At 39.5% G+C, this 72,089-nt stretch overlaps 1 protein-coding gene and 1 pseudogene across 1 annotated transcript; one reads left to right on the forward strand and one right to left on the reverse strand.

The window, feature by feature from the left end:
- Positions 1 to 11,661: 11,661 nt before the first annotated feature.
- On the reverse strand, positions 11,662 to 13,335 carry LOC110203847 (olfactory receptor 10A4-like). Its single transcript, XM_020980267.1, is given in 3 exon segments — positions 11,662 to 12,534; positions 12,536 to 12,628; positions 13,090 to 13,335. Coding segments are annotated over 3 exon segments (1,212 nt in total).
- An 8,679-nt stretch (positions 13,336 to 22,014) lies between these two features.
- LOC110203850 (olfactory receptor 6C76-like) lies at positions 22,015 to 22,940 on the forward strand (annotated as a pseudogene).
- Positions 22,941 to 72,089: the final 49,149 nt, after the last annotated feature.

The following is a 72,089-nucleotide window of genomic DNA, read 5'->3' on the forward strand; positions in this document are numbered from 1 at the left end:
TCCACTTTGGTCTTGCCTTGTAGCCTTTCCAAGTTGAAGAATTTACCATCAGTGAAAACTAAAAGCAACAAGGAAATAAAGGGAATTTTGGCTTTAATACATTTCATAATGGTGGCGAAATGTTATGTATTAATTAGGTGGGCTGGGGGATGAAAAGGTACCAAAGAATTACAAAAAATGTTAACATTCAGAGTTGTTAGCAGCTAATCAATAGGACGACTAAAGCGACTTCAGTTAATTTACCTATCATTGATAACAACAGGGAACCTGCTGAAGGTGAAATTGGAGCGAAGTGTGTGGACATTTTAATTGTTGTAATGCCTTCTAGAACATCTGGTCTCTAATTCTGTTATTGCTCAGTCTTGTCCAACTTGGTGTTTGTGTGGCAAAGATACTGTAGTGGTTTACTCATTTTGCAGATGAACTGAAGTGAACAGGGTTAAGTGGCTTGCCCAGAGGCACACTGCTAGTAAGTGTCCAAGGGTGGATTAGAAGTCAGGAAGATGAATGTTCCTGACTCCAGGCACAGCATTCTAGTCAGTGCACTACCTAGCTGCCCTCTCTGTAGTTCTACATATCTGTTAACGTTTGTAAGGTTACTAGTTACAGTGTCTTTTTTAGAAAGTACCAGCCCTGATCTGTTAATGTAGATTGTGTATTGTTTGCTAGAGAGTATATATATGTCTATGTGTGTCTGTGTGTATGTGTATATTGTGAACCCAAAACCCATGAATGTCACAAACTCTCATTTGAAAAAGAATCTGCTTTAAGAAAGAGATAAACAAAATTGGGGTACATGTGTCCACAGTTTAATTTCTCTAACTGACTTAACATGCATTGCATGAGAGTTCAGTCCAAAACTGGGCCCCCCTATGGGGACCAGTTCAGAACTGACTCAGTTTAGGGCTTGGGGGTACAGCTTTATATGCCCAATGAAGAGTAGGTGCTCATGACTGGTCAACATATTAGGAGGTAGGTTATATTAAAATGAGGTCTTCATAATGTGCTTCAGATCACAGTCCACAAGGGCCAGTATTGCCTGCCATCAAAGCAAATACCACCCCCAGTCTTGGAAGTCTGTCTCCACCCAAACATGAGTAAGATAAAGTCAATTCAGGTCTGGGTTAGAGTTTGACCAAAATAAGGAGATCCAATGCATTCTCATTATCAGAGATGTCCTTCTGAACAACTTTGGACAGAAAGCTGGCAGGTTGGAGCTGTGAGTCTACAAGACAGAGATTACCAAGAGAAAAAATTTTAACCATGCATAAATATATACACACAGACACACATACATATATATATATATATATATATATATATATATATATATATATATATATATATATACACATATATATATATACACACACACACACGCACACACATACATACATACATATATACACACATATATATACATACATATACATATATACATATACACACACACATATATACACATATATTAGATCTGTTTGTTAAGTTGAGGCAGTCTCTCCTCCACCCTCACCACACATTCATATGTATCCATCACTGTTCTAAGGGAAACTTCCAGTTCCCTAAAGCAAAGTCTCTATTGTTCTCCTTTGAGAAATAACCTTCAGGTCCTTTATTACCTTTGACATTGGTAAAGTTAGTTAGAGAAAGAGAAAATTAAAATAACCACGTTATTATGAATGAACATTTATTTTGCATCTGTTAGCTAGTATATAAAAATAATAATAATGATATCAATAATAATAATAACAATAAAATATAGTCCTTGTCCAAAGAGGGAGAAAGCAAATATATACAAAAATGCTACGCACCACATAAATAGGGAAAATAGAGGGAAGGCACTAGAATTATGAGGAGTCAGGAAAGCCTTTCTGTAAAAAGCGACTTGAGTTGGGACTTAAAAGGAAGCTAGTAGTAGTAGTAGTAGTAGTAGTAGTAGTAGTAGTAGACGACTTTGATTGTTTTCCATATAACCTACACAACTGCACAGTTTTGTCTCATATAACCTAAGCTACTGAGAAGCTCTCTGTTTCCAAAATTGTGACAACATGCACCTCTATTCAAGTGTAAAGTTTATGGCAATCTTATTTTTAAAGATAATTAGCTTTTGCAGGCTAATCCAAAAGAAGGGTGACACTCCACCCCACCACGCCACACTCCATTCTCACCATCTGTTCAGCCAGGAACTGATCTAGAATCCCTTGGAATTAGAAACACTGAAGCTTGTCACTTAGCCCATATGTCAAATGGGAATAATAACTTAGATCATCTTCACAGGGTTGTTGTAAGGTTCAAATGAAATCATGTCAAGTGTATTTATAGCTGAAAGTGCTAAGTCACCTAACTTCTTAATGTTTTGTATGTATAGTTATCAAGTGAAACCTCTGTTTCCTGGATGCATGTAATATGCTACCAAGGCTAACAAATAACCGGGTGCAAATTAGATTCTTAATTTGGTGTATACGTGAGGGAGAAGAGGAGAGCATAAGGAGAGGAACATGATACATTTATCTGTGGTAAAATGGTGTGCATATGGTGCAGCCTCTTTAATGAACTCTCCAGGAAGACAAAGAATTTTTCCTTAGTAAATCTTTGTTCTTGTCACGTGATGTCAGGAGCACTATCCTACATGTGGTACAATGTATTGCTCCGAGCCACAGGGTTTAAAAAGTCATTTTACTAAAATAGTCCACCACTTTCAGGTAGAGAAGCAATTCTCCAGGCAGTTTAAAAGCAGTCCACAGGATAAAAACAAATACAAACCAAGGGTAAGAAGGTTGGAAAATCAGTCAACAGAGGAGTTCCCTGGGGCCTCTAAAGGTCTCTGCCACAGTCAAAAAGATTACTTTAACACTCATTTGTCCAAAGTTCCCACATCTGGACCCCAGAGAAATCTATCTTCAGGTAGTGTTACTTCCAACTGTCCCAGGTATGCCCTACAATTGCCTTGTTTGCATTAGTCCCAGCTAGTGTTGTGACACCCCCCTAGTTCCACGCCTAACATACTTGGCAACAGAAGAATCAGTGTTAAATTATGAGTACAGAAAACAATTTCTCATCTTTCATTTTCAAACAGGGTCAATGACAACACAGGGTGATGACACACAATGAATTGGGTTTAAGTGAGTCTGAGTTTCACCAAGTTAGCATCCTCAGTCTTCCAGAGTCATCAAAGTCCAGTGGCAAGATAAAAATCAAGACAACTAGAGGTGGCCTTGGATGTAGTAGATGACTTTGCTAACGATCAAGTGGTGGGAGAGATTAGTGGGTTAAACATGAGGCTTTATGGAGTTGGTGAGATTTAAACTGACTTAGCAAGGAGAAAGAGAATTGAGCTCTGTGGAGACGAGTGTCATTTTCTTTTTTTTCCAGAAAATTTTCTTTATTTACCAAATCTCTCTTAGCCTCAAATATTGTATGAATGGATTCCACAAATACAACAAATAACAGTAATGAGAGCTGTGAAAACATAATACAATCTACATTTCCCTAGTTAAGAAATATTGAAAGGGGTGGAGCCAAGATGGGGGAGTGAAAGCAGAGACTTCCCTGAGCTCACCCCCAAACCCCTCCAAATACCTGTAAAAAAATGGCTCTAAACAAATTCTGCAGCAGCAGAACCGACAAAAAGACAGAGTGAAACAAATTTCCAGCCCAACCCAATCTGGATGGTTGATCAGAAAGGTACATCTCACCTGGCGGGGAGAGGAGCGCAGTTCGGCCTTGGCACGCTGGCCGCAGTGAACCTGGAGCAGGCCTCAGAGGACTGAATCACGGGCAGCTGTGGTGGTTTCCAGGCTTTTCAACCCAGGAATGCCAGGGACAACTTAGAAGGTCAGTGGGAAGAGTCTGTGTCTCTGCAGTGAGAGAGAAAAGCAAGATCGTCTCAATTCCATTCCCAAGCGTGGTCCCGGGGTGGCAGCTGCCTCCCAAGGTTCCAGCCCACAGACCGAGGGGAATTGAGTGGCTGATCAGGGGGGGATGCAGGGATCTCTCTGCTGGTATAGGATTCTCTTGCTTTGCCTGTCCTTGGATGTAGGTCACAATTCTGGGTGGGAGTCCTGGGGCAAGGAGGAGCACTGGAGTGGTGGAGCTTTTAGTGGCTGTGAAGACAAAACCCTCCTCACAGTTCCAAGACAGGAAACAGTGCTGGTGGTCATTCATAAACCAGAGCACAGGCCAGGAAAGAAGTAAAACACTTCGCCCTTGATCATAGCAACTTGGAAGAACTGAAAATTTATAGGTCCCTAGAAGTATCTCTGAAAACAGCTGCACAAAAGCCCTGAAGCTTGGGACAGTATACTGTCCACACTGGAAGCAGACTGTGATGTTAACAAAGCGTTCACAACTCAAGTAACTAGCTGGAACGATGAGCAAGCAGCACAAAAAGAGTCAGACTATATTATCTTACTTTGGTGACAAAGATGATCAAAATACACAACCAGAAGAAGAGAAGAAAGATCTTACATCCAAAGCCTGCAAGAAAAATATAAATTGATCCCAGGCCATGGAAGAGCTCAAAAAGGATTTTGAGAAGCAAGTAAGAGAAGTAGAGGAAAAACTGGGAAGAGAAATGAGAGTGATGCAAGAAAATCATGAAAAACAAGTCAACTGCTTGCTAAAGGAGACCCAAAAAAATACTGAAGAAAATAACACCTTAAAAAATGGCCTAACCCAAAAGGCAAAAGAGGTCCAAAAATCCAATGAGGAGAAGAATGCTCTAAAAAGCAAAATTGGCCAAATTCAAAAGAAAGTCCAAAAGTTTATTGAAGAAAATACTTACTTGAAAATTAGAATAGAGCAATTGGAAGCTAGTGACTTTATGAGAAATCAAGATACTGTAAAACAAATGCAAAAAAATGAAAAACTAGAAAACAATGTGAAATATCTCTTTGGAAAAACAACTGACCTGGATAATAGGTCCAGAAGAGTGAATTTAAAAATTATTGGACTATCTGATAGCCATGATCAAAAAAAAGAGCCTAGATTTCATCTTTCAAGAAATTATCAAGTAAAACTGCCCTGATATTTTAGAACCAGAGGGCAAAACAGAAATTGAAAGAATCCACCAACCTCCTCCTGAAAGAAATCCCTGAAGGAAAACTCCTGGGAATATTATAGCCAAATTCCAGAGTTCCCAGGTCAAGAAGAAAATATTGCAAGCAGCCAGAAAGAAACACTCCAAGTATTGTGAAAACACAATCAGGATAACACAAGATTTAGCAGCTTCTACATTAAGGGACCACAGGGCATGGAATATAATATTCTGGAGGGCAAAGGAGATAGGATTTCAAGCAAGAATCACCTTCTCAGCAAAACTGAGTATAATCCTTCAGGGAAAACTATGATCATTCAGTGAAATAGAGAACTTTCAAGCATTTTTAATGAAAATACCAGAACTGAATAGAAAATCTGACTTTCAAATACAAGACTCAAGTGGAACATGAAGAGATAAACAGGAAAGAGAAATCATAAGAGACTTATTAAGGTTGAACTGTTTACATTCCTGCATGGAAAGATGATATTTGTAACTCATGAGACCTTTGTCAGTATTAGGTAGCTGGAGGGGAAAAAAATCATATGTATGTACATAGATAGATAGATAGATAGATAGATAGATAGATAGATAGATAGATAGATAGATGGCACAGGGTGAGTTGAAGATGAAGGGGTGATATCTGGAGAATAAAATTAAGTGGTGAGAGAGGATTATACTGGGAGAAAGAGAAAGGGAGAGGCAGAATGGTGTAAATTATCTCACAAAAAAAACCCAAACAAACAAAAGAAAAGGCTTTTACAGTGGAGGAGAAACAGGGGAAGGTGAGAGAGAATGAGTGAATCTTATTCTCCTCAGATTTGGTTAAGGAGGGAATAACATACATACTCAATTGGATATGGAAATCTGTCCTACCCCACATGAAAATATGTGGGGAAGGGGAGAAGAGAGCAGGGGCAGGCAGATTGGGAGAGGGGGTAATCAGAAGCATACACTTCTGAGGAGGGACAAGGTCAAAAGAAAGAATAGAATAAATGGAGGGGGGCGGGATAGGATTAAGGGAAATAGAGTTAGTTTTTCCCAACCTGAATTCTACGTTTTGCATAACTGCACACGTATAACCCGTATTGAGTTTGTTGCCTTTTCAATGATGGTGTGTGGGGAGGGAGGAAGGGAGAAAATTTGGAACCCAAAGTTTTAAAAACACATGTTTTCACATGCAACTGGGAAATAAGAAATGTAGCAAATGGAGTACAGAAATCTTTCCTGCCCTACAGGAAAAATGAAGGAGAAGGAGATAAGAGAAGGGACGGTGAGACAGAAGGGAGGGCAGACTGGGGGAATGGGTATTCAGAATGCATGACATCTTGGGGTGGAGAGAGGGGCAAGATGGGGTGAAAATTTGGAACTCAAAATCTTTTGGAAGTGAATGTTGAAAATTAAAAATAATTTTTTTTAAAAAGTGAAAAAAAATTGAAGAAATATCTAATGCAGAACTTTAGTTATAATTCATGTGTGCTTTTTCCTTTTTCTTTTTTAATTAAGAGTATTTTCTTGTTTTTCTAATTACATGTAAAGATAGTTTTCGACATTCACTTTTGGAAAATTTTGACTTCCAAATTTTAATAGCTCTCTCTGTCCCTTTCCCCCTCGCTAGACAACTAACAATCTGATATAGTTTATCCACGTACAGTCATGTTAAATTTATTTCCGCATTAGTCATGTTGTGAAATAAGAATCAGAACAGAAGGCAAAAACCATAAAAAAAAGAAAAAGAATAAAAACAAAAAGGAAAAATAGTGTGCTTCGATCTTTGATCTGATTTCAAAGTTCTTTCCCTGGATGTGGTTAGCATTTTCCATCATGACTCTTTGGAACTGTCTTGGATCATTGCATTGTTGAGAAGAGCTAAGTCCATCATACTTAATCACTGTACATGGTGCAGTTGCTAATGTTCTCCTGGTTCTGCTCACTTCACTTAGCTTCAGTCCATGGAAGTAGTTCCAGGTTTTTCTGAAATCCCTCTGTCCATCATTCCTTATAGCACAATGGTGTTCCATTACATTCGTATATCACAATTTGTTCTGCCATTCCCCAGTTGATGGGCAGGCCCACAATTGATAATTCTTTGCCACCACAAAAGGTGCTGCCATAAATATTTTTTGTACCTATAAGTCCTTTTTCCTATTTTATGATTTATTTAGAATACAGGCCTAGAATGATATTGCTGGATGAAAGGGTATGCACAGTTTTACAGCAGTTTGGGCATAATTCCAAATTGCTCTCCAGAATGGTTGTCTCGTTTCACACCTCCACTAACGATCCATTAGTGTTCCAATTTTCTCACATCTTCTTCAACATTTATTATTTTCCTGTTTTGTCATGTTAGCCAGTCTGGTAGTGTGAGGTGGTACTGCAGAGTTGTTTTAATGTGCATTTCTCTGACCAATAGTGATTTAGAGCATTTGTTTTTTATGACTATAGATAGCTTTAATTACTTCATCTGAAAAGTGCTTGTTCATATCCTTTGACCATTTCTCAGTTGGTGAATGACTTGTATCCTTATAACTTTGATTCAGTTCTCTACACATTTTTAGAAATGAGGCCTTTATTAGAAACATTGGCTATAAAAAATTATTTCCCAGCTTTCTGATTTGATGGGTGTCATTATCAAGGATATAGTATGGGATTGGAAGACCGAATGAACCAAGCCTTGATGGTATTTCTTACTTTCTGAGGACAGTACAGCAAGGGCCATCAGCCCCTATTATTGTCAGTGCATGTGGTTTGCTTGGTTGTACCAGACAGAAATGCTCTACAATCCAGGATGGTTGTGTTTGGGGATGATGGCTATGTCAACACTTTCAGATGTTGTATACTAATATACTACCATGCCTGGAACAATTTATCTGGAAATGTCTACCCCGAGTGCCTAGAGATAAGTAATGAAAATGCAAACAATACATTTGAGTCCACGTATCTTAATGATTCTAATAGCAATAGAAGTCTTAACTGTCAGTTTAAAAGTTAAGCCATTTTGAATGGAGCCACTCTCCAAGCATAAAAAGGGAATCAGGTTGCCACTAGGGAACTGACTATCAGAGAGCATGTTTTTATTCTCTGTGCATGGCTACGTGGAGACGGTGACTGTCACTAAACCACAATAGTAATGACAAATATCTTCCTATGAAATCTCTAGAGACAAGATTGTCTGAATACGAGTACAGTTACTATTGCAGCTCTGGATGATGGAATTCTGTTTGGCTTGTAAAGCAGAAGTCCTACAAGGGAATAACCCATCAACTCCACATCTTGTGTTACAGAAAGTGCAGTGGGCATAATGAGCTGTAAAGCTCTGGCTGAACTACTTTCTTTGAGTCTAGGTTGGAAGATAGCATTTTGTAAATCGTTATGGGTATATAAACCTAAGTGTAGGTCAGTGCTTCAGTAAACTGAGATATTTTCACGAACAGTTATGATGACCTTGTATGACTGAGTAACTGGTCTCTGGGTTGCTATGGCTAATGAGAGGCAGAATATTCTAGTGGATATTGTGCTGGAATCTCACCCCTGATACATACTAGACTCATGGCCTTTACCCCTCTAATACTCAGTTTCCTCATCTATGAAATGATGAGCTTGGACTTGATAACCTCTAAGGTGTCACCCAACTCTAAATTGATGATCCTATGATGATAATATCGCACAAATTCATAATCCCCCCTTTAAGAGTAGACCACTAACCTTCATCTTAGAGGTTCCAGTAAGTGTTTTTCATAAAGATGGTGACGACAAGGTTACCTCTCCCTCCAAGGTGATGGTCTGGCAAGTTTGTCAGTTAGGCCTGCCCTCAAGCAAACATGAGCTGTTCATTAACCAGCAGAGAACCTGGGAGTCTATTTTGGTCACAGCCAAGGAGCAAGTTTTCCCGTGCTTTCTTAAAGTTCTAGCTAGGGATGGTCCTAATTTACCACCAAATTTGATTGGTAGTTCATTACATAAGCTACTGATGAATTTCTTCATAATATTTTACCATTGGTAATCTGTCCTATCAGAAGATACTTATCAGTTGCCTACAGGCACACACATGATGAACATACCACAAATTGTTTATGTGATTGAAAATTGATAGGAAAACAACTTAACACAATTTTATCACAAAATGAAGTCGAATCAAAGTGGAGTCGGTTATGCCGAGTTGATATATTTATTTCTACTCTCTTTTTAAGGTAATAAAATTATTCTCTCCATGTTTCTTAAGAATTTTCTTTCTGTTTCCCTTTTCTTTATAAGGCTGTTTTTTGTTTGTTTGTTTGTTTGTTTTGGTGAGGCAATTGGAGTTAAGTGACTTGCCTAGAGTCACACAGCTAGTAAGTATCAACTTTCTGGGTCTGGATTTGAACTCAGGTTGTTCTGACTCCAGAGCCGGTGCTCTAGCCACTGCACCACCTAGCTGCCCCAATATAGGGCTGATTTTCTAAGATAAATATGATTAACCATTGCACTGCTGTTCTGTGTGTTGCATTACTCAACTGCATCAGAGAAAAGACAATGGGGAAAATATCTGGGGCTATAAGTGGGGGAAAGGAGGGAGAAAGAGAAGAGAAAGAATTACAGAGGAAGATTTCATAACTGCTATATATTGACCAAAACAATCTGTCCTAGTATGACTTTGAGCTGAATAAAAGAAAATTCATTCATTTTTGGTTAATTTCCAGATCAGGGAGAAAAAAAACAAACAAACCATGAACTCGGCTCTTTCTTCTAAACAATCAATTAGGTTGTTTTTGTTGTTGCTGTTATTGTTGTACTTTTAATTGGAGGGGAAAGGCGAAAGACGAAAGCACCACCATAGTCATTTTTGTCTTCCTATTATTCTCCCACAGCATACTGAAAGAAAGCAAATCCTCCAGAACTGATACCAGTAATGGGAGGAGCAAGTAAGTGAATACATAGAAAAAACTGACGTTTACAATTGTTTTCACATCCTTGCCCTTGGAAGGAAATGAAGATTGTAAGGTTTGTGAAAAGCACAATTAACAAGCTCTGAGGGAGAATCCTTCACATGGATGAAAGAGAAGACATTTCAAGCAGTAGTCCAGGTCAAATCAGAGTTCTGAAGATAACCGAATTCTAGTGTGAGGATGTTCAAAAATGCTTTTAGAACAATGGTCCAAAGGTGGAGGTAAACATAGACTAAGTAGGTAAGTGAAACACCCAACAAGGGAGGAATATGTAATGTCAAACTGAGGCTTCATCTTAAAGAATTTCTCTACTTGAAACACTTTTATGGCAGTGGGATGCTCCTCCCACTGGAATATTACTATTTTATTTACATTTATGGGATACATGCTATATAGCTCTAACATCAGAGTTGCCTCCTCTCTTTCCGGCAGGCTTTTGTGTTGTTTTGTTTTTGCTTTTTGCTAGGCAATGGGGTTAAGTTACTTGCCTGGGGTCACACAGCTAGTAAGTATCAAGTTTCTGGGTCTGGATTTGAACTCAGGTCTTCCTGATTCCATGGCAGGTGCTCTATCCACTGCGCCACCTAACTGCCCCTGCCAGGCTTTTTTACCACTGTACTATCAACTTTCCTCTGCCTCCTCAGGATGTTTTTTTTTCTTGTTGTATTCCATTTTGGATTATCTTCTGGGCTTTCTATGAAGCCTTCTCTAATAAGCCAAAATGTAGGTAGAGGTACTCCCTCTCTCTCTCTATCTTCTTCCTTTGTGGAAGGATCAGCCTCTATTTATAGCACATACAAGTGATGAGTGCCAATAGCAAGAAGATAAATACAGCAAATACTCTGCAGGGGAGAAACTGTTCCTTTGACTATACCTCCTGGGTACCAAAGTGAGCCAGTTTCCCACACCTTTTAGTCATGCACCAGTTTCTTGGATTCCTGTCTTTAATCCAATTTAGCTGCATTCTCCTTCCTCCCTAGCCTCTATTGGCGCACTAAGATGTTAGAAATCAGTAGCAGGTATTTGTAAGTGTTAGCATAGTCTTCTTCAGCAAACACAAAATTAAAGAAAAAAAAATCTGAAAATAAGTTCCTCCTCACCTTAAAATAAATAAAATTCCCGATTGATTTAGCAGTTAGATATGAATAATCAATAAATATGCCTATCTAATTTAATATCTTATTAAGTAGAAAACACAGTACAACCTTCAAAGGTAGATAACTAAAGTATTACAGTAAATTTAGTGGTTTCTAGAGTACCTGAAACAACTAACAATTTGGGGACAGTGTTATAAATATAAAAAAATAAAGTTTTTAATAAAGAACTATACAAACTATACAACAGCTCATGTAGTAGAAGAGAAGACACTAGGGTTGAATCATAAAAAATTGTCTTTGCTCAGCAAAATTGGATAACTTTTTTTTTCTTTTAATGCCCAATGCATTTCATCTTAACTTTTCATCTTAATATTCAACCCATCAAGATCTGTTTGGGAAAAAAAATCTGTTTGGACCATGATTCTATCATCCAGTACATAAGCTATCTTCCCACCTTTGAGTCTTCTGCATATCTGAAGACTGTGCCAATCCAAGCCCTTACTCAAAGGAAACTATAAAAGGCTAAAAAGCACAGGGCCAAGCACAGAAAGATTAAGGTTTTTGTTTTGTTTTGTTTTTACTAATTATGATCTTTGGGCCAATTTTAGACAGCTTGGCTAAGGGGGTACCTCCTAGCTATTCTCCACAAGGCTCCTTTCACTTCTTTGTTTCTTAGAGTATAAATGACTGGATTGAGTGCAGGGGTGACTACTGTGTACTTGAGGGCAGTTGCTTTGTCTGTGTCTGGAGTATGGGCAGCCTTAAGTTGAAGGTAAGTAAAGAGGGCTGTGCCATAAAAGAGAGAGACAACCAGGAGGAGGGAGGAATAAGTAGAGAAAGCTTTGTGCCTGCCAGCAGCAGAGGGCATTCTCAGAATGGCCATGAGAATGCGGGCATAGGAGCAGAGAATGAGCAGACAGGGGCTCATAATAAAGAGCACGGAAACAGAAAACAACACAATCTCATTGTGGGAGGTATCCACACAGGCCAGCTGCACCACAGGCATGATGTCACAAAAAAAGTGCTGGATTTGTCCTGTGCCACAGAAGGGGAGAGTGAAGATCCAGGTGGTCTGTGCTGACTCCACAACCACTCCTGTTGTCCAGGACGCTGCAGCCCATTGCAAGCAGACCCAATGGCTCATCAATAATGTGTAGTGTAATGGGTAGCAGATAGCAACAAAGCGATCATAAGCCATGGCTGCCAGCAGGCAGCACTCTGTCAACCCCAGGATGGTGAAGACACACATCTGAGCTGCACAACATGTCACACTCATTGTCTTGGGCTCCACCAACAGGTGCACCAGCATCTGAGGCACCACACTGGTGATATAGCACATCTCCAGGAAGGATAGATTTACCAGGAAGAAATACATGGGAGTGTGGAGGGTAGGGCTCACACAGATCAGGCAGATGATCACCAGGTTTCCTAACACAGTGAATGTGTATATGGCTAAGAATACCACAAAGAGCATGGGCTACATGTAGCTCACCTAGAGAGGAGAAAGCCACAAAGGAGAACTTGGTGCAGAGGGTCTGATTTTCCTTAATTACTGGGTCAGAGCTTGGCATCTACAGAGACAACCGAGAATTATTTGACAGGTAGATACATGTATTCATACATGCATGTGCAAACACACACAAATATATACACAAAGCTGCTTCCTAGAGCTATGCACTGGGGTAGGAAACATGAAAACTAGTTCTGATGCTAAGTATTTATTAATATTACCTAATACAACACATAATAAGAGTAAAAAGATATGTCACAAATCAACCTAATAAGGCTCAGTTTTCAGGATGGTCTGTTGATACTTTCATCATAATGTAATGTAAATGGTTAAAATAAAAATTACATTTAGAAAATTAGAATGTAATTGGTGATCATTTCAACTTATCAGGATAAGATACCATGGGGTATTAAGTGACTGTACACAAAAAGGAACCATCATTTGCTGCCAATAACCCCCCTTTTCACTAGCTCTCCTAAGCCTTGAGTTTTGCTTTTAGAAATGAATATCATGCCTACCTACATGCCAAATATAAATGTCTTTTTTGTTGTCTCTCTTTCCTCCTCTTTTGAGGCCCCTAAGAACAAAACAGTTCAGTAGAATGGGAGATGGCAGCATTTCTACTCTTGCTGAAGTCCTCTGAGACCAGAGGCCAATAGTCTTTGTCTCATTAATCAGTGTACAATTTAAGTTTTTATTTCTACAGTACCTTTGAGACAGACAGTTGCTGCATGTAACATCATTTCGCTTTTCTATTGAATACTCCATATTACTCAAGTCATCTTTAATCCCTCATCTGCATATAAACCTTGAAAAAAAGTCATGGAATCTGGTCCACCTAGTGACTGCCCTCTCTCTGTATAACATAATGGTGCAGGAGAAATAGAATTATCATAAATGCATTCTCTAGGTCAAAAATCCTCATATTGGACCAAGATCTTGATATTCTCTCCATGCTTCAATGCTGTTACATGTAAAAAGGCATAATTACAAATCCAGAGTGCATATTCATTGACTTCTATGGAGTCTACATCTATGTGGTTCTTAGGAAAAGTACAAATCAGTCCCTGTTTCAAGGAGTTGAAATCTAATGGTATTCTGAAAACATATAGAGGTAAACTTTATCTTTTAACTCTCAGATGCTAATCCATCTCTAAATGAAAGTGTTCATCTATGTTCATGAGATTTAAAATCCAAATTATACTAGTTATGGAGAGATGGAAGATGACGGATCATACTGCCGGCAAAGAAAGCTTGTTTGTACGTGCTGTGAAGAATGATCAGAGAGCTACATTCCCCTGCTTCCTAACACTCCTCCAATATTTTTTTTGTTTAATTCAACAAGGAGTAAGCTTTCTATCTCTAGAGAGAATATAAAAATTGATCATTTCTTATAGATGCAGATGAAATTATTTTATTGATTTCTAGTAAGGATTCTTATTTTTTTTCTTTGATACTCTTCGCTACTAAAAAATAAATAATGGACCTAAATTTCTGGTTATCTCTGAGATTTTTAGAATCTTAACAGTACTTCAAAGCTATCCATTACCCTCACTGATGGAAATATTATGAAATGAAATGTGTATAATCCTTTTAAGATCATAATACAATAACTAACCTTGAGTACTCGTTGCAGAAAGTCCCTAAACTACCCCAAAGGACTTATCTCTTTCCTTTAAACATGGGAAATCTGGAAAATCCCTGAAAGTATAATATGTTAAAGTTACTATTGGGAGAGTTAAGACAATCTGAACTGAATCCCATATCCCCAGTCACATCATCCCCAACCTCTAAGCCTATGTTGTATTGAGAAATATAACAACATAACATGGAATCGCCAGGACAAAATTTAATGCAATTTTCTGAAGGCTTCTTTAAGTGATTTCTTTTTAATTAAATTGGAATCCCCAAGGCTTCATAATCTAGTAAACTTAAGAGTTGTTCTGTTTGATCTGTTTTCCCATCTAAATGTGTGCTGTCTTATTGTAAATTAAAATATTGAAAAAGTTAATGCCTTTTCAAAACATTAACTCTTTTCTTAGCAGTAGGGTCAAATCTAATTAGTTTGATATTTAGTTATTGTTATCACTTTTAAAAAAAATTTCTGTTTTTCTTTTTCAATTTTACTATGATGTCTAACATTTTCAGTTGTAAAATACTATTTCTTTAAGGGTTATAAATGAATAAATTAATGAACTGTTTCCAATTAAGAAGTCATATTTCTAAAGTGACATCAAAACTGAATGTAAGAAAGACATGAATCTATGTGACATTTTTGCTGTTGTTGAGATGTTTCAGTCATGTCTGTTTTCTTGGCAAAAATACTGAAGTGCTTTTGTCATTTCTTTCTATAAGTAATTTTACAGATGAGAAACTGAGATCATGTAGCTAGTAAGTATCTGAGGCCAGATTTGAACACACTACTACTTTCTTGAGGGCCCAAGTTGATAACACTGCTTTTCAGTGGTTCACTTATTTTGGCAGTGAACTTTCCAAGGATGTACGAGGTTGAGACATCGATTGCCAGAGCTCACTCAGTGTTTAGGAAGCTCCAAAGGAAAGTGTAGGAGAGAAGAACGATTAGACTTGCCTACCAAACTGAAGAGCTGTTGTGCTTACTTCAAGAGCGATGTCAATAAACTGAATTATTTCCATGTGAATTTTCTTAGGAAAATTCTAGACACTGATGTCCTTTCTCAAGCAAAACTACTAATCATTCAAACTCTACTGAAGAGAGCACAACTCGATGTGCTGACCATATTATTTAAATACCAAATGCATATTTTCCTAAAAGATTATTTTACAGAGAACTTACACAAGGAAGGCACTCACATGGTGGTCAGAAGTGCTACAAGGACACTCTCAAAGTCTCTCTGAAGAACTTTGGAATTGATTGTGTGACATGTGAGATTCTGGCAAAGGACATCAAAGACGGTACTGTGCAAAGCAGAATTGCAATAGCTGAAAAGAAACACGAGAGGTGCAAATTTAGAGATAGCTCCGCTCCAAAAGTTCATATGGACTAGCAGGGAATTCCTAACTGATAACTTGACTCCAACATAGTGATGTCATTTTGGTCCTTTTCGAGAACAGTGGACCAGACAATATGATCAAGACTGATGCCAGGTTATAAAAAATTCTTAAAACGGGCGCCATAGCCAAGCACGTCACGCCACGCTAATACGTCATCACGGCACATCAGCACGTCACGCCACGCACGCCACGCTACGCCGTGCACGTCTTGCACGTTACGCACGTCACGTCCCGCTACGCACGTTAGCCGCGCCACGCCACGTCACGCGCATCACACACGTTACGCTATGCACGTCACGCTGCGCTGTGTACGTCACGCACGCTATGCACGCTATGCACACCACGCACGTCACGCACGCTTCGCTGTTTCACGTCACGTCACTTTTTTTTGAACCTTTAACCGTTTTTTTAAAGTTCTGAGTTCCAGATTCTGTCCTTCCCTGTTTCCCTTCCCTCGCTCTGTGACAGTAAGAATCTGAGATGTGCAGTTGTGCAGTCATTTCCATAAAACATTTCCTTTTGTACAAGAAGATTTGAATAAGAAAGAAAAAAAGAAAGGGAGAAAGAAAGGAGAAGAAAAAAATAGCATGCTTCAGTCTGTATTCAGATGGCATCAGTTCTTGAGTCCTTTGGATTTTGGTGTTGCTGAGAATAGCTAAGTCATTCATGGTTCCTCATGTTGTTACTGTTGTTATAGTCTCCTGGCTCTGCTCACTTCACTTTGCATCAGTTAATTTAAGTCTTTCCAGGCTTTTTCTGAAATTTTCCTGCAAAATAATATTCCATCACAACACATCTTGTGTAGCCATTCCCCAGTCGATAAGCATTCTCTCACGGATCAAGCATTTTAGCACTGCATATCACTACCTACCTGAGTCACCACTGGAAATCACTGGTTATGCGTTTTTGCAGAATTGTTGTCCTTAGTCATGTCTGTCTTGTTTGCCACTTTTATCAACTTCACTGAAGACACATTTGGCATATTCATCAGTCTGCATATGACACAGAAATGGGAGAGATAACATATGTAATTTTTCTATGCAATAGATCTCAGGTCACCATTAATCCTTTATCCATATATTAACCTTTAAAAAAAGTCATGGGAGTCTTGTCCACATAGTGACTACCTGATCTATGGCATAATGTTAGAGGAAAAATACAATATTCTGGAAGTCAAAGGAGATAGGATTACAACCTGTGCAGCAAAACTGAGTATAATCCTTCAGGGGAAAAAATAGACATTCAGTGAAATACAGAACTTTCAAGCACTTTTCATGAAAAGACCAGAGCTGAATAGAAAATTTGACTTTCAAATACGAGACTCAAGAGAAGCATGAACAGATTAACAGGAAAGAGAAATCATAAGGAACTTATTGAAGTTGAACTGTTTACATTCCTACATGGAAAGATGATATTTGTAACTCATAAGACCTTTTTCAGTATTAAGGTAGTTGGAGGAAAAAATATATGTATATGTAGCTATAGATAGATAGATAGATAGATAGATACATAGATACATAGATAGATAGATAGATAGATAGATAGACACAGGTTGAGTTGAAGTTGAAGGGGTGATATCTAAAACATAAAATTAAGGGGTGAGAAAGAATTATACTGGGAGAAGGAAAAAGGGTAAATTATCTCACATAAAACAGACAAGAAAAAGCTTTCATAGTGGAGGGGAAGTGGGGGAAGGTGAGAGGGAATGAGTGAATGTTATTGTCATCAGATTTGGCTTAAGGAGGGAATACCATACACACTCAGTTGGGTGTGGAAATCTGTCTAACCCTATAGGAAAATACAGGGGAAGGGGATAAGAGAGCAGGTTGATGATAGAGGGAAAGGCAGATTGGGGGAGGGAGTAATCAGAAGCAAACACTTCTAAGGAGGGACAGCGTCAAAAGAGAGAATAGAATAAATGGGGGGAGTGAGATAGGATGAAGGGAAATATACTTAGTTTTTCACAACATGACTACTATGGAAGTGTTTTGCATGACTACACATGTATAACCTGTATCAGTTTGCTTGCCTTCTTAATGAGAATGGGTGGAGAGGGAAGAAGAGAGGAAATTTGGCACCCAAAGTTTTAAAAAAAATGTTAAAAATTGTTTCCACATGTAACTGGGAGATAAGATATACAGGCAATGGGGTATAGAAATCGATCCTGCCCTGGAAGAAAATAGAAGAGGAAGGGGATAAGAGAAGTGTGGGGGGGATAGAAGAGAGGGCAGATTAAAGGAAGGGGTATTCAGAATGCATGTAGTCTTGGGGTGGAGAGAGAGGAGAGATGGGAAGAAAATTAGGAACTCAAAATATTCTGGAAGTGAATGTTGAAAACTAAAATGAAATTAATAAATATGTTACAGAGAAGGAGAGTATGGGAAGAGTTGAGAACACCTCTTTAGTTTCAAAGCTGGGTAACTAGAAGGATAGTGGGGTCCTCAACAGAACATAGGAAGTTAAAAAGAGAGATTTGTTTGTTTGTTTGTTTGTTTATTTGTTTTTTGAATGATAATCAATTCTGTCTTGGAAATGATGAGTCAGCTAGTTTGATTCCTACTTGTGACCAAATAGTAAGCCTGGGGAAACATCAACTTCCCTATATCTGTTTGACTTATGAAACTGAGACAGGGAAAATGGTGAGCCTTTCCTTATACCATTCATTCATTCATTCATTCATTCACTTATTTTATTTTTGAACTTAAAACACAACAAAATAAAATAAGTTCTTTCACCTTCTTTTTCCTTTCTTCCCTACTATGTTTTATTTTCTTTCCCATTTTATTTTCTCTTAAGACCATTAAAATAAAACAAAACCACAACAGACCCCCTTTCGTATTTAATTTCCTTTATGACCCTTGAAGGTATTAGGGCACTGAAGGAATTCTTGTTTTTTTTCCAACTACTAGAATCCAAGCGCTTCACCATTATATAGTGTTTTCTAAATGTTCAAATGTATTCACTATTTTTTTCTCTTGAATTCTGTTTTTATATTTCAGGATTTCTATTCAGCTCTGCTCTTTCCATTTTGACTATTTAAACATGCTCTATGAAGTTCCATTTTCCCTTAGAGAATTATACATAGTGCTGTGGGGCAATTTATTCTTAAGCATAGATCTTTATCTTTTGAAGCATATACCAAAATCTCTTTCCTATGTGGTAGGAGCTTATATGATCTTAACTGTGGTTTCTTGATACTTGAACTTTTTTCTTTCTGGCTGCTTGCAGCATTTTTTCTTTGATGTGGAAGCTCTGGGTTTGGGGTAAGGAATTCTTAGAGTTTTCATTTTGGGGTTTCTTTCAGGAAGTGAACATTAGATTTTCTTTTTTGCCTATTTTTTATTTTGCCCTCTGGTTCTGATACATCTGTATGGTTTTTGTTTATGATTTCTTAAAATATAGTATCCGGACCTTTATGGGGAGAGAAGGTGAATAATTTTTAGTTAATCTGACAATTCTTATTTTATCCCTTCTTGGTCATAAAAAATTATATGCCTTACATTTTCATCCATTTTTTCAAACTTTTTTTTTTAAATAGCATGAGCACAACAGATTAAGCATTTGAATTCCTGAGTACCATGGGAAGTTATGTAAGAGAATGGAGTACTCATAAAAATGGGGGGCTATGAGTGCACTGTAAATGAGAGATTTCCTATTTTAATATTTGATTAATTTTTCATTTCACCTCCTAAACTAAATTGGAACCCAACTAAGAGGGGTTTTAAAAGTAACTTCTGAAGTGGGCATCCTAAAAATGTGTACCCTGGAGGTGGTAAGAGTAGGGGAAAGTGCAGAGAGCAAAGCAGTCCAAGAGTTTGCAGAAGGGGCTCATGATAATGAAGATGAGGATGAGGATGAGGATGATGATGTGTGTGTGTGCGCGTGCACACATGTATGCACATGCAAGTATATGAGTTTGTTTCTTCACACCAGTTTATTCCTTATTAAATCATACAACTGCTCAGACTCTCCTACTCTTGTTATAATATTGACTCTAAGAAGAAAACGAGCCAGTGAAGTTAAAAACAGTAAACCTTCATTAGAGGAAGATTTTAACTGAAAACGGGAGGACATGAGGCCCAAAATGAAACACTTAGTAACGGTCAGGAACAACAAAGGATACAACTAGGAGAGCAGGGCCATTACGGATACAATTTAAGTATGTCTGATGGGTTTCCTCAGATGACCCAGGCAGGGAGGCCTCAGAGATTTGTTATCAAGGCTAGAAATGTAAAGCATGGAAGATTCCAGAAAAGAGTGAATTAAGGATGTCAGGCAACAGTAAAAGGCTTCTCTGGAGCAGAAGTAACCAACAGTTGTTCACAAGTCTCATGAACGTCAAAAAAAACCCAACCATAAAACCTTTTCAGACACCCACAGCTATCCTCTGTCCTCCTTTCCTGCACAGACAGCTAAACTTTGTTGCCAAAATAAGTGTCTTGTGTGTCAGTACCTTCTCGAAGTTCATGCCTAGTGTCATCCCTTTTGTTTTCTATATTAATTCCATCTGAGAATTTTGAGAGTGGATAAATTGTGTCTGGTCCCATAGAGGAGAAGCTTCTGGAAAACTTTCCATCACAAGAAGGTCATGAAAATCATGAAACAGATAAGTTTCCAAGAATAATTTTCGTTTTACAACTATATTTTCTTCCTTTTAACCGTGTTAGAGTTCAAGGGAAAAAATGCTGTCATTATTATGTTAGGTGAGATTTCCAACAAAGGAAATTTAGTGTTTTCTGTAAATCAGAAGGAATGAATTGAAAAAATGTCCTTTATGCTGACTTAGGAAAGGGACACTTGGGAAAATGCTTGACATTACACACTCTATAAGTATATACGGAATAAGTAAGAGCAGAAAATTCTATGTCCCTGAAGCTTTCTCCAAGTTAACATTTAACTTTCAGTTTAAGGAAAACAAGTAGATCTTTGCATTTAAATTTCCCCTGAAATCCACGAAGTCTTATCATAAAAGAGAAAATGTTTCCTGTTTCTCTTTGTCTTTCTCCTGCTTGTGTATTTCGCAAATCATTCTCTGGGCATTTCCTCCTCAGTGTATTTCCTGTTGGTAGTTAAATCCACATTCTCAAAACAGAAATTATGCCTGTTATTATTTAATTCCTAAAGAGACACACTAACTCCCTAAACCATTTACTTGCTATATTATATCATCTTCAAATCTTGGCATGTGATAGAAGGCTAGTTATTTACATATGTAGTAATTTCCTACATGATCCCACAGTGTTTAAGCAGGCTATTGTTTTCAGAAAACAGATATTTTCAATACAATGCTTTCCAAATATTATTGCAAGCACTGAGAAACAAGAGGATTCTTCAGGCAGCACAGTTTAGGAAATGTAAGATAGGCATAGTTTGCCAGAGGGAGGTTTTAATTTTGAAATGTAGAGGAGAAAGGCAACAAAATACACAGAAGGTAACAAAAGGGATTAGTGCAGCCCATCAGGTTTCACAGGCTCTTAGAACTATTAAGAAGCTTAGAGATCATTTACTCCAATGCCCTCATTTTACTGATGAAGAAACAAGTACAGAGAAGCAATCTGGCTTGACAAGGTAATATATCTAGGAACTGGCAAAATCAGGATTAGAATTTAGGTCTTCAGATGCCGATACCTGTTAGTGCTCCATCTCCCCTCAAATTTATCACTTTAAATTTCATACCACCACCACCACCATTCCCAGGTATCCTGTAGGCTAGTTGAGGTCATGGACTATGGTGTGTATTTTGTCTTTTCATTCTCTGCCCTTAAATTGGTATTTGGCACACTGTAGGCACTTTAAAAGTGTCTTGAATTTTATTCTGACTACAAATCCAGTGCTCCCAAAACAACAAGGCCATATTAAAATGACTCCCACTCCCACTTAAAATGACTCCCGGGTTTTGTTAGTAGACATCAAAAATAAGCTTGTATAAAACTATTCAATACAGTTATTGAAAAATGTTTTCAAGCCATAGTAAAAAATATTATGTCTGTGTGTGGTTCTACAGAGCCTGAAAAGGATTTTCAGATATAAATTTCAAGTGTATATTAGCTCCTTACAGAAACACTGAAGCAAGGTAGGATAATCTGAGCAACTTGTCTGAGGTCATATTCCTAGAAAGTCTTCAGACACAAGGATCAATTTTCTTTCCACAGTGGTTCCACATCTGGAATCAGCCTTCAGCTGTATCTGATACACAGATGAAAGAGGAGATAGATGCTCATTGTCTAAATTTTACCTCTGATAGTTTACACTTTGTCTAACTCTTTTGCTCCTCTTTCTTTGTTGGGACTTGTGTAATACTATATGTGGATACCCAAGGATGCTCAAAAGAAAGCTCTGGACTTACTGGTGTGAAAATTTTTTGTTGTTGTCTTGTTTCCACCTGCAGATTTGGAAAAAAGTCAAGAGTCAGCCATGAGAAATCATACATTTGTGACAGAGTTCATCCTCCTAGGACTGACCGATGATCCAGACTTACAAGTCTTAATTTTCCTCTTTCTATTTTTCACCTACATATTGAGTGTAACTGGGAGCCTGACCATTATCACCCTCACCCTGCTGGACTCTCGCCTCAAGACTCCCATGTATTTCTTTCTCAGGAATTTCTCTTTCTTAGAAATAACATTTATATCTGTCTGCATTCCAAGGTTCTTGGTCACTATTTTAAATGGAGACAGGACAATTTTGTATAATTTTTGTGCAACTCAGTTATTCTTTTTTATCCTCCTGGGTTTGACAGAATTTTTTCTGCTGGCTGCCATGTCCTATGACCGTTATGTGGCCATCTGCAAGCCCCTACACTACATGACTATTATGAACAGCAAAGATGCAACCAGCTTGTAATCAGCTCTTGGCTGGCAGGTTTCCTCATTATCTTTCCGCCAGTCATCATGGGCCTCCAACTGGAGTTCTGTGACTCCAATATCATTGATCACTTCACCTGTGACTCTTCTCCTATGCTGATGATTTCTTGCACAAGTACCAAGTTCTTAGAGGTCATGAGTTTTTTCTTGGCTGTTTTCACTCTCATATTTACTTTGGCATTAGTGGTTTTGTCTTATGCATACATCCTCAGAACAATTCTGAGAATTCCATCTGCCCAGCAAAGAAAAAAGGCCTTTTCCACCTGTTCCTCCCACATGATTGTTGTCTCCCTTTCTTATGGAAGCTGCATCTTCATGTATGTCAAACCCTCAGCAAAGGAAAGGGTGGCTATGACCAAAGCGGTAGCAGTGCTGAATATCTCTGTTGCTCCCATGCTGAACCCCTTCATTTGTACCCTGAGGAATCAGCAAGTGAAACAAGCCTTTAAGGACATGGTCAAAAAGATCTTTCACTGAAATGCATAATATTTTGGTAAAATTCATTAATAAAAGCACAAAAGAGAATTATAAGTGAGCAAGAGAGGACCTCTGAAGATTTTGCTCCAATATACCTCCTCTGCCTTCTCCCTTCACTACATTCTTACACTTCTTTCTCCTTTTTCTCTAATTGCAAATTGCCCATTTCTGTCTTTTTTTATCCCAAAATAATTTTTTCTGAACATACAAGTAGTTTTAATCTACTTAGAAAGATTTTTTTTCTAAGCAGATTTAGCAGAAATGTACTTTTCCAATTGATTATTGTCTTTCAAAGTAATTTAATTGGGGAGGTAATTATTTCTGTAAAGTCACCATTACTATCACACAGCATTTGTGGAAGCTTTCTTTAGGAATTCCTTTCAGATAAGTATGTAAGCCGCAGACAATACAATCTTCCTTGCCCTTCAGTCTGCACTCACATTCTGGTTTTTTTGTTTGTTTGTTTTTTGTTTGTTTGTTTGTTTTAGGTAACTCGGATTAAGTGACTTGCCCATGGTCACACAGCTAGTAAGTGTCAAGTGTTTGGTCTGAAGCCGCATTTGAACTCAGGTCCTCCTGACTTCAGGGCCGGTGCTCTATCCACTGCGCCACCTAGCTGCCCCTTGCACTCACATTCTACTAAAAGTTAGTATTACCTTTTTTTCATCATTCAATTTTTTCACAAATTAATTTTTAGCTCTTTTTAGAAATGAAATTCCCATTCAGATGATCGTAATTTGCTGCCACTAGGGTATGCAAAGAAGGTTAGAAAGAAAATATAGGTAGGCAACTTTAGAAATCTTTTCAGGAATTTAGGTATAATCATTCAGGCTCTACATATTCATATCAAGATATTTGATAATTTTTTTTCTTTCTCTTTCTGATTATATCCATGAGACAAAAGAGAGTACTGAGTGGGACTGGGAAGAGTGATGGATGAAGAACTCATACCTGATAATAAACACTATACTGTCAAGTTGCCTTGTTAGCAATCAGTTATTAAATATTTTTTTTTCTCCTCAGAGAGAGATTAAAGACTGAAGGAAAGCCATTCCTCCTTGTGCATACTCAGGCTTCTGATATAAAGCATAGCTACACCTCCTGGAACCACAGATGAATCAAAGATTTCATTTAATCCTGGAGGAGAACTTGACTTAAATCAAGTGGATATAAGTTGGTTCACTGTTCCTAGAATATGGTAGGTGCTTAATAAATGCTTATTGATTGAATGATAATGATTGAAAGTTATTAAGAGGATACTCAAGTATACATAGGTGTTTGCTATATATTCCTGTCAACTCTACCTACAGTTGCTTTTTGACAGTCTTGCCAAATTTATTTACATTGCAGATTCATTAGTAAATTATGAATCTGGCATCCCAACCACGCTTTGAAACCAACTCCTTAAATGTTGCATTTAATAATTATTTATTTTTAAATGTTTTACAGTGTGTTCTTATTGATATTTTTAACGTCATAATTAAAAGTGTGAAGTCCTGAAATAAATCAAAGCCATGACTTGAGGAATAAAGCATATTTAATTGAGACAATAGGTTGGTTTGACACCCTGGAAGTTGTGCACTAGATTTCCCCACCAAAGAGACCGATGAAAAAATTATTATAGTTTTAGGAGAAGAGGAGGAGGAGATAGGTGAGGTAGCAAGCCCTGGTCATGAGACTCCAATGGCCCTTGACAATTTGGGCAAGGAGAATCACTTCATTTTAGCTATTTTGTTCTTCATACCATGAATCCCAATGGAAGGGAGCAAGGACATCGGGACCTGAGATCTAGCTCAAGCTAGGTTCCTTTGTAGGGTAAAATCCCAGGGCTGGAGGATTTAGGGTGTGGTTCAGCTCAATCTAATTGACAGTAAATAGCTTAAGAGTAGAAATACAAAGACATTACTGAAATTCTGACATGACTAGGATCATTTAAGGGAGTGCCAAGGAATATTATGTTTGGTATTAACAATTTCTGTCCCTACATTAACAATTTTCTGTCAAAAGGAAGTTGAGCTAAAACTGTAATTCAAATTGAATTGAAAAGAACAGTTAATATCCCTTTCCAAAACATCTACACTGTGGATCACCCCCTAGGCAATGGATAATTGCATGGTGAGTAAAAAGAGAATGCATCAAACCAACACCAGCAAATTTAGATTGCACACAACAATGGTACAAGTGTCATTCTGGAAATATATGATGAGAACAGATAGTGGGTCAGTCACCTAACCTCAGCAAGGGATGAGAAAGGGAATAATGATAGATAGATAGTCTATGTACTGTATTAATAGCTGCCTGTTCTTAAGAGCTCTGGAGGAAGGCTCTCAGCTCATTTGAGTGGATCACCTATGGAAGACTGAGGAAAGAACTTTCTTATCCCATGGGATAAGAAAACATGGATACAATGACCTGTACCTACATCAATAAGATGATTGATCCATTGAAATATACATATACACATGTATCTATGTGTAAATGTGTATATATATATATGTATGTGTGTGTGTATTCCTATGTATGTGTGTATAAATGTATATATATAGTAGTATACCTATATATATATATATATGTATGTATGTATAGATGATGGAGATTTGCTGCTACTGAGGCATGCAAAGAAGGTGAGAAAGAAATTAAAACCAAATAAGACTGGGGCAACTAGGAGTTGCTGTAGGTAGAGTGCAGGACTGGAGTAAGGAATACTCATCTTCCTGAGTTCAAATCTGACTGCAGACACTTACTAGCTGTATGACCCTGGGCAAGTCACTTAACCCTCTTTGCCTCAGTTTCCTCATCTGTAAAATGAGCTGGAGAAGGAAACAGTAAACCATTCCAGTATCTTTGCCAAGAAAACCCCAAACGTGGTCACAAAGAGTCAGACACAACTGAAACAACTGAACCCCAATTCAGAGCCCAGAAGATCTGATTTTTAGTATAACTTTGACATGTGCTGGCTGTGTGATTATGAGCAAGTGCCAACCTGCATTGGTAGAGAGAGTTTCCTCTTTGGGGAATTCCCTATGCCAGAGAAATCGCAGATCCAGTACATGAGTATAAAAGCAAGACTCTTACACTTGGTTAACTGTGCCTTTGAGAAGGCTAAAGGTCTGAACAATAACATGTTTTAGGCTACCTTGCCCTCCTTGTAAGAGCCTACCTGAAGTTCACACATAATACCCAAACCTGGCAAAAGACTTTTCATTCCATTTCCCCAAATTTATGAAGTGGCAGCAAATTTTATATTTCTCAATATTTTTTACTGACTTCTGAAAAAAGGACTTCAAGATGTTTTCTTGGAATGGGAGGCAAGTTGCAGGTTGCTACAGAGGGAATGGGGTGATAATTAAATAAGGAAAAATATATATATATATATTAACTATTAAAAGTGGATTTCTGGGACAACATAACTGAGTCCATTTTGTTCTATTTGACACACATATGTAAAACTGTCACATATATTGTATATTACTGCATATATATATATATATATATATATATATATATAATATATATGTGTGTGTGTGTGTGTGTGTGTGTGTGTAATATGCAGATGTATATGCACATATATATAATTGCAGGGACATGTTAAAGAAAATGTCTCCTTCAATACCTTCCCTTCCTCCTAATAGTTTTACCTCTACAAAAGGAAACTCTGAGAATTTCAAGGAAGTTGTCCCTTTCTCTTTAATCCTATCCTATAAAACAATCATGTAACTGATTGACTGAGTGATAAAGAAGGTATTTTCCTTTCACATATAAGAGATAGGTATTGTCTGGTTGTAATAAGTACCTTTCCTGCCAACAAGCCTACTGACTGAAATCACACTGTAGGTAAGCACATCTTTTTCTCCTGGCTCTGGTAGTTTTGAAGGGGATAATTTATAAATATCACCTGTAGAAGCATCAGACACACATTTCTATCAGCTGCTGGTGAGATGACTCACACTCTGAATAATTTTTTAAGGTAATTTTCCTGTTTGTCCATATGTTGTACTGGCTATTGGCAGTGGCTATTCAGGAACCTGTAGTAGAATTTGTGCAATACGAGCATCCTCCCTGATTCCCACCAACATCCGGTCTTTTCAAGGGCCATGATTGCCATAGCTTTTCCCCTTCAGACAACAGAATCACTGAGGAAGACAATTCTTACAAGGAGAAATCCAGAGTTCCTGAGGAACAATACCCTAACAAGCTTATGGAAGACTCTAGCCTCCTAGCTAAGATGTGGATACACCCAGAAGACTTTAGTTTTGTCCTCAGATTAAACAACAAAGTGCTTCTAGGTTGATGAAGTCATTCTCTCTTTCACTGGGGATTGACAGGTCATAGACTAACAGGGCCCAAAGTGAGCAAGAGAAGAAAATCTGAATTTCCAAGAATAATACACAAAAGAACATTTATTTCAGGTTTTCTCAGGCTCTTTGGATTTCTGTCACAACAACTTTTTCAACTATAGGTCCAAGCCATGCTAGGGGACAACTCTCTAGGACTGTTGTCTCCAAACTTTTCTTATCACACAACCCAGTTTAAAAACAAAATTTTAGCACTTAAACCACGTTATTTGTAAATGTCTTTATTTATTATGCTGTATGTACTCTATGTACCATTGAATACATTACAAAAGACATTATAAAATATAAAAATAAAATTTGTAAAAAATAATACACTAGGGTAGAGCTTCCCAAACTTATTTGCCCCCCTTTCCCCTTTTCAAAAATAAGTATTCAGCACTCCCCTGGAAATCTACTTTCTTTAACCCCTTACTGTTTTTTTTTGAATTTGCATCATTTCAAAAAAATATAAAATATTTTTAAATGATGCATCTTAAATATAATAATTTATTGTAAATTTGCAGGGATTTTCCTGCATTTAAATTTTGATGATGTAATATTGCATCATGTAACTGTACAAGTCATTACATGTGCATATTCCTACCAATGCATGTTGGACTTCCCAACAATATGCGGCATGCTTGCATGCCAACATTTGCTTGTTAAAACCTGTGGGCAAACTTCACCACTAATGGGTTATAACTTGCATTTTGTGTGTTAATTTGGAAAATAACATAATCACTATGAAACACATGAAACATGTACGAACAGTTTTTCAAAATTTTCTTCTCTTCTTTCTTTATGTTTCCACCATCCCCTTATTTTTATTCAGTTGCACCAGAGGCTACTATCACCCCCTTGAATCATTCCAGTGCCCCCGGGGGGGCACTAATTGCCCCCTTCGGGAGCATATTTGGCTACATAATGTCAACCTGAAATAAAAATAAAAAAGACTACCACAACAGCCAAAACTAGGAAATTGCCAAGGGCACACCATGCAGCACCACAGTACGGCAGTGCGTGAGGAGTGGGTTGAGGAAGAAATTCTTATAGAATACCAGGGCAGAGGGAGTGGGGTACAATTCTTGGAACTTCACAGGTGTAGGCTTCAGGAGCTTAGGCCATTCTATGTGGTCAGTCCTCAGGTGTATGTAGCAACAGGAAGTGTCCAAAGAAATAATAGAACCAAGTCCTCGAGCAGTTCTAGAGTTGGGTATAGGTGAACTCAGAGCTAGCTGCATTCAACAGTAAGTAGGGAGAAGGCAAGAGATATTGTTAAGGTAGCAAGGACAAGATCTGACCACAAATCAGAGAAGTGCAGTGAGCTTAAGGGGAAAATTGAAGCTGACTCTGAGGTTTTGAGACTGAGTAACTAGGAAGGAGGTCATTTCCCTCAGCAGCCTAAATAAGAAAGTTGGGGAGAGGCAAGGAATTTGAAGAAAAAATAATGAAAGTTCTCTTTTCAACAAGTGGTGTTTCAGAGGCCTGCCTACAAGGACATAGTATTCCAGATGTTTAAAAGGAAAATTGGTGATGCCTGGCACATAGTAGGTGCTTAACAAATGATTATTCCCTTCTCTAAACAGTTCAGGAAAGAGAATAAGCTGTATATGTAGGTGTAGGACTCCTCTGCATTGGGAAGATTACTGAGCCCATGGGAGCTAATTAGACCATCAAGTGAGATGGTATAGAAGGAAAAGGGAAAATGGCTGAGAACAGAGTAATAGAGACATCATATCCTAACCCAGGAAAGCTCAAGAGGGACCAATAACTGACAGCTCTCCTACACAAACTTTAAGCTGAGGCACATACTGAGTTCCCTTGAGATAAATGGTAGATAATTTCCTCGTAATTTTATATGCTCATTAATTACCCTACTAATGGGGTAACCATTACTTCATTAGTAACATGAAGATGGTGCAATAACCCTTGAGTTCATCCAAAACATCTCCTAAGTTTAAGGTCTCTGTGAGATCTGCCAGATATGTTCTTGAAAGGTGACCTTAGCTCTGAATAGGGTGCTTTCTCTAATCTGACACGCTGCTACCTCCCTTTTGCTAAGTCTGCCTCACTAGAAACATCCGGTCCCAAGTTCTGCTCTACCAATTCTTGTTAGCCAATCCATGTCATTTTTTTTTTGGCTAAGACATGAAGTGGGAAATTAGTTAGACATATTTACTACAAATGCTGTCTCTTCTTATGAAACTGTAGGCAAACGCTTTATTGTATTGTTTGGAAAACCTTATTAATCATTAATATTGTTTGAACTTAGCTTTATGTGTCTAGAAATTGTCTAAACCAAAGCTTATTCCAGAGATCATGCTGCCCTCAGGGACCCTCCAGGGAAGCTGAAGTGCTTGTTTTGGATCTACCCACCCAGATATTGTTTTAAGTGCACCCAAAGTTTGAATTTTGGGATTCCTCAATATCTTGTGTTTCAGCTTTACCCATTTTAAAAATGTTTATACTTACCTGCTGATATACATTTCAAGCAACCTTACCTAGAAACTGCCTTTTTCTGGAAAATGTCTAACTATCTATTTACTGGCCAACCAGCCACCTGCCCTTACACCCTTGTCTGAACTCTATGTAGTGTAAAACTCACAAAGACTTAAGATAGGGGAACCGCACTTTTGTTTTGGATCTCTCACCTTTGCCAAGTGACTTAATACAATTCTTTCTGAAGTTTTAGGGTTTGTTCTTGACCAGCAAAATTCCTAGCCAATATCTGCATCATTGGAAACCATGCTGTGGAGTCCAGAACCCAGGAATCCACACAGTGACCTGTGCGAAGTGGCTAGAGATTGCTATAACTTGCATATAACAATTGAAAGTGGGTAGTCTCCCACACAAGCATTGCCACCCTTAGTCTTCCTAACGTGGCCTGAGGATCATCACAATCAAGGAACACCGGAGTCCAGTTTGCCTCCTTCTGTCTGCACTGACTAGGACACTGTCCTCTACTCCTCCTTGCCCTTACTCATCCATCATCATGTTGCTGGGTGTGTCAATTTAGATCTTAAGTCTTTCTCTGTGAGTTTATATGCACCTATAATCAAAGCCACTGATTTTTAGCATCACTGGCCAGGCTGCCTTTACGGAAAACATGTATGTCTCAAAACAGCAGCAATGGATTGGAACACCCCTGAAAGACTGGAGTGGTTAGTTAAATGTACAGGGCCATCATCACTGCTCTCCCCGCTGAACAAAGTTTTGGTGACAAGCTATCCCTGGATCCATTAAGGGGCTTAAACTGTGTTGAGAATTGTCTAAGTAGCAGGTGACAATTCCAAAGCCTTTAGCATCAACCCAGAGCCCAGAAAGATCAGAATTTTCAACTTTTCAAAGGCAAAAATTGATCCTAACAGCCCTACAATAAAGGGAGACAAATCTAGAATCCATTTTTTAAGACCACAACTGTCTGAAGTGGCCCTTGAAAGTTATTTGTAAAAGGGACTGCTCTAGTTATAAATAATGAACCTGACTATTCAAAGATGAAACTGTAGGGTAGGATTGAGGAACCCAAGGCCTTGTGGCCACATATGGCCTTCCAAAAGGATTTAGTTAAAAGGCCACACTTAAGGATTCAGAAGGCCACATATGGCCTCAAGGCCATAGGTTCCCCACCCCCGGCTCTAGGGGATGAACAATTAGTTGGAAATTACTTGGGATGTTGACACCAGGTATAAATAGCATTTCAAGGCATCATAAGCAAGAAATGAAGGGGAAAAAATCAATTATCTGCCACACCCTGCCCTCCATTCTGGGACCATCAGTGAATTAGGATTAGAGATACCTACATTTGTAAGTTCTATACAGAAACCTCTAGGATTAATCAGTAGCAGTCAATGATGTGATGATTAGACCTTGGATGAGGGGTGAGAATGCCTGGCATCAATCACTAAACTCAGTGGGCAAAATGCTTTTTCTCTCTGGTTTCCAAGCAAAATAGACTAGGACTACCCCCAACTTAATCAACTGGGCTAACTCTCAGAACTCTGCTGCAGGGGGAATCAGAAAAACCACATGGTCCTTCTCACTATAGGGCATTATACGATTGAAGAAAATAACCAGATGACATTTTCCCCCCTGCATTTAATCAAGAACCATACTGGTAACATAAACATCAATAGAAGCCACATGTTAACTGCTACCATCACTTTTGCTCTTTGTATAAGCCTAAAAACATTGTCAGGAGCTGATGTAATTGTTGCATCATCATTAGCCATCAAATAAGGAGCACAGCTCCCCTGGCCACCTGGCTATACTTTTGTTACCCAAACTGATTAGGATAGAGATTCAACAGTTTCTGCCTAATATCCATCTCTGGGGGCTTTTTTTCTCACTTTCTGCCCCTTAATAAATACCTCTGAGAAAATGAAAAGCAAAACAAATAAATTGTGTGGTATCCTCTTCAGGAGATTTTTGTGAAAGTTGTATCTCTCACAAGATGATCATGAAAATGATGGAACAGTATTTTTTTCTCTCAACTATTGAGTATTCAGGAAAATATTTTTACAATTATACTAGATGATATTCCCATTATTTCAAATATAATACTTTGTGTGGGTTTAGATGAATGGGTAAAACATGTAATTGGAAAAGTCCTTTATGTCACCAATTCCATATACTTATGAATGTGAGAGATAAGGTAGAAGAAAGAGGCTGCTGTTGCTCACTGTAACCCCATTTGGGGTTTTCTTCACAGAGATACTGGCGTGCTTTGCCATTTCTTTTTCCAGCTCATTTTACAGTTGAGGAAGCTGAGGTAAACAAGGTTAAGTGACTTGCACAAGATCACTCAGATAGTAAGTGTCTAAGACCAGATTTGAACTAAGAAAGATGAGTCTTTTGGACTCTAGGCCCAGCACTTTTTCTACTGTACCACCTAACTGCCCCAGGCAAAAGAGGTATATTTATCTAAAGCCTTCCTTGTCTAACATTAAATATCACCTCCATTTGCCTAAATCAACAACTCTCTAGGTTTAAACTTCCATTTGAATTTGTCCTTTTTGTAAATTCATCCCTATTTGTGAAAGTGAATATGGTTTCCAATCCCACTTCTGACACTTGCAATCTGCGTGAAGTTGGACAAGTTTATTTAACCCATCTTGGCCTCAGTGTCCTCATCTGTTAAATGGGGAGATTGAACTATTGGCTTCTGAGGTATCTTGTAGCTTCAGCTTTATAATACAAAGTGTACATTCCCTATCCCACACCAAGAAAAATGTAATTTCTTTGGCAATGGAGATGTTATCATGGTCTTTGTTTCCTCAACATGACAATTTCTTCAATGGATACTTATTAGCTACATGACCCTGGGCAAGTCACTTAACCTTGTTTGCCTCATTTTCCCCATATGTAAAATGAGGGGGAGAAGGAAACGGCAAACAACTCCAGTTTGTTAAGAAAACCTCAAATTGTGTCACAAACAAGCAGATATGACTGAAACAACTGAACATTCCTCAACATGTGACCCCAGGCCACTGCACTTGGCAAGTGCTTAATACATGTTTCTTTGCTAAAAATGAATTCAGATTTCTAGTCCAGTGTTCAAAATTGAACCATCCACAGGAACGTGATTGAATTTATGTCACTCAAATGTCCTGAATTTTTATTAGTTGATACATAAACAACTATACTTTAGGAGGAGCATGTATTAAAATAAGTGTAAAATCAATTACAATAACACCTTAAAGTTATACAGCACCTTATACTTCTAAAACATTTTCACATATATTCAGATCTATGATGGCTCATTCAATCCTTAGTCTAGACTATGAAGTCATTGAGTCAAGTTCAATTTTAATTCAATTCAATAAACATTTATTAAGTACCTGCTATGTGCCAGGCATTGTGCTAATTGCTGGGGATACAAAAAGAGGCAACAGAGTGCCCTCAAAGAGTTTACAATCTAAAGGAAAGAATAAACAGATATATACAAAGCAAGCTATATACAGGGCAGCTAGGTGGTGCAGTAGATAGACTGTTGGCCCTGGAGTCAGGAGGACTTGAGTTCAAATTTGGCCTCAGCCAGATATGAACCTAGGCAAGTCACTAAACCCTATTTACCTCCACCCTCATCTGTACAATGAGTTGGAGAAGGAAATGGTAAACAACTCCACTAACCTTGCTAAGAAAATCCTAAATGGGCTCACAAAAAGTTGTACATCACTAATAAACCAAACTACAACAACCCTGCAGATGCTAGAGAGGGAGAAGAATGACATAAAAGAAATGTACACGATAACTTTATGTATATATACACCCACACCCACACACATATATGTAAATTAAAACACATATATATATATATATATATATATATATATATATATATGGTTTTAATTTTTTATTAATTTATTTTGATTTATCAACACTCACTTCCATATGCTTTTGAGTTGAAATTTTTCTCCCCCTTCCTCCCCCAACACTCCCAAGATGGCACACAATCTGATATAGGCTTTGCATTTACATTCCTATTAAGCATATTTTCACATTAGTGAAGTTGTAAGTAGAAATTAAAACCAATAGGAGGAACCATCAGAAATATGAAACAAAACTCAAAAGAAGGTAAAAATAAGTGATAGCAATTCGACTTCCATAGTTCTTTCTTTGGATGTGGACAGCATTTTCCATCCCGAGGCCTCTGGAGATGTCTTACATCCTTGTAATGCTCAGAAGGGTTCAGTTTAACAATATTAGTCATCGCATAACGTGGCTGTTATTGTGTACAAAGTCCTCTTGGTTCTGCTCACTTCACTCAGCATCAGACCATATAAGTCTTTCCAGGTTTTTCTGAAGTCAGCCTGTTCATCATTTCTTATAGCACAATAGTATTCCATTACATTCATATACCACAACTTGCTCAGCCATTCCCCAATTGATGGGCATCCTCTCAATTTCCAATTCTTTGCCACCAAAAAAGAGCTGCTATGAATATTTTTGTACATGTGGGTCCTTTTCCCATTTGTTTGATCTCTTTGGGATATAGCCCTAGAAGTGCTATTGCTGGATCAAAGGGTATGCACATTTCTTTGCATAGTTCCAAATTGTTCTCCAAAATGGTTGGATCATTTCACAACTCCACCAACAATGTATTAGTGTTCCAATTTTCCCACATCTTCTCCAACATTTATCATTTTCCTGTTTTGTCATGTTGGCCAATCTGATAGGTGTGATGTGGTACCTCAGAGTTGTTTTGATTTGCATTTCTCTAATCAATAACGATTTAGAGCATTTTTTCATATGACTATAGATGGCTTTAATTTCTTCATCTGAGAACTGTCTGTTCATATCCTTTGACCATTTATCAATTGGGGAATGGCTTTGTTCTTATAAATTTGTCTTAATTCTCTATATTTTTAGAAATGAGGCCTTTATCAGAGAGACTGGTTGTAAAAATTCTTTCCCAATTTTCTACCTTCCTTCTAATCTTAGTTGCATTGCCTTTGTTTGTGCAAAAACTTTTCAATTTAATGTAATCAAAATTATCCATTTTGCTTTTCATAATGTTCTCTATCTCCTGTTTGGTCATGAATTCTTCTGTTCTCCATAGATCTGATAGGTAAACTATTCCTTGTTCTCCCAGTTTACTTATGGTATCAGCCTTTATATCTAAGTCACCCATTTTGACTTTATTTTGGTATATGGTGTGAGATTTGGGTCTATGCCTAGTTTCTGCCATACTCTTTTCCAGTTTTCCCAGCAGTTTTTTTCAAAGAGTGGGTTCTTATCCCAGAAGCTGGGGTCTTTGGGTTTACCAAAAAATAAATTGCTATAGTTGTTGACTACCGTGTCTTGCATATTTAACCTATTCCACTGATCCACCTCCCTATTTCTTAGCCAGTACCAACCAGTTTTGATGATTGCTGCTTTGTAATACAATTTAAGATATGGAATTGCTAGGTCACCTTCCCCTGCATTTCTTTTCATTAGTTCCTTTGATATTCTGAACCTTTTGTTTTTCCAAATGAATCTCGTTATTTTTTCTAACTCTATAAAATAATTTTTTGGTAGTTTGATTGGTATGGCACTGAATAAGTAAATTAGCTTAGGTAGGATTGTCATTTTTATTGTATTAGCTCTGCCTACCCATGAGCAACTGATGTTTTTCCAGTTATTTAGATCTGATTTTATTTGTGTGAAAAGTGTTTTGTAATTGTGTTCATAGAGTTCCTGGGTTTGTTTAGGAGGTAGACTCCTAAATATTTATATTATAATGTCTACAGTAATTTTAAATGGGAATTCTCTTTCTATCTCTTTGCTAAAGTTGTTTATTATTTCAAGTAGTTTTTTACTTGATTCTCTAGGATTCTCTAAGTATATCATCATGTCATCTGCCAAGAGTGATAGCTTTGTTTCTTCTTTGCATATTCTAATAACTTCAATTTCTTTTTCTTCTCTTATTGCTAAAGCTAACGTTTCCAGTAAAATATTGAATAACCGTGGTGATAATGGACATCCTTGTTTCACCCCCGATCTTACTGGAAATGCTTCTAGCCTGTCCCCATTACATATAATGCTTGCTGAAGGTTTTAGATAGACACTATTTATTATTTTAAGGAAGACTCCATTTATACCTATGCTTTCTAGCGTTTTTAATAGGAAAGGGTGTTGTATTTTATCAAAAGCTTTTTCTGCATCTATTGAGATGATCATGTGGTTTCTGTTGGTTTTGTTGTTGATATGCTCAATGATGCTGATAGTTTTCCTAATATTGAACCAACCCTGCATTCCTGGTATAAATCGTACCTGGTCATAGTGTATTATTCTTGTGATAAGTTACTGCAATCTATTTGCTAGTATTTTGTTTAACATTTTTGCATCTATATTCTGTAGAGAAATTGGTCTATAATTTTCTTTCTCTATTTTGACTCTTCCTGGTGTAGGTATCAGCACCATATTTGTATCATAAAAAGAATTTGGTAAGACTCCTTCTTCAAATATTTTCCCAAATACTCTATATAGTATTGGAATTAATTGTTCTTCAAATGTTTAATAGAATTCACCTGTAAATCCATCTGGCCCTGGAGATTTTTTTCCGAGGGAGTTCATCAATGGCTTGTTCAATTTCTTTTTCTGAGATGAGGCTATTTAAGTATTTTACTTCCTCTTCAGTTAATCTGGGCAATTTATATTTTTGTAAATATGTGTCCATTTCACTAAGATTGTCAAATTTGTTGGTGTATAGTTGGGCAAAATAATTCCTAATTATTGTTTTAATTTCCTCCTCCTTGCTGGTAGCTTTCCCTTTTCATTCTTGATACTGGTAATTTGGTTTTGTTCTTTCTTTCTTTTAATTAAATTAACCCAAAGTTTATGTATTTTATTGGTTTCTTCATAAAACCAGCTCTTATTTTTATTTATTACTTCAATAGTTTTCTTAATTTGAATTTTATTAATTTTCAGTTTGGTTTTCAATATTTCTAATTTGGAGTTTAGTTGAGTATTTTTAAGTTGTTCTTTTTTTTAGTTGTATGCCCCATCTCCTCTTTTTCTATTTTATTTATGTAAGCATTTAGAGATATAAAACTTCCCCTAAGAATTGCTTTCATTGCATCCCATAGGTTTTGGTATGTTGTCTCATTATTGTCATTCTCTTGAATGAAATTATTGATTGTTTCTATGATTTCTTGTGTGACCCAATCACTTTTTAGGATTACATTATTTAGTTTCCAATTACTCTTTAGTCTATCTTTCCATGGTCCTTTATTACATATAATTTTTATTGCATCATGATGTGAAAAGGATGCATTTAATATTTCTGCCTTTCTGCATTGGAATGTGAGGTTTTTATGCCCTATTACATGGTCAATTTTTGTGTATGTGCCATGTACTGCCAAGAAAAAAAGTACATTCCTTTCTCTCCCCATTCGGTTTTCTCTAGAGGTCTGTAATACCCAACTTTTCTAATGTTCTATTCACCTCCTTAACTTCTTTCTTGTTTATTTTGTGGTTAGATTTATCTAGTGCAGAGAAGGTCCCCCCCCCCAGTATAGTTTTGCTGTCTATTTCTTCCTGTAACTCCCTGAAGTTCTCCTCTAAGAATTTGGATGCTATACCATTTGGTGCATATATATTTAGTAATTATATTACTTCATTGTCTATGGTTCCTTTTAGCAGGATATAGCTTCCTTCCTTATCTCTTTTGATTAGATGTATTTTTGCTTTTGCTTTGTCTGAGATCAGGATTGCTACCCCTGCTTTTTTTACTTCAGCTGGCGCATAGTATATTCTCCTCCAGCCTTTTACCTTTACCCTGTAGGTGTCGCTCTTTTTCAAATGTGTTTCCTGTAAACAACATATTGTAAGATTGTGGTTTTTAATCCATTCTGCAATCTATTTCCACTTTATGGGAGAATTCATCGCTTTCACATTCACAGTTATGATTACTAGCTGTGTCTTTTTCTCCATCCTTCCCCCCCATTTATGCTTTTCTTTCTCCTTTTTCCTTTCCCCCTTCACTAGTGTTTTGCTTTTAACCACTGCCTCCTTCAGTCCCTTCTCCCTTTTATTATCTGTTTCCATTTTCTTCCCCTTTACTCTTACTGCTTCTGTCCTCCCTTCTTCCCCCCCCCCCGCCTTTTCTTTTCTGTTTTCCTTCCTACTGCCTATAGGGCAAGTTAGATTTCTATACCTAACTGATTATATTATGCCCTTCTTGAGCCAAATGTGATGAGAGTAAGGTTCAAATAATACTCCCCCCCTTCTTTCCCTCTGCTGTAATAGGATTTTGTGTCTTTTCCTGTAATGTAATTTACCCTTGTTCGCCTCCTCCTTTCTCAGTACATTTTCTAAGATCAGATTGATCCACTTATTTGGATCCATTTAACCTACATGATTAGATTTTTTTTGTCTTTATATCAAAGTCAACTAATATCCACCCTCTTTATGTATACTCCTTTAACATGGTGTAGGAACAATACAGTTCTCAAGGGTTTCAAGTGTCATATTCCCTTGTAGGGGGTTAAACAGCACCCCACCCCCCTTATTAACAACATATTGTATCTTTCTGTCCCATTTACCTTTTTATGTCCTTCTTGAGTCCTGTACTTGAAGATCAAATTTTTTGTTGAGCTCTGGTCTTTTTATCAGGAAAGTTTGGAAGTCTCCTATTTCGTTGAATATCCATCCTCCCTTGAAAAATGATGCTCATTTTTGCTGGGTAATTGATCCTTGGCTGCATTCCAAGCTCCTTTGCCTTAGGAATATTCAGGTCCATGCCCTGGGGTCTTTTAATGTAGAAGCTGCAAGGTCCTGTGTAATCCTGATATCCGTGATATTTAAATTGTTTCTTTCTGGCTGCTTGCAGCACCTTCTCTTTCATCTGGTAATTTTGGAATTTTGCTATTATATTCCTTGGCACTGTCAATTTGGGATCTCTTTCAGGTGGTGATCAGTGGATTCTTTCTATGGTTATTTTCCCTTCTGGTTCTAGGACTTCGGGCAGTTTTCCTTTATGATTTCCTGAAAGATACTGTCCAGGCTCTTTTTTTCATCATGATTTTCAGGTAGTCCAATAATTTTTAAATTGTCTCTCCTGAGTCGATTTTCCAGGTCGGTTGTTTTACTGATGAGGTATTTTACATTTTCATCTATTTTTTCATTTTTTTGTTTCTGTTTGACTGATTCTTGCTCTCTCATAGAGACATTAGTTTCCATTTATCCAATTCTAGTTTTTAAGAGATTGCATTCTTCTGTTAGTTTTTGTACTTCCTCCTTCAATCGGCCAATTGTGTTATTTATGGACTTGTTTTCTTCAGTGTACTCTTCTGTTAGTTTTTGTTTTTCCTTCTTCAATTGGCCAATTGTGTTTTTTAGGGACTTGTTTTCTTCAGTGTATTTTTTTTCCAATTGGCCAATTGTATTTTTGAAGGACTCTTCTACCTCTCTCATTTGACTATTAAAATCCTTCTTGAGCTCTTCTAAGAAGGCTTTTTGGGCTTCAGACCAGTTCATATTCCCTTTTCTTGTTGCAGATGTGGGTGTGTTGACAATGATGTCCTCTTCAGAATTTATGTCTTGATCTTCAGTCTTCTCAGAATATGAATCTATGGTACCTTTCTTTTTACTCATGGTGTTTCTCTATTCCCTGGCCTTTAAAGAGATTGAGCTCTCCTGCTGGGGAACAGAGGGCACTGACCCAAGCTTCTTGTGTTGGGAGCCTAGGTCTTGGTCACTGGCTTTGTGTGCTGGGACCTCTTATGCTGGGAATTGGAGGCTGTAGGTTTCTGGCAGCTCACCTGGTGTTCGATTGGAACCAGCAAGGCTGGGGCTTTAGGAAGCCTTTAGGTTGTTTTCTTTACCTCCTTTCAGATGAATGTTGCAGGGTACTTTTCCACCTCGGGCCCTTGTAGTTCTGCCTCCCTTATTTTTGCTGAGGCACTGGGAGACCCATTTGCTGGGCTGGTACACTTCTGCTCCCCGTCTTTCTTCTAGTTCTGTTGTTCCAGGGTTTTTTCCTGGGGTGATATTTTCTGGGTTTTCAGAGGTTGATAGGGGAGAGTGAGAGTGATTACCTTTTCATTCCACCATCTTGTCTCCCAGAAGCTGAATCTTTATTTTATATTTTAAAAAATAGAAAGTTGTACATAATAGATTTGCAGTTTCATATGCATTCATCTTTTTTATTATTACATTATGTAATAGAAATGTTTGTTTGATTCCATAAATTAAAAATTGAATAAATTTAATTTTAAAAACAAATATATACAGAGTAAATAGGAATTAATAAGTGGAAAGAAAGCACTTACATTAGAAGGGTCTAGGGAAAGTTGTCAGTGAAAGGTGAACTTCTAGTTGTTAGTTAAAGGGAGACAGGTAAGTCAGTGGCTGGGGTGGAGGAAGGACAATTGTTCCAGGCATGGGGGATAGCCAGAGAAAATACTGAGAGCTGAAAGATGGAACAGCCAGGAGAGCAGTATCACTGGATCAAAAAGTGTATGTAAGGGAGTAAAGTCTAAGAAGAGAATTTTGTATTTGTTCAAGAAAGCAACAGGAAGCCACTGGAATTTGTTGTTGTGGGGGGGGGGGTGACATGATCATATCTGCATTTTAGGAAAATCACTTTAGTTGCTGAAAGTAGAATGGATTGGAGTAGGGACAGTATTTGGGACAGGTAGATCCACCAGTAGGGTATAGTAATAATGAGGAAATGAAGTGGGCAGGGGCACCAAGATAGCAAATTAAAGGGAGCAACCTAGCTAAATTCTCACAACATCTTCCTCCAAACAAGTTTAAAATAATCCCTCAATGCAAATGTTGGAGTAGCAAAGCCAGCAAAAGGGCAGGAAGAGAGGTTTTTTTTGGACCTAAGGAAATGTAAGAGGTCTGCAGGAGAGGTCTGGGGTGAAGGCCTCTCCTCTGTCTCCTTTGCTGGAACTCAGTTTCTTTATTTCACTGTAATGGTTATGGTGACCAATGAAAGGATTGAGCCTATGAGTCTCCATGTGATGGATGGACCTTCACAGAAGAGCATACTAAGGTACTCTGATAAGATTTCTGTTGATTGACTTCTTCCCTCAGAAAAGGACTGCCTGTCCCCGGACTTCCATGTCCTCCCGAACCATATTCAGACCAGATTTCTCAGATATTGTTTTAAAAATAATTAGCATTTTATTTCCCCCAGTTGAATATAAAAAATAATTTTTAACATTCGTTTTTGAAACATCGAGTTCCAAATTCTCTCCTTTCGTCCTTCCCCACTCCCCTCATTGAGAAGGCAAGCAACTTGTATAAGTTATACATGTGTAGTCATGCAAAATATTTCCACAGTAGTCATGTTGTGAAAGAAAACTAGACCAAAAAAAAAACCCCAAAAAATAAAGAAAGTTAAAGTATCTTCAATCTCTATTCAGACATCATTAGTTCTTTTTCTGTTTGGATAGCATTTTTTTATCCTAAGTCCTTTAAGAGTTGTCTTGGATCATTCCTTGTATTGCTGAGAAGAGCTAAGTCGTTCCCAGCTGATCATCTTACAATATTGTTGTTATTTTGTACACAGTACTTTCACTTTTCATCATCTCATGTAAATTTCTCCAGGTTTTTCTGAGAGCTTCCTGCTCATTATTTCTTACAGCACAATACTATTCCCTCATAATTGCATACCACAATTTGTCCAGTCATTCCCCAATTGATGGGAATCCCCTCAATTACTAATTCTTTGCCACAGAAAAGAGCTGCTATAAATATTTATTTTACATTTTTTTTTTTATTATTCTTTGATTTGTTTGATATTTGATGTCTCATAGAGTTTACGCTTTATAAATTCTAATTTTTAAGGAATTTTTTTCTTCTGTGGATTTTTGTACATTTTTAAAAAATTTGTGCTTTCTTTACCAAACTGTTGACTTTTTTCATGATTGTCTTACATAAATATTTCTTTTCCAAATTTTTCTTCTACTTCTTTTCTTGAAAATTACCTGAGTGGGGCCATATTCCATCATTGCTCAAGTGAACAGACCTTTCCTGCAGTCCTTCTGACACATCTTAAGCTGAAAAATAGTTTCATCCCATCCTTTTGTGGTTCTGTCACTCCAGAATTCATTTTGAGATGATTTAAAGTTGTTTTGAGGGAAATTGGGAGAGCTCAGGCAACTTCCTGCCTTTTCTCCTCCATCTTGGCTCTGCCTCCACTCCATGATGTTTGAATTGTTTCTTTCTGGCTGTTTGCAATATTTTCTCCTTGACCTAGGAGCTCCAGATTTTGGTTATAATGTTTCAGAGAGTTTTCATTTTGGGATATCTTTTAGGAGGTGATTGGTAGATTTTTTTCAATTTTAATTTTACCTTCCGTATCTAAGATACTAAGATAATTTTACTTGATAAGTTCTTAAACTATGATGTCTAGGCTCTTTTGTTTTGGTTTGTTTTGATAATGGCTTTCAGGTAGTCCAGTAATTTTTAAATTGACTCTCCTTGATCTATTTTCCAGGTTAGTTGTTTTTTCCAATGAAATATTTTACATTTTCTTGTATTTTTTTTACTTTATTTTTTTTTCTTGATGTCTCAAGGAGTCATTGGCTTCTAGTTGCCCAATTCTTATTTTAAGGAATTATTTTCTTCACTGAGCTTTGTATCCTTTCCCCATTTGGCCAATTATGTTTTTATAAGGAATTCTTTACAGTGAATTTTTGTACCTCTTTTGCCATTTGTCCAGTTTTATTTTATGAGGTGTATTTTCTTCAGTGTTTTTGTGCCTTTTTTAAACTAAGCTCTTTTTATAATTTTCTTACATCACTCTTGTACCCTCTTTTTTTTTCTACTACTCTAATAACTAATGACTCTTCTAGGAATTCTTCTTGAGCTTGTATCCAATTTCCATTTTCCTTTGAGGCTTGTCTAGTAGCTATTTTTACATGTTTGTATTCAGAGTTTCCATTTTGATCTTTCCTGTCATCATAGTAGTCTTTTTTTTTTATGGTCAAGTCCTTTTAAATTTTTTTTTGCTTATTTTTTCCAGCTTATTTATTGACTTTTAACTTTATATTAAATTTGGACTCTGTTCCCCAGGTAGAGTGGGCATTTTATTGAGACTCAGGTTTTTTTGTGCTGATGTTTTCAGAGCTAGTTTCAGGAGTCGGCAAGTTTTTGGTGCTTCCATGATAGTATGATCTGGAAAGAGGTGTCATCACGTTTTCCTGGTCTATCCTATTTTTACCCAGTGAGGGCTGCCCCTGCTGTTGCAAATATGAGCATTCATCTTGGCCTTGGAACTGTGACCAGGGTCCCTCCTTCCTTGTGGTTGCTCCTCTTCTCCCTGTACCTGTGAAATGATTGTGACATGTCTGCATGATCAATGCAACATGGTTCTGCTCCCCTTGTAAGTTCAGGGTCCCTTGTAATCTCTTTATGACCAGTTGCCTGGCCACATTACCAATTCTGGCCTAAGAGCTCTTGAAGCTGCTACTTCTGCTTTCACAGATACCTACAAGGCCATATGCTGGTGCTACTGCTGTGTACACTCTGGGCTAGCTCCCACTCCAGAGTCACAGACTTCTCTTGCTAACTTCCTAAGTTTTCTTGGGCTGGAAAAATGCCTCACCTTGACCTTTTGTTACCTCTTTCACTCCAGAAATGGATTTTAAGCATTATTTTAAAGTTGTTTGGAGGGGGTGTGTTGTGAGAGCTTGGCTAGGTTACCTCAACTTAAACCATGACTGAGCATCAATGAAAACATTGCCTGTGCCTTACTATAATGGATTCACTTGTAGAATCTGAACCTAAGAATCTTGTTTAAGTGTTGCTTTGAAAATGATGGAGAAAGAGAAATTAAGATTCTCAATTTTCATGAGATGATAGTGGAGACAGTATTTCTAACGCAGGAAACCTCCAGGATAAATTCAGCTTTCAACTGAACTCACTAAATATTACGTGAAACGTCAATTACTATGGAGTTCCCTCAAAATAAATGCTGAAAGATTCCTATTTAAGTTATGTACTCTCCTTAATTACTCTTTAGCAAGCCCCAAAGATTCAATAATAACTATTTTGTTAGGGAATAAATAACTCTGAAAATTAGGGCTTCTCTGTGATCTATCAGACATGTGCATAATGGATGGTCTCTGCCCTGGACATGCTCCTTTTTCTTCTGCCTCACATACTACCTCCCTTTTCTGCATTTTTTTTCTGCATCTGGATTCTTCCACACTAGAGACTTCCAGTCCTATGCTCTACTCAAGTCTCCACAAAGGAGATGTCCAGCCATATTATCTATTTCTTAGCCAATTTTAAAAAGAAAATAATTTTTAAAATAAATATTTTTTTTTAAAAAAAGGACTAGAATGAGCAACATAAGAAGCCAGGTGTTTCTGCTATTATCACTGATGCTTTTCACTTGACACGACATGTGTTAAGGGACTGATGCTCTGACTGCAACATCTAAGCAGGAGCACAGCTCCCATTGCTACTCAGTTAGACTTTGCTACTGAAATTGATTCTCATATTTACCTTACACCCATCTCTAGGGGAATTTTTTTTCTTTTTGCCTTAATAAATACCCCTGAGAATTTGAAAAGCAAAGCAAATAAATTATCTTGTCCTCTTGAAGAGTAGATTTTATGAAAGTTGTATCTTTCACCCAAGGATCACGAAAACAATGGGACAGAGAAGCTTTCAGTATTTTCTTCCATTTAATCATTTAGTGTCCAGGAAAGTATTTTCACAATAATATTAATTGAGATTTCCAGTATCTCAAACCTAGTACTTTGCATGGATGTTGAGGAATGGGTAAAAAGTTCCCCTTTTCCCTAGCTTAAGATAAGGGACAACTGGAAAAGTACTTTATCTTCCAAGCCTTGTACATATCTGAGTCTAAGAATTTCTTTGAGAGATAAGGAAAAATAAAGGAGTGTGATTCTGTAAAGCCTTCCCCCTGTTAAGCACTAAATATCTTCTCTGACTTTGCCTGAATCAACTAGTCTTTTGGTCTTAAACTTCTTTCTGAATCCATCCAGGCTAGTCCTCGAAGTAAGTATGTTTCTTGTTTCTCATCTTAGTTCCCATGAAACTTTCTAATTCTTGTACATAAAAATAGCTCTCTAGGAATTTCTTTTTTGAGAACTTTGTTGTCAGATCTCTATTGTTACTGAAGTCTTGCAGGGACTAAGTCAAGGCTATTTGCTTTGTGTATTATGTAAATGTGACATTTTAGTATTTGGTGAGAATCCATATGCCCTTGATTAATCCTTACATGATTCCACAGTATTTGAGATGTCAAACGTCAGAAAATCAATGACATTTTTAGTAGAAGAATTTCTAGGTGGAAAAGTAGAGGCTGTAAACAGTCACCTTATGTAACATTTAGAGTATGTCATGGGTCATACCATTTTTAATATGGAGACAGAAGCAATAAAAACAAAACTACCACAAGCAAGTTTTAATTCCAAAATGTGAAGGGAAGAACAAGGGAGTATTTAGGAAATACAGAGGTTGGAAGAAAAGAAAATGGCTCAGTGTGAGTCATAAGGACTTGGGGTTGTTGGACAGCTTAGACATCTTTGAGTCCAAGTCTCCATTGTGTACATGAGGAAGTTGTGTCACAGAGCTAGGAAGCTGAAAAATTACCTCTGGTTTTCAACCAAGGCATCCAGAAGAAATTCCTTTATAGTTTGACTTGCAATTATTTACCTTTGAAATAGGTGGCAGAGTAATTAGCTCTGAGGACCTGACTTCTAATCCCACTTTGACACTTACCCACTGTACGACCTTGGACAAGTTATTTAACTTATCCCAGCCTCACTTTCCTCACCTGTAAAACGAAGAGCTTAGACTAGATGGCCTCTTAGACACTTGCAGCTCTAGTTCTATAATATGCAAAATGTATATCCTCAACACCACCCCCAAGTATACTGTAAGCTCTTTGACAACACATTTTTACATTCGTTCTTTGTTTCCTCAATATTTAGCCTGGGCTGGTGTGCTTGGCAAGTGCTTAATGCATGCTTCTTAGCTTGAGTTGAATCCAGAATCCAAATGCAGTGCTCAAAACTCAGCCATCCACAAGGACATAATTGGATTAAGATGACCCAGTTTCTCAGGTTGTTTTTTTTTTCTCTCACATAAATAATCCCTTAGAAAAGAAAATAAAAATTTTATTAATCACATGTTTTTCACAATTGTATTAATAATATAATTATAGTTCAGCTCAACCTATCCATGACACATATTGCCTATATGACAGTAGACAATTAATTTTCTCTCTCAGTTCTCTAGCAAATCCTCTAAGATTATTAAATAGCTGCAGAGAAAATGCCAACCTACATTGCTAGATAAAGTGTCTTCACCTGAGAATTATCTTTACCAAATAAATCACAGATCCAATCCCTATCTTAATATCTATAGTCTACTTCACTTTAAAATTTCTGATGTATTTTCACATATAGATTAAAGTGTAAATTACATTACTTAATCCTTACAATAATACTCTGACTTGATTGGGACAAGTTGATTGGCACATGGCTTGTTCAAAATTGGCTAGAAAGAAGTAAAGTTGGGTCCTGGGCCCAAGTATTCTAACACACAATCTAGTGGGGTTTTTTTCAGTGTAATCTAAGTTTAGAATTAAGTTTGTAAGAGCACTCACTGGCTAGGTGGAGAGAGGGAAAGAGAAAGAGAGAGAGAGACAGAGAGAGAGAGAGAGAGAGACAGAGAGGCAGAGAGAGACACACAGAGATAGAGAGACACAGAGAAATTCTATATATAATAAAAAAGTAACCACACTTTATCCTAATGAGGGGGGAACTGGCAAGATTTAGGACTGCTATTGCTGAGTGAACTCTCTTTTACCCTCCTATCTGCAACATGAGTATTGAACTAGAATTTTGTCTATCTACCACAATTCAACTATATGTAATCTAAGGGTGCAACAGGGAATTCAGAATAAAAGCCATTTCCCTTATTACTCTTAAAGGGAAGATAACCATTAACTTCTTGCCACCTTCACTCCCTCCCATTAAACACCAGTTACAAAAAGTACAGTCACAGCTCATAAGCCTCTTTATCAGAATAAATCATAAGTTGAAATCAGAGAAGTTATATAGATTAGGATTAACAGCAGAATACTCAATGGTAAATGGGCTATTTGCCTTGGAAGTAACATAAAACCACTCAAGCAAAAACGTGAACAATCTCACTGAAGGAGGGGTCCACTCTTAGCAGTCTCTAGGTTTACAAGTACTGAGAATCAAGAGCCATGCTAGGAGTCAGCTTTTTCAAATATCAATGGCTCCAGGGAGATCTTCATCTATCATTCAGAACTCTATTGACTCCCTTGACCTCTCTCTCCTAAACTCAATATTTTAAAAAAAAAACATTTTATTTTTCCCAATTACATGTAAAAACAAATTTTAACAGTTTTTTTTTAAATTTTGAGTTCCAGTACTTTTCCTTTTCCCCCCTCGTCTCCTCTTATTAGGAGGTTAAACAATTTGATATTAGGTTGTACATATGCAGTCATGTGATATTTCCATGTTAGTCCTGTTGTGAAAGAAAACACAGACCAAAACCAAATAAACAAGAAAAATAAAGAAAGTTTTTAAAAGTATGCTTAGATACATTCAGACTCTATCAGGTCTTTCTCTGGAGGTGGAATAAAAGTTTTCATTATAAGTTCTTCAGAACTTGGATCACTGCATTGCTGAGAATAGCTAAATCATTAACAGTTGGTCGTAGTTACTGTGTAAAATGTTCTCCTGGTTCTGCTCAATTGACTTTGTATCAGTTCATGTAAGTCTTTCCAGGTTTTTCTAAAAGGCCTCTTGCTAAGCATTTCTTAAAATACTGTAGTATTCCATCTCAATCATATACCACTTGGTCAGCCATTCCCCAACTGATAGGCTCCAATTCTTTGCCACTACAAAAACAGCTGCTATAAACATGTTTGTATATACAGGTCCTTTTCCTTTTAGTTTTTTTTTAATCTCTTTAGGATACAAATCGAGTGGTGGTATTGTTGGGTCAAAGGATATGCATGGTTTTATAGCTCTATAGGCATAGTTTCAGAATGGTTGAATCAGTTCACAACTCCACTAAGAATGTATTAGTGTCTCAATTTTCTCATATTCCCTCCAACATTTGTCATTTTCCTTTTCTGTTGTATTGGACAATCTGATAAGTGTGGGGTGGTGCTTCAGAGTCATTTGCATTTGCATTTCTCTAATCAATAGTGATTTAGATTTGCATGTGATTACAGATAGATTTTATTATTTCATCTGAAACAATCTGTTCATATGCTTTGATCATTCATCAATTGGGGAAAGATTTGTATTCTTATACATTTGACTCACTTCTTTATACATTTGAGAAATGAAGCCCTTCTCAGAGAAATGCTATTAAAATATTTTTGCAGTTATGATTACTGTGTATTTCCCTCCATCCTATTCCACCCCCCCATTATCTTTCTTTCTCTCTCCTTTCATCCTGTCAATCCTCAAAGGTGTTTTGCTTCTGACTACAACCTCCTCCAATCTGTTCTCCCTTCCATCAGTCCTCCACCTTTTTTTATTCTTTTTCCCTACTACTTTCTTGGGGTAAGATAGATTTTACCCAACTGAGTCTGTATTTTATTTCTTCTTGAGCCAATTCTGATGAGGGTAAGGTTCAAGCACTCTTTCCCTAGATTCCCCAACTTCCCTTCCAATGTAAAAACTTTTTTTCACCTCTTTTATGTACAATAATTTATCCCATTGTACCTCTCTCTTTCTCCTTCTTCCAGTGCCTTCCTCTTAATTTAATTTTATTTTTAGATATCATCCCATTATAGTCAGTTTACACCCATGCACTCTGTCTATGCATACTCTTTGTAACTGCCCTAAAAATGATAAAGTTCTTAGGAATTACAAGTATCATCTTCTTGTGTAGGAATGTAAATAGTTTAACTTTACTGATTCCTTATGATTTATCTTTCCAGCTAGTATTTTCTCTTGAGCCTTACATTTGAAAATCAAATTTTCTATTTAGTTCTAGGTTTTTTTTCATCAGGAATGCTTAAAAGTCTTCTATTTCCTTAAATATCCATTTTTCCCTTGAAGGAATACTCAGCTTTGCTGGTAAGTGATTCTCAGTTGTAATCCTACCTCCTTTGCCATCCAGAATAACATATTGCAAGCCCTCAAATTCTTTAATATAGTAGCTGCTAAATCTTGTGTTATCCTAACTGTGATTCCATAATATTTGGATTGTTTCTTTCTGGATGGTTGCAATATTTTCTTGACCTGGGAGCTCTGGAATTTGGATTCCTCAAAGTTTTCATTTTGGGATTTCTTTCAGGAGGTGATTGATGGATTCTTTCAATTTCTATTTTACCCTCTGGTTATAGGATATCAAGGCAGTTTTTCTTTGATAATTTCTTGAAAGATGATATATAGGCTTTTTTTTTATCATGGCTTTCAGGTAGTCCAATAATTCTTAAATTATCTTCCTCAGTCTATTTTCCAGGTCAGTTGATTTCCAATGGAATATTTCACATTTTCTTCTAGTTGTCATTATTTTGATTTTGTTTTATTGGTGTTTTTTTTTTGTTTGTTTCTTGATGCCTCATGAGTCATTAGCTTCCACTTGCCCAATTAATTTTTAAGGAATTATTATCTTCAGTAAGCTTTTGTACCTTCTTTTCCATTTGGCCAATTGTGCTTTTAAGGAATTCTCTTCAGTAGATTTTTGGGCCTTTTACATTTGGCCATTCTTAACATCTGCTAACAGAATTTTTCTGAGCCAGTCTCTAATTTGGGAATGCTGAAACAGAGTAGGCCAGAGATAAAGTGTCAGTAATCAAGTAGCAGTTTAATGATCATTTCAAGCTGTATTGTAAGCTTCTGACTTCCAAGCCAGAAGAGGTAGCTCTGAGAAATCTAAATTATTAGTATATTCATTGCACATATCATATATTACATTTATCATATCAATTAATATGAAAATCATAATTCCCTTCACACCTTAAAAAGATGTTATCTTATTCAGTATTTTGTACCTCCTTTACAAAGCTATTGACTCTTTTTTTAAATGATTATCTTGCATTACTCATTTATTTTTGCAATTTTTCTCTACATTCTTATTTGATTTTTAAAATCTTTTTGAGCTCTTCTAGGACTTTTTTGGGGGTCTTAGACCAATTCATATTTTCCTTTGAGGCTTTGTATGTGACAGTTTTGATTTTGTTATTTCTTCTGAGTTTTTGTTTTGATCTTCTCTGTCACCATAGTAGCTTTGTATGCCAGGTTCTTTTTTGTTGTTGTTGTTGCCTGGTGATTTTTCCACTCTATTTCTTGACTTTTAATTGTATGTTAAAGTTAGGCTCTGCTCCTGAGGTGGTAGGGGCACTGTCCTGAGCTTCAGGTTTTTCCATGTAGCTGTTTCTAAAACTAGTTCTGTGGTTCTGTAAGTTTTCAGGTCTTCCAAGGTTGGTATGCTCTAAGGATAGGTATTTACTATTGCCTTAGCCTACCTGTGGTCTGTGAGTGATTACAAGCACTCTATTCTGTCCTGGTACTGTGGCAAGGATCCCTGCTCCCTAGCTTACAAGCTCTGGTGTGCTAGAGCTCCTCCTTACCTTGTGGCTGTGATCTAGGACTGTGACCTGGATCTGTGTATGCGGCAATACAACAAGTCCTGCACCCAGTGCCAGCAAAGGATCCCTGTAACCTCCCTCTGACCATTTGTCCAACCCCATTATCATCTGTAGGCTCAGGAAGCCACTGCTAGTGATTCAGTTGGCCTCAAGGTCTATGATCTGCTTCTCTTGCCCTTGTGCTGACTAAACTGAACTGCACTCTACTTTTACCCTGGTGGTAACAAACCTTTCTAGCAACCTTCTAAATTGTCCTAGCTGGAAATTGCATCATCCCACCTTTTGTTCATTCTCCTGCTCCAGAATTCATTTTGAGGCATTATTTTAAAGTGTTTGTGGGGGAAATTGAAAGAACTCAAAAGAGTCCTTGCCTTTTCTCTGCCATCTTAGCTCCACACCTCTTCAAACTTCTGAATGTCTGCCTCACATTCATTTGATTAAGATATTTTTCTGTCAGTCAATCTACAAGCATTTATTAACTGCCTATTATGTTCTGAGAACAGTACCAAGCACTAGGGATATAAAAAACAAAACAAAACAAAAACAAACAAACAACAACAAAAAAACCTAAAAATAGTCCCTGCTTCTTAATGGAAAAGACACATAAAAAACTGCATACAAATGCATATATGGGATAAATTGGAAATAATCTCAGGGAAGGCATTAAGATTAAGGAAGAATATGGAAGACATCTAGTTTGAAATCATACAGAAGGTGGTACTTTATGTTAGACTTGAAGGAAGCTAAGAGAAAGAGACAAGAAGGGAGGGAGTTCCAGGCATTGGGGGGCAGCCAGTAAAAATGCTCAGTCAGGAAGTTTAGTGTCTTGTTCAAGAAAAAAAAAGAAGCACAATGTTCCTAGATCACAGTTGCATGGAAGGGACTAGAAGGTAAAGATAGGAAAAATAAGGAGGAACTAGGTTATGAAGACTTTAAAAGCTGAGTAGATGATTTTATATTGATCCTGAAGGCAACAGAGAGTTGCTGGAATTGATTGAATAGAGAAGTGACATGGTAAGATTTGTTCTTTTAGGAAGATCCATTTGTTCTGGAGATAGGAAGGACTTGAGGCCCTTCGGCAGGGTATTGCGATAGTTCCAGTCATGAAGTGATGAAGGCTTACACCAGAACAGTGGCTATGTCAAAGAAGAGATGGAGGCATAGATGAGAGATGATACAAAAGTAGACTTGGCAACTGATTGCATATGGCGTGAGAGTGGGAGTTGAGGATGACACTTAAGTTGTGAGCCTAGGTAGCTAGGAGATGGTGGAACCCTTGAAACTCTCCATAATAGTAGGGAAGTCAGTAAAAGGAAAGGTTTGGGGCAGGGAGAGTGAGGATAATGAGTTCAGTCTTGGACACCTTTAGTATAAATGTCTAAGAGACATCTAGTTTGAAATGACAAGAGTCACATTTCAAATGCAAATAGAGAGCCATTTCAGAAGGCTGTTCCTGAGGAAAACTGCCTAAGATTTGCTTGGAAGTATAGCTATGCATCTCTTGAGCTAACATTTGAGCAATTTCTTTGTTATTTGCATAATAGCCTACAGAGCAGAGGTGCAATGAAAAAGATTCTTGAATTACAAATAAAATTAGCCTTTTTCTGTTGCTTTTATGCATAGGTTTGCAGAAGTCTAGAGTCAGCAATGAAAAATAAGACATCAGTGAGACAGTTCATCCTCCTGGGACTGACAGATGACCCAGACCTACAGGTCTTGATTTTCCTCTTTCTGTTTTTTTTACCTATGTATTGAGTGTAACTGGCAATTTGACTATCACATCCTCACCTTGTTGGACTCTCACCTCAAGACCCCCATGTACTTCTTTCTCACAAATTTCTCCTTTTTTAGAAATCCCTTTACATCTTTTTAACTTCTAATATATATGTTGTTCCCTCTTCAACCCATTCCTGATGAAATTAGCTTAACAGAACTACCAATCCTTCTCCCCCATCTGATTCCCCTGGTGGCTCCAGAGGAGACAGTGAGGCTGATGACTTTGCACAGACCTCCTCACTTAAATCTAATTCTCTGGCAAGTCATGGCATCACCTTCCTGATGTCATGGTCCTCTTTAAGAACAAAGGACAAATACACACACACACTATATTAACAAAATCTTTTATTAAGAAGGTTACTGAACCCAAAATTTTATGGAGAGTGCAATTAAAACAGACCCACAAGCCTCCTGTCTGGTGCATAGAAATGTTGTTTGCTTGCTTGATTTTAATTTATTTATTTTTAGTTTTCAACATTCACTTCTACAAGATTGCTCCAAATTTTCACCCCAACTTGCCTCTCTTCCCACCCCAAGATGGCATGCATTCTGAATATCCCTTCCCCTAGTCTGTTCTCCCTTTTATCTCTCCCCTTTTCTCTTATCCCTTCCCCTTCTATTTTCCTGTAGGGCAGGATAGATTTCTGTATTCAATTTCCTGTATTTCTTATGTCCCAGGTGCATATGAAAACATTTTTTTAAACATGTGTTTTTTAAAACTTTGAGTCACAAATTTTCTCCCTTCCTTCCTCCCTCTCCACCCACCCTCATTGAAAATGGAAATAACTCAATATAGGTTATACATGTGCAGTTATGCAAAACACTTCCATAATAGTCATGTTGTGAAAAACTAACTCTATTTCTCTTAATCCTATCCCACCCTCATCATTTATCCTATTCTTTCTTCTGACCCTGCCTCTCCTCAAAAGTGTTTGCTTCTGATCACCCCATTTCCCAATCAGCCCTCCTATCATTCCCCTACTCTCTTGTAAACTTCTCCACCTATTTTCCTGTAGGGTAAAACAGATTTCCATACCCAACTGAGTATTTATGCTATTCACTCCTTAAGCCAATCATTCCCTCTCACCTTCCCATTTCCCCTCCACTGTAAGAGCCTTTTTTTCTGGGTTTTTTTTTTGTGAGATGATCTACCCCATTCTACCTCTCCTTTCCCCCTTCTCCCAGTATAATCGTCTCTCACCCCTTAATTTTATTCTCCAGATATGACCCCTTCATCTTCAACTCATCCTGTGCCCTCTATCTATCTATCTATCTATGTATCTATCTATCTATCTATCTATCTATCTATCTATCTATCTATCTATCTATCTATCTATCCATCCATCCATCCATCTATCTATCTATCTATCTATCTATCTATCTATCTATCTATCTATCTATCTATCTATCTATCTCTATGTATATACATACATATAATTTTCTCCTTGAACTACCCTAATACTGACAAAGGTCTCATGTGTTGTAAATGTCATCTTTCCATGCAGGGATGTAAACAGCTCAACTTCAATAGCTTTCTTATGATTTCTCTTTCCTGTTTACCTCTTCATGTTAAATTTCAGTCTTCTATTTGAAAGCCAAATTTTCTATTCAGCTCTGGTCTTTTCATCAAGAATGCTTGGAAGTCCTCTATTTCATTGCATAACCATTTTTTCCCCTGAAAGATTATACTCAATTTTCCTGGGTAGGTGATTCTTGGTTGTAATCCTATCTCCTTTGCCCTCCGGAATACTATATTCCATGTCCTCTGGTCCTTAATGTAGAAGCTGCTAAATCTTGTGTTATCCTGATTGTGTTTCCACAATACTTGATTCTTTTTTTCTGGCTGTTTGTAATATTTTCTCCTTGACCTGGGAACTCTGAAATTTGGCTACAATATTTTCTAGGAGTTTTCCTTTGGGATCTCTTTCAGGAGGAGATCGGTGGATTCTTTCAATTTCTATTTTGCCCTCTGGTTCTAAAATATCAGGGCAGTTTTTGTTGATAATTTCCTGAAAGATGATGTCTAGGCTCTTTTTTTTGATAACGGCTTTCAGATAGTCCAATAATTTTAAAATTCTCTCTCCTGGACCTATTTTCCAGGTCAGTTGTTTTTCCAATGAGATATTCCACATTGCTTTCTAATGTTTCATTCTTTTGGATTTGTTTTACAGTGTCTTGATTTCTCATACAGTCACTCGCTTCCAATTGCTCTATTCTAATTTTCAAGGAAGTATTTTCTTCAGTAAGCTTTTGGACTTCCTTTTCCATGTGGCCAATTTTCTTTTTAAGGCATTCTTCTCCTCATTGGCTTTTTGGACCCTCTTTTGCCATTTGGGTTACGCTATTTTTTAAGGTGTTATTTTCTTCAGTATTTTGGGGGGTCTCCTTTACCAAGCTGTTGACGTCTTTTTCATGATTTTCTTGCTTCACTGTCATTTCTCTTCCCAGTTTTTCCTCTACTTCTCTTATTTGCTTCTCAAAAACCTTTCTGAGCTCTTTCATGGCCTGGGACTGATTCATATTTTTCTTGGAGGCTTTGGATGTAGAAGCTTTGACTTTGTTGTCTTCTCGCTGTATGTTTTCATCTTCTTTGTCACCAAAAAAAGATTATATGGTCTGACACTTCTTTTTCTTTCTTTTGTTGTTGTTGTTGTTGTTTTAGGCAATGGGGTTAAGTGACTTGCCCAGGGTCACACAGCTAGTAAGTGTTATGTGTCTGAGGCCAGATTTGAACTCAGGTCCTCCTGAATCCAGGGCCGGTGCTCTATCCACTGCACCAGCTAGCTGCCCCGGTCTGACACTTCTTGCGAGGTTTGCTCATGATCCCAGCCAATTATTTGAGTTATAAACTCTTTGTTAAGGTAGAGGTCTGTTTCCAACGTGCAGAATGTACTGTCCAAAGCTTCGGGGTTTTGTACAGCTGTTTTTAGAGATACTTCTTGGGACCTGTAAATTTTCATTTCTTCCAAGGTGGTATGATACAGGGCGAGGTGTTTACTCCTTTCCTGGCCTGTGCTTTAGTCTATAAGTGACCACAAGCTCTTTTCTGTCTTGGAACTTTGAGGAGGATTTCCTCTCTACAGCCCACTACAAACTCCACCATGCCAGCACTCCTCTGCGCCCCAGGACCGCCACCCAGAACTGTAACCCAAATCCAACCGCGGGCAGAGCAAGAGATTCCTTCTTCAGCACTGGCAAAGAGATCCCTGCAATCACCCCCTGATCAGCCACTCCATTCCCCCTCAGTCTATGGGCCAGAAGCTCAGGAGGCAGCCACTGCCCCAGGGCAGTGCTCAGAGCTTTGTGCTTGGGAAATGGCTCTGAGAACTAGCTCCTCTCTTACCCCAGAAACAGACTTTTCCCACTGACCTTCTAAGTTGTCTTTGATGTTCCTGGGTTGAGAAGTCTGGAAGCTGCCACAGCTGCCCCCAATTCAGTCCTCTGAGGCCTGCTCCAGGTACACTGAGGCCCGCACACTCATATCGAGCTGCACTCCTCTCCAAATCTGGCAGGATATACCTTTGTGGTCAACCATCCGGGTTGTCTTGGGCTGGAAATTTGTTTCACTCTACCTTTTTCTGGGTTCTGCTGATTTAGAATTTGTTTAGAGCCATTTTTTATAGGTATTTGGTGGGGTCTGGGGGAGAGCTCAAGCAAGTCACTGCTTTCACGCTGCCATCTTCAGAGATGTTCTTGAAAATAAAGTTGTGGCAATGGCTGAAACACTCCACTAGCACTAGCTAGAATCAGTGAGGGCTCAGGCCGAATGAATGAGGTGGGGATCACTTTAGGATCAGAATGGTGAATGGACTAGAGCAAAGAGAGAATTAAGGAAGGCAGATCCTCCAATAGCTATTGCAAGAGTCTAGGAGTAAAGTGATGAGGATCTGCACTAGAGTGGGAGCAAAATCAGAGGAGAAAAGGGGGCATTTTGGAGAGATGGTACAGAGGTGAAATAGACCAGAGATGCTGCAGAAGGGAAACAGAGAAGAGATGCTGCAGAGGTGAGGTTGGTTGAGGTGAGGCCAAGGAGAGGTTGAGGAAAATGAGGATTGATAAAAAGGCAATTAAGAAACCACTTAAGACAGCTACCAGAGCCTCAGACTATCTCAGAGAGCTGTGATCAATAAATTTAAAAAATACACTCTGACCTCGCTCAGCAAGCTTGCAACTAGACCTTGACTCTGTACAGGATAAATAGGAAATGATGAACAGAGGGAAAGCCCTGGAATTCGTACGGCTGGGAAAGGCTTCCTAGAAAAAGTGGGATGTCAGCTGGGATTTGTAGGAAGCCAGGGAGCTCAGTGAGCAGGGCTTAGAAAGGAGAGTGTTCCAGGCCTGGCAGATGGCCAGAGAGAATGCCCAGAGACAGAGATGGAGGGGATTGTTCATGGGGCAGCTGGAAAGCTGGGGCACTGGATAGAAGAGGACACGGCGGGGAGGAAGGTGGAAAGAGGCTGGAAAAGGAGGAGGGAGCAGGTAATGAAGGGCTCTGAATGTCAAACAGAGCATTTTGTATTCGATCCCGGAGGCCACAAGGAGCCACTGGAGTTTACTGAGTAGGGGAGTGACATGGTCAGACCTGCACTTTTGGAAAATCACTTTGGAGAGACTGAGGCAGGCAGATCCCCCAGCAGCCATTGCAATACTCCAGGCAGGAGGTGATGGGGGCCTGTAACAGGACAGGGGCAGGGTCAGAGGAGAGAAGGGGGCATAATCGAGAGATGTTGCAGGGCTGACATCAACAGACCCTTACACCACATTGGGTCTGGGAGGCAGGGAGGGGACAGAGAGTGAAGATCCAGGATGATGCCCCAGTTGTGAGTCTGAGCAACTGGAGGATGGTGCTGCCCTCCTAGTGATAAGGAAGGTAGGAGGGCTTAGTGGAAAGATAATGAGCTACACTTTGGACATACTGCATTTAAGACATCTGCTGGACATCCACTTTGAGATATCTGAAAGGCAGCTGGAGAGGGGTGATTGGAGCTCAGCTGAGAGTTTGGGGCAGGAAAGGTCGATCTGAGAATTATATGCATAGAGAAGGTCATTAAATCCATGGCAGCTGAGGAGATCCCCAAGCGAAGTAGTTCAGAAGAAGGAGGCCCAGGCCCAGGATAGAACCTGAGGGACGCCTGTGGTTAGAAGGCATGATCAGGAGGAGGATCCAGCAAAGGAGGCAGAGCAGGAGCTGTCAGAGAGTGAGGAGGAGAACCAGGAGACGGAGTGTGGTGACCAGAACTCTAAAGGGATGGGAGTATCCAGGAGAAAAGAGGATCCACTGTGTCCAGGCTACAGAGAAGTCAAGAAGAAGGAGGACTAGGAAAAGACACTGAACTTGGCCACTAAGAGATCATCCATCACCGTGGACAGGGAAGTTTGGGTGGAATGATGGGGTCACAAGCCAGAATGTAAGGGCTTAAGAAGAGAATGAGAGGAGAGACAGTGGAGGCAGCTGGTGTAGACTGGCTTTTTCAGGAGTTTCACCACAAAAGGCAGAAGAGATTGTAGGATCAGAGTTAGCAGGGATGGAAGCATCCAGTGAGGATTTGTTCAGGATGAGGGAGACATGGGCCTATTTGTAGGCAGGAGGGAAAGAGCCTGGAGAGATGGGAAAGGTGGGATGAGAGGGGCCAGGGAGCAAGGAGCAGGTCAGCTCCTCTTACTCCCCAGTGTGCTGAGGCCCTGAAAAAAGTGTGCCACCACACACACACAGGTTGAAAAGCAAAGAAAGCCCGAGTCACAAAAAGAGGCTCATGGACTCTAGGACAGATTTTTCTGGGACACAGAGAGGGTGCACGAAGGAGACTTGTTACACTGCAGATACCAGACATGCTTCATTTTCCCAACAGAAGTCCAGACAAAATGCCAACACCCTCCATGCAATCAAACCACCTGGCCTGACTGAGCACCAACTGTGTGTCAGGGGCCAAAGCAGTGCCTGCCCTCAAGATGCTCCCAGTGCAGCCTGGGCAGAGACCGACAGACTACATGGATGCACAGGACCTGGGAAAGACCCCGAAAGGGAGCCCACATCCCAGGGAGGACCAGGAGTGGGATCCCGACCTCCCAGGGGACTGCGGAGACAGGTGAATCCCCTCCTTTGGGCCACAGAACTGGCGGGGGGGGGGCACGCCCTTCCCCAGCCATGAAATTTCAGGTGTCCCCCCCTCCCCTGAACTCTCATAAAGAAAGCCCTCCCCCACCAGCTAGCTCCCCTCTCCACCCCCTCCGGCCCCGCCCCCTCCTCCCCTACCCTCCCCCTAGGCTCACCCTCCCACACCTGGGCCCGGCCTCCAGCCCCACTCCGCCGCCAGCTCCGACGCCGCCGCACTCCAGCCTCCAACCCCGCGACGCCCCGGACTCGGACCCGGAGCCGGAGCTGGGCTTCGCCTCGCGTGCCCATGGAGGAGCAGCCGCGCTCGGACGCGGGCCCCATCCCAGGAGGGGAGGAGGAAGCCCCGCCCCCGACCCGAACCCCACGGTGGAGGCCGCTCCAGGTGGGCTCTGCGCGCTCGGGGCGGGGCTTGCCGCGTGCGGGCTGCTGGGAGTTGTAGTCCGCGTCCTTCCCGCCTGGCCTCAGTGCAGAGGACTAGCGAGAGAGATTGGGGGAACGGAGGGAGGAACGCAGCTCCCTCCACCACCCCTGGCTGGCCTCCCCGCGGGCCCGCCCATAGTAAGGGCCTCCACGAGCGGGGGATGCCTGGACCTAAGGATGCCCAACGTGTGCCCAGGCTGTGGACGAGAAACTGAGGCACGAGCAGGAAGAGGGTCTGGACGCGAGTCCAAGGGCCAGAGGCAGGAGTCTCCCTTGCGGTTAGATGGTTGGGGAAACTGAGGTGCGCCCCTCCTCCCCGAGGGGGCCGTGCACAGATTGAGGGCCTACTGTGTACCAGGAACGGAGCTGCCATTCTCAGCCGACCGTGCCCACGGGAGGGGTGGCAGAAAAGACACCTCCCCCCAACCCCATGTTGATAGGGAGAGATGGCCCTCCAGGCCATCCATGGCTCAGAGTCGGGGAGCACACCCAAGTGGGGAACGTGGAAGGGTGGGGTGGTGCCAAGCCATTGCACCCCAACATTAGCTGCAGGAAGTCAGGGAGCCAGAGCCCTTCTTCTCCTTCTGAACCCTACCCAAGGTCACTGTGACCTCAGCACTGGGCTGGCATTCATTCCCGCACTCGGTGCCTCAGTTTCCTCATTGGCAAAATGGTGCACTAAGTTCAGTTCCACCTCCAACAAATCTCTAAGGTTCATCGCCTCTGACTTCTGGGGTGCCCTGCCTTGGGGAGCCGTGAGGTGGGACACTTTCAGTCCCCCTGTGCCTGGGCCTTGAAGTCTTGCTTGATCCACAACCCCCTGATTCCTGCCCCATTCCCGTGGGTGAGAGTCTTTGCTCAACTCGGATGACCTCTGCAAACCCAGAGCAGAGGAGGAAATGTGGGAGCGAGGTCGGGCACGTGCCCCCCACCCCCTCACTGAAGGTGCTGGGTCTTATAGCCCCAAGGGAGAAAGGAGGAAAGGGAGGGAAGGCAGGAGGAAGGAAAGAAAAGAGGGAGGGAAGGAGGAAAGAGAGAGAGAAAGAGAAAGGAAAGAGGGAGGATGATAGAGGAAGGAAGGCACCACCTCTCAGAGCTCTAGCTTCCCACACCCCTTAGACAAACAGCATCTCACCCCATGTCCAATGTCACTGTCCTGAGCTCTAGTGCCAGAGCAGCTGTCCCCAGAGCCTGCTGACCCACTTCCTCACCACAATGATGGAGGTCAGTCCATGTACCCCAACTTCCTGGAGCTTTTGCCAACCCCACAATTCCTGGGCTTTCTGACCCCCAAGAGGCCCAGGCCATATGAGAGAAGACCTAAGGTGTCTCAGACATTGGTTCCTCTTTCTAGTGCTGCAAAGCCAGGCCTAAGCCTTGGGAAGGCAAAGGGGAAAGCCTCTGGCTCCAGCTCCAGGCTCTTCAGTTCAGCCAGAGAGAGGATGGGCCACAGGGCACTTGAGCCCAGACTAGAAGATGATGGTGATAAGGAAGGGGAGGTCCCTGGGAGATCACCCAGCTTCCTCCAGCCCTTCTGTAAAGTTGTGGAAACTGTGGCTGGGGACATGTCCAAGATCATCCTTCCTGGTAAAGCTGGGGCCCAAGGGTGCTGTCCCATTTTCTTTCTGCACCTTTGCCTACCAAGCTACCTTCCTGTTAATTAGCACCTTCAGGTTGCTTTCAAATACGCATTTCCTTGCAAAAAGATTTTATTACTCTTCATAGCCATACAGTATACACGGATGCATTAAGAGCACCTCCAAGCCTCTCCCCTCAGCGTGAAGGTGGGGAACCTGCAGTGAGCTGGGGAAATCCATGCTGGGCCTTGCTTGATTCAGCTGCTGCTTGAGGAGCTTATTGAAATATGAGACTAGGCCTGGAGTCACAAGCTCCAGGTTAAAAAACTAAGGGCCCCTGGGCCAGCTGTCCAGCTTCAAGTGGGTCTCAGACCTCTGGGCCTCAGTTTCCTCCTTATTAAAATGGAGATCATATTTGCACTGCGTCCCTCCCAGAACTGCTCAAAAAACCAAATAAGTTCATTACACCATGCACTTTATGACAATAGCGGTGTATTATCATAATTATAAGGTGCATGGTGAGCAGGAGCCGATGGTCCAGTCTTATTCCTGGCTTTTGGTTGGCACTATAACACAGTGCCTTTGGGGAGAAAGGAGCAGGGTGGGCAGTCTATGGGTTGCAGAAAGCTCCAAGGTAGCAGGCTTCTGAAGTGCTTGGCATCTGAATGAGAGGTTTTGGCAGTGTAAATGTGGAAAAGGAAGAGGGAAATCAGAATCATTTGCATTTCGGTAGCATTTGAAGACTTGCTTCTCCTTTTGCCACATGCCACTTGATCCTCACAATGCCCCTCTGAAGTAGATTTTATTATCCCCATGTTTCAGAGGTGGCAACTGAGTGAGGCTGAGATAAGTGAAGCGATTTGCCCAGTGTCATACAGCTATGAAGAGTCTGAGGCAGGATTTGAACCTAGGGCTTCCTTTGCCCAAGAAGCACTGGGAGAGAGAGTAGCAATAAGAACATATTCCCAGTCCTGGAGTGTCCCTGAGAAGCTACAAGCAAAGGAAGGCCAAATGGACCAAGGCAGCCAGAGTGACCCACAGAAAGGTACCTGAGGGTCAATTTGAATCAGGAATGGCACTGCTATTTATTGCTTGCCTACGCATGGAAGAAATACTTAATACAAATCATTCCTGTGTACTCAGTGACTTGAAACAGGATGGAGTAACAATTTTTACCTTCCAGTTGTATTCTCCAGGGAGGTGAAGAATTCAACCTCATCAGAAAATAAAGCAGTTTGCAAGACTCAACAATGCATTAATGTTGCAGTTTTCACACATTTTCTCCAACGTTTGCCATTTGCGTGTTTTGTCATGTTAGCCAATTTGATAGATGTGATGTAATACCTCAGAGTTTTGATTTGCATTTCTTTAATCAATAGTGATTTAGAGCATTTTTTCATATTACTATAGATGGCTTTAATTTCTTCATCTGGCAACTGCCTTTTCATATCCTTTGACCATTTATCAATTGGGAATAACTTAATATTCTTATAAATTTGACTTAATTCTCTATATTTTTTAGAAATGAGCCCCTTAGCAGAGACACTGGTTGTAAAAATTCTTTCCCAGTTTTCTACTTTGCTTCTAATCTTGGTTGCATTGGCTTTGTTTGGGCAAAACTTTTCAATTAAATGTAATCAAAGTTATCCATTTTGCATTTTATAATGTTCTCTATCTCCTGTTTGGTCATGAGTTCTTCTGTTCTCCATAAATCTGACAGGTAAACTATTGTGTTGCTCTCCTAGTTGCTTACAGTATCAGCCTTTATATCTAAATCATGAACCCATTTTGAGTTTATTTTGGCATATGGTGTGAGATTTTGCTCTATGCCTAGTTTCTGCCATAGTCTTTTCCAGTTTTCCCAGCAGTTTTTGTCCAAGAGTGGGTTCTTATCCCAGAAGCTGGGGTCTTTGGGTTTATCAAATAATAGATTACTATAGTATCTGTTGTTTTTATGTCTCCTTGCCAAGAATTGAAAGAAAAAGTATTGTCCTTAATTAATGAAGTGACAGAGACTCATGGGGAGCTGGAAAAGCTTCAGGAATGGTGTGAAGCAGAGCATTCAGAAGGGATGAACCTAATATGTCTTCTGAGATCTGACATGAACCATACCCAGAATGAAAGGTGGGTATTTCAGTGTCATGCAGTGGAGGAGGTCATCAGACCCTTGCCCCCATCAGTATTTGAGCCAGTTGCATGAAAAGGCCAAAGCTCTTGAATGGAGATAATGGGAGCTCTAAGGCTTTCTTAGCTGTTCTTATATTCCAGTCTTTAGATTGAGCTATAAATGAAATGTGGCTCTTGAATTGGATAAAGAATGGCAAAGTATTGCTAGGCCTTGTTTTGAAGAAGGTTGTTTTCTAAGTGGGTCATTGTTATTTGCATTTTTCTCTCCTGTTAGATTGTAAGCTCATTGGGGGCAGGGACTTTCTTGCCTTTTGTATCCCCAGTGCTTTTCCCAGGGCTTGGCACCTATTAAGTGCTTTTTAAATGTTGATTGATTTCCACATAGAAACAGAGTGGACCTTCATTCTAAAGGCTGAAGGTTAGGGTAGAGTTTTTTAGCCTGACCGAGCTCTAATCTGTAATAAGTGATTGGATCAGTGGTAGGTTTCACAAACTTTTAAGAGCATGGCCTCTTGTAACCCTTCCCTCCCCTCTTGGCTGAGGCTGTTCTCCATCACTCTCATTCCTCCCCTTCTCCATGTCTTGAGCCCTTTGACACTATCACCCATTCTTTCCTTTTTTCCCCCAGACTCTGATGAGAGGCAACTCTTCTCAGCAGACCAACTGTTGCTCTCTTTCTTTCCTGTCTCCTGCAGCATTTTGTTCCCTCAGTTATCTCTGCCCTGGCCCTGCTTTCTTCAGTCTTTCCCTAGACACTCATCACTTCTTTGCTTTGCACAGATATGCCCCCCTCTTTTCATTTGATCTTACCATCTCTCCAGAGACTGTCTTCCTATGTCTCTCCTCTCTCTCACTGCCAACCCCCAGAAAGGTTCTTGCTACTCATTACCTACATCTCTTATCTCCGGCATGGGCCACGCCTCTGCAGTCTTTCTTTCACTCATCTGTAACCTAGGGCTGCATGGGAGCCAGCCCTTTCTCAGTCCTGATTGTCACTCACACTGTCAGCCCCATCTGCACCTTCCTCCTGGGCCTTCTCTCCTTGTTCTTCTGCTTGTCGAGCTACTTCTCAGCCTCATTTGCTTGCTTGTCCCCACCTCAGAGTGCCAAGGCTCTGCCCTGTGCCCCCCCACTCTGTCACTCTCTCTTTCTCTCCTCAGCCAATAACAAATGCCTGCGGATGGACTGATCCTCACTTCCTCACTCTCCCTCTACTGATTTACCCAATCCGCTGCCAAATCTTAGGCTTTCGCTATCTTCATCTCTCATCTTTTTTTCCTTTGAATTCTCACACAGCCATCATCCTAGTTCAGATCTTTATCTCTTCTCACTTGAGCTATTGTAAAAGTTTCCTGCTTGGCTTCCTCCCTCCAGTCTATCCCCTGGAGGCACAGCTGCCAAAGAGAACTTCCTAAAGTGACATTTGCCCATGTCACTCCTCAAGAAATTCCATGACTCCCTGTGAACTTTCTGATCTTTTATAAATCTTCCATGTGGCTTTGAGGGCTCTTCACAGCCTGACCTAACCAACCCTCCTCCCAGCCTCATTTTGCATCATTCCTCTTCCACCATGCTACCCTCCTTCCTGACAGGCATCTTTACTATTCTTTTACCATAGCAGGCCACCTCTTGTGTCTGTTTCTTTAGACTGTTCATCCCTCATGTCTGGAATATTCTTCCTTTCCTCTACCTCTTGGAATCCCAAGCTTTCTTCAAAATTCCCACAGAGGCCTCTATGAGAAGCCTTGCCTGATTATGCCCTGCCCCTTAGCTGCTTATGCTGTGGTTCCCATTCTCTTATATGTAATTTTTATCCTATGTAGACCAACGTACACGTGTAGGACATCCATGCATACTTATGTGTAATGCAGAACATTGTTTTACCATTTAGGTAGTAGGGCCCTTTAGGCAATGGAAAGCAGAAGTTGCTGCTTAATCTTGCCCCAGACCCCTTTCCTCCTAAATCTAAACAATAGTGAAATGTACTCCTGCATGGCTTAAGCACAGCCCATACCTCCAAAGCAAATGGATAAGAAAACTTGCAATACAATGGCTTTAGATAATTATGTTTATACCAGAAACCAGGACACCTGGTCTGGTTTGTGTGATCCCTGACCTGTAATGATGGGGTGCTCGGGTGCTTGTGCTTATACTTTTGCCCCAAAATGCCTCCCTAGTCTCAGAAACACTATCTCTATCAACCACTCTCCAGCCCAAGGACGCTGTGCCTAGCAGTATTCATGCATGGGCCTCAGCAAGATCCTTATCTGGCTGCTCAGGTCCTAGCCCTCAGATCATATCTCTGGAAAACTCCAAATTCCTTAGCAAGACCCTCATCTGGCTGCTCAGGAAAGTTTGCAGAGCATTATCATATCTACACAGAGGGAGAAGGGTGTCCTTGACCAGCCAGACTTCAAAGATCCATCCCCCTCCCTGTCCTGTATACTCCCTATATAAACCCTAGCTCAACCCCTGATGGGGGCTGCTTGATTTGGATGTGAATATCCCTGGCAGCCACGCGCTAATAAAGTCCACAATTTAAAATTAGCTTGGGTGGTCAACTCGCTCATTTCTCGGTATAACATATGTACATACAATCTCCTCTCCCCCACTGGAATGCAAGCTCCAGGGAAGGCAGTGTTAGAGTTATTCCCAGTATCATGCCTAACACATAGTAGGTGCTAAATACTTGTTAATTGTCATTGGATTACATTGTTTCTCTTGAAGATTCCCATTTGGACAAGTTCGTTTTCAGCCTTTGCTCTGTTGTAGAGTTACAGGTGCCCGTCTTCATTAGATGGTGCCCTAAATACAGAACCTCACATTGGACATATGGTCATAAGAGACCAGTGTAGCATTCCAGTACTCACCCTGTCTGACCCATCACCTTATTGACTTCTGAGGACTCTTACCCTCTAGGATGTCAGGTCTCCCTCCTGTGGCACAGGTGGGACTGTCATGCATGTCCTTATTCCTATCAGTCTTTTGGAGAAGAGCTGTTGAGCTGGTTTGAAGCTGGCCTAACATTTCAGGGTTATGTAAGTAATCTTCTTAAAAATGTCTTATGAAATTGTGGTACCCTAATGGAAGTGAATGTTATTATTCTTTATTGTTGTTGAGTCATTTTCCATGGTGTCTGAGACCAGTTTTGAACTCAGCAAAATGAGTCTTCCTGACTCCAGGCTAGGCACTGTGTGTACCATGGCACCCCTCTAGCCTTTAGTATTCTTTTAAAAATGACAGCTAGGAAGAATGGGAGGACCATGAGAAGACTTGTAGGAGTCACAGACTGAAGCAAGCAGAACCATGTCTCCCACAGTGGGAATGAAAGTGAGCGCCATGGAGCCACGTGGTTTTCACAACCAAGGACACTTTTGTTCTCTTTCTTATCTCTCTAAGAAGCAGTGGTTTGCTGGGCAGGCACACATCACTAGAAACCACTTTTGTGGGTGATTTTATGCTGTCCATGTTGTTCCTTCTCATCCTCGGTGCCTGCCAAAGCAGAGCACACTTGTAGCTGCTCAGAGACCCACAGTGTATGCCTCATTCCACAGCCACAGCCCCCACTCTTTTCCAGAAGGGAGAGGAATGTTTCACCAACAGTACTTCAGAGCACGGATTGGTCTCTCCTTTGGTCTTTCTTCCTATCATGTTTCACATTGTTTTCTTTTTGTGTACTCTTCTCTTGGTTCTCCTTTCTTTGCTATGTATCTGTAAAAGTCTTCTTAGATTTCTCCATGTTCTTCATATTTAGGGCATAATGTAGTCTAGTCAATTTATAGATTATAGCTTGCTCAGACATTCCTAAATCAGTGGGCATTCCTTTGGTTTCCATTTTTTGTTGTTGTTGTTTTTAGCAGAAAAGTACTGCTGTGTATTAGAATTAAAATTCTTTACTATGTCTCTGACCTCCTGGGGATCAAAGTGATATCCCAGCATCAAGAGGCATATATATGAACAGCATTTTCCAATTGCTTTTGAAAATGGAGGGACCAGAGCCTGGCTTCACCCACAGTGTGCCTATGCTTCTCTCTTCTCATGGCCCCTCTGAAGAGGATCGTTTCTGCCATCTCTCTTATTTGAGGCCAGGACCAGTTTGCCCACCACAGCAAGACTTTGTACCAGCTGGGGGAGAATGGCCTGGGATTATGTCCAGGACAGTTGAGGTACCCTCCCTGGCCAAATAAGCTCAAACCAGGGGTCATAGTCTGAGCTGAGCAGGGTAACTCCCTCTGGCAATGAGAGCCCTGAAGCAAAAGGTGAAGCTTCCAGGTTGTTTGAACTGCAATTTCTCTCATTAGTGCTTTTTGTCTCTTTGGGGGTGGGGGTAGGACATTTGTATCTATTCCTACTGGCTCTTCTCTCTTTTGCTCTCCATCTGCTGGATGATAGGCCGGTTGTTCTTGTTGCTTTCATCATGAGGCAATCAGGAGAGTGGAGTGGATACAGAAGAAAAGAAGATGTAGCTACTCACGTTGGGACTAGAAGACAGTGCCCTGTGAGGAACCCATCTCCCCTCTTGGAACCTCAGTTTCCTCTTCTGTCTAATGGAACAAATGATACTTGTACTGTTTGGCTCATAAGCTTTTTGAGAAAGTAGAAAAGAAGGCAGAAAAGCCTTTCTATGCTAGGCCCATGGGAGCTTCCCTGGCTAATTATTCCACAGCTTGAAGGGGTGGGCCTTTTAACATGGTGCCCCAGAATGCCACCCCTTTGAGGCAGAACCATAAGCTCTAGGCCCAGCAAGACATTTTATTGCAGCAGAATGGCGCTGGGAAGCCATCACTAACTCTTCAAAGGACAGGTTTTCGAAATGATTTGTGTGGGTCCTTGAGTGTCTCCTCACAGCCAGTGAAATGACTTCCCAAGCTGCAGTTGTCCAACCCTTCTGAAGCCAGGTGCTGTGGTTTTTCCTGGGCCAGGCCAGGCTGTGCAGAGAATTATCCTCCCTGAGTGGGTAATGCCCAGGTTCAGGGCTTCAAGACAGCCCTGATCAGACAGGGAGTGAGAAGTCTGGGAGGCCACAATACTTTTGTCATTGGCAACTCAGTCTATGTCAACCAGAGCCTCTGCTCTAGGCCCTTGGGCCACATGGAAGCCTGCCTGGGTTGTGGGCCTTATTCTGCACAATCTCAGGAAGGAATGAGGCAAGCCTGCATTTACCCCAGTGTGCAGTGACAGATGCTGTCATCCTCCAAGGCTCTTTCTTGGTTGCCTGGCTTGGGAGAATCTTCTGCCTTTGGAACATTCCAGAGGAATGTGCCTACTAACATTCAGACTTCCAGTAACAGATGGCCAGGTGCCACAGTACTGGCTACATTCCCAATATGATGGGGTGAGTGGGAAGATGTAGCCTGTGCTCGTATTTTTATTGTATTTATTCTGGTAGGCTACTTGGTGCATGTACGTGACCTATGCCAAGAAGTCTGCTGTCCTTGCAGGCCATCAAACATGCCTTCTGACTTCTGCACTGGGAAGGCATAGCACAATAGCAGGCCTGCCATCTTTGCCCTTTCTGACACCCACAATATTTGGGGCAAACAGCAGGAAGAGCCAGTTAGCCTTGCCGGGGTAGTTCTCTGGAAAGAAAATGGGGGGGAGAGTCAAGATAGCTGAGTGAAAGCAATGAATTGCTTGAGCTCTCCCACAAACCCTTCCAAATACCTGTAAAAATGGCTCTAAACAAATTGTAAAGCAACAGAACCCTCAAAAAGACAGAGTAAAACAAATTTACAGCCCAAGACAACCTGGATGGTTGATTGGAAAGGTCTATTGCACCGGGTGGGGAGAGAAACACAGTTCTCCGTGAGGGCAGAGGCAAAATAGGCTTCAGTGAAACTGGAGCAGGTCTCAGGGGACTGAATCACAGGCAGCTATGGTGTTTGCAGACTTCTCAACCCACAAGTACCAAAGATAACTTAGAAAATCACTAAGAAAGGTAGGTGACTGTGGTAAGAGAGAAGCTTGGTCCCAGCCCAGCCCCAGTCCTGGCACAGCCCCAGGGTGAAAGCTGCTTCTAGAACTTTTGGCCCAAGAGTGTGAAAAAAGGGGCTGATCAGAGGGGCCTTACAAGCATCTCTTTGCTGCTGGAGGATTCTCTTGCTTTGCCTAAGCCTGGATCTGGGTCACAGTTTTGCGTGGCAGTCCTGGGGTGAGGAGAAGTGCTGGTGTGGTTAAGCTTGTAGCTGTGGTAAGAGAAAATCCTCCTCACAGTTCAGGGCAGAAAAGAGTGCTTGTGGTCACTCATAGACCAGAGCACAGGCCAGGAAAGGAGTAAACTGCTCACCCCTTATTATACCACCTTGGAAGAACTTAAAATTTACAAGTCCCTAGAAGTATCTCTGAAAATAGCTGCACAAAACCCCTCAAGCTTGGGACAGTACATTCTCCACACTAGAAGCTGACCCCCTACCTTAACAAAGAGTTTATAACTCAAGTGATTGGCTGGGATCATGAGCAAACCTTGCAAAAACAAGTCAGACCATAGAGTCTTTCTTTGGTGTCAAAGAAGATCAAAACATACAGCTAGAAGACAAAAAAGTCAAAGCTCCTACATCCAAAGCCTCCAAGAAAAATATGAATCAGTCCCAGGCCATGGAAGAGCTCAAAAAGGATTTTGAGAACAAGTGAGAGAAATAAAGGGGAAAACTAGGAAGAGAAATCAGAGTGATGCAAGAAAATCATGAAAAACTGGTCAATGGCTTGCTAAAGGAGACCCAAAAAAATACTGAACAAAATAATACCTTAAAAAATAGTCTAACCCGAATGGCAAAAGAGGTCCAAAAACCAAATGAGGACAAGGATGCCTTCAAAAGCAAAATTGGCCAAATGGAAAAGGAAGTCTAAAAGCTTACTGAAGAAAATACTTCCTTAAAAATGAGAATAGAGCAATTGGAAGCTAGTGACTTTATGAGAAATCAAGACAGTGCAAAACAAATCCAAAAGAATGAAAAATTAGAAAACAAGGTGAAATATCTCTTTGGAAAAATAACTGACCTGGAAAATAGATCCAGGAGAGAGAATTTAAGAATGATTGGACTATCTGAAGCCATGATCAAAAAATGAGCCTAGACATCACCTTTCAAGAAATTATCAAGGAAAATTGTCTTCATATTTTAGAACCAAAGGGCAAAATAGACATTGAAGGAATCCACTGATGATCTCCTAAAAGAGATACCAAAAGGAATACTTCTAGGAATATTGTATCCAAATCCCAGAATTCCCAGGTCAAGGAGAAAATATTGCAAGCAGGCAGAAAGAAACAGTTCAAGTATTGTGGAAACACAATCAGGATAGCACAAGATTTAGCAGTTTCTACATTAAGGGACCTCAGGACTTGCAATATAAAATTCCAGAAGGCAAAGGAGAGAGGATTACTACCAAGAATCACCTACCTAGAAAAACTAAGTATAACCCTTTGAGGGGGGGAAATGCATATTCAGTGAAATAGAGGAATTTCAAGCATTCTTGATGAAAAGACCAGAGCTGAATGGAAAATTTGAATTTCAAATACAAGACTCAAGAGAAGCATGAAGAGGTAAACAGGAAAGAGAAATCATAAGGGACTTGTTAAGGTTGAACTGTTCGCATTCCTACATGGAAAGATCATGTTAGTAACTCCTGAGTACTTTGTCAGTCTTCAGGTAGTTGGAGGGTAAAAAAAAATTAAATGTATGGACAGATTGACAGATAGAGGGCACAGGGTGATTTGAAGATGAATGAGTGCTGTCTGGAGAATAAAATTATAGGGTGAGAGTGGATTATGCTCGGAGAAGGAGAATGGAAGAGGTAGAATGGGGTAAATTATCTCACATAAAAGAGACAAGAAATAGCCTCTACAGTGGAGAAGAAACGGGGAAGGTAAATGAGAATGAGTGAATGTTATTCTCATTGGATTTGGCTTAAGGAGAGAATAACATACACACTCAATTCGGTATGGAAAGTCATTCTATTGTACAGGAAAATAGGGGGAAAAGGATGAGAGAGTGGGGATGATAGAGGGGAGGGCAGACTGGGGGAAGGGGTAATCAGAAGCAAACACTTCTCTGAGAAAGTACAGGGTCTAAAGAGAGAATAGAATAAGTGGGAAGTGGGATAGGATGAAAGGAAATGTAGTTAGCTTTCCACAGCATGACTACTGTAGAAGTGTTGTGCATAACTACACAAGTATAACCTGTGTCGAGTTGCTTGTCTTCTCAAGGAAGGATGGGAGAAAATTTGGAAACCTAAGTTTTAAAACAAATGTTAAAAAAAATTGTTTTCACATGTAACTGGCAAATAAGATATACAGGTAATGTAGCATAGAAATCTATCTTGACCTTCAGGAAAATAGAAAAGGAAGGGGGGTGGAGGTAGAAGGGAGGGCAGATTAGGGGAAAGGGCATTCAGAATGCATGCTGTCTTGGCTTTGGGGGATGGATGAGATGGGGAGAAAATTTGGAACTCAAAATGTTGTGGATATCAATATTGAAACCTAAAAATAAATAAATTAATGAATCTTAAAAAATAATTTAAACTTTCCCTAAATGATAGAACAAATAATATTTCAAAGTAAGTTTTATCCACTTTATTCTGGATTAGGGTCAATGTATTCTTAAGCATGTGCCACAGTATATTCCTAACAAAACAAACAGGAACTATTTCCTATTTTATGTCTTTTTAGGGGGGAGGTTCTCACAGTACCATACTTTTCAAATTAGGCTAAAACTACACAGTACACTAGAGTGGTCAAAATTATAATAAAGATCCATTCTGCCTAATGGCAAAACCTAACCAAATAAAATATAAACTTGGGATGGGATAGAAATCTCACCTCAATATTCCTTTTAAGTAGTGAGATTCTTTATTATGTTTGTGATATTTACCTATTTCTGACTTTTAAATTTCTTTAAACTGAACATTAATTATAAGTGTAAAAATTATAACTCTACATTTTGGCATGTCTATGGGAAACTAGAATGTGATTTAAAATAGCTGTATTGTCATGAGATATACCTGTATCGATTGTCCACTTACGTGTTTTGTTAACGTAAAACCACCTCTCTAATTATTTTACTAATCAGAGGGTAGGAATTGACAAGAGAAGGAAAATCATTTTTGTATGCAATTCTGAACAAGAAATAAGAAATGATTACAATATGCAACTTAGATCTCTCAACAGAATCAATGGGAATTATGAGGTAGGAAGTGACTGCTTCAAAACAGCCAAGTAACACATGATTCCCTGACCCTAATACAGGTAAGAACCATGAATCCAACTATAAAGGCAGAATTCTCCAAATATTCAGATGCCTTGAAATTATAGTCCCATAATTAGTTTACATGAGTTAAACCAAAGTATTGATAGTCTACACATAGATATTCTTGAATAAATTATATAAAGATATTTACATGACAGAATCACCTTCTATCATCTGCACATGACCACAATCAACTTTTATTGTTTTTTAGTCATAACCAACACTTTGTGACCCCATTTGAGGTTTTATTGGCAAAGATGCTACTGAGTGCTTTGCCATTTCCTTCTCCATCTCATTTTAGAGATGGGAAAACTGAAGCAAACAGGGTTAAGTGACTTGACCAGGGTCATACAACTAGTAATTGTATGAAGCCACATTTCAAGTCAAGAAGATAAATCTTTCTGACTCCAGACCTGGCACTCCATACACTGTGTCATTTAGCTGTCCATATAAAAATAAACTACTTTAAATTACCTATAATATAATTTCCCCCAAA

Source organism: Phascolarctos cinereus, unplaced genomic scaffold (assembly GCF_003287225.1).
Source record: "Phascolarctos cinereus isolate Bilbo 61053 unplaced genomic scaffold, phaCin_HiC Scaffold_19;HRSCAF=502, whole genome shotgun sequence".
Classification (NCBI taxonomy): domain Eukaryota; kingdom Metazoa; phylum Chordata; class Mammalia; order Diprotodontia; family Phascolarctidae; genus Phascolarctos; species Phascolarctos cinereus.